The 63437-nt window shown below is 30.0% G+C and overlaps 1 protein-coding gene across 3 annotated transcripts; it reads left to right on the top strand.

Moving 5' to 3' along the window:
* The first annotated feature begins 10879 nt into the window (after positions 1 to 10879).
* On the top strand, positions 10880 to 60008 carry l(2)37Cb (DEAH-box helicase 16 lethal (2) 37Cb). Of its 3 annotated transcripts, none has more exons than XR_012755267.1 (17): positions 10880 to 11006; positions 14541 to 14662; positions 17254 to 17434; positions 19363 to 19489; positions 19924 to 20124; positions 22522 to 22641; positions 25714 to 25893; positions 30934 to 31049; positions 34217 to 34392; positions 36195 to 36481; positions 42931 to 43071; positions 45390 to 45608; positions 50334 to 50464; positions 50874 to 51092; positions 54642 to 54742; positions 57229 to 57405; positions 59762 to 59899. XR_012755267.1 is itself a non-coding variant. In XM_075357443.1 (17 exons), exons 2-17 carry the CDS (start codon positions 14542 to 14544, stop codon positions 59894 to 59896), a joined length of 2637 nt encoding a protein of 878 aa, XP_075213558.1. In that variant the 5' UTR covers positions 10880 to 11006; position 14541; the 3' UTR covers positions 59897 to 60008. The 3 variants fall into 3 exon arrangements, 2 of the variants coding, with proteins under 2 accessions (XP_075213558.1, XP_075213559.1); XM_075357443.1 differs by having other exon boundaries at positions 54642 to 54747; positions 59762 to 60008; XM_075357444.1 differs by lacking the exon at positions 10880 to 11006 and adding an exon at positions 11031 to 11170 and having other exon boundaries at positions 54642 to 54747; positions 59762 to 60008.
* Positions 60009 to 63437: the final 3429 nt, after the last annotated feature.

The following is a 63437-nucleotide window of genomic DNA, read 5'->3' as shown; positions in this document are numbered from 1 at the left end:
CTGTGTGAGCTGGGTTTGAACTGAATGAATCGAATCAATCGATTGAATATTATAAAAATAATATAACTACATTTACGTTAAATAAAATAATATTAAATAAATTAAAAAAATGTCTGTTTAACAATAATGGGCTTCCCGTGGGGACTGAGTGTGAGGCTAGATTGGTGAGATATGCGAGCACCTCATAGCAGGCTAGACCGATCATCACCATCACCTGGTAACAAACGGAGTGCCGCTGTTTTGTGAGGTGCTCTTACAATATCTCTCCAAACAATTGTCCGATTTTCAAAATACAAAAGGGATATTTGTTAGTAGGTTGAAGGTTAACTTTTGCATGTATCAGATACACTCTCTATCTAACAGATCACGGTTATTCGGAAATGTATATATATATATATATATATATATATATATATATATATATATATATAAAGTTTGTCTGTTTGTTAGTTTTCGCATCACGCGAGAACCGACCAACCGATTGCTTTCAAACTTTCAGGATATATTCGTGTTGTCCCAAGGAAGGTTTTAAGCCATCGACCCTAGCTCCCTTGAAGGTTAAGATATTAAAAATATTCATTATTTCTTTGCCTCCAAAGAGGATGAACTTGTGAATTAAAGACATTCGTTAAAAAAAAAAAAAAAAATAGATTAATCCTTTTACTTCATTATTATATGTTTGCCACCATGGCAAAGAAATAAGTTGTGAATTTTTCGTCGTCGAAGTTGTGTGTACTTTAGTTAGTTACCTAACTAACGTAATTATGTTTTGTAATTTAATTTTGTATCTTTTTCAGGTTCGTGTATAGCCTGAATGCCATAATTATTATTTATCAGTATTATTCTCACAATCATTAGGATAACGTATAGTGCGGGGGTCCAAGGGGTGGAGCCCTCTGGATACGGAAATGGGCTACCGAATCAAGCTTTGCAGGTAGCCAGGTCGCCGGTCCCCCTGGCAAATTGGAAATGGCAAACGAAGCGAGCTCTGCGGCCATTGTGCAGGCTCCTTGGACCCGGGAGGCCCCGAGGAGCCCCTGAGTTGGCTCCGACATTCGCCTGGCCTGAGTCCCTAGGGTCCAGGTTCTGGTTAGACAGAACGGCTAATCTAGGATAAAATTGTAAAGGAAGACAAGATCGGAATATTTAAAACACGTAAATAAAGATGCAGAGGTTGTAATTATTATACTGATGTTAAAAAGATTGTACAGCATATAAAGAGAATATCATCAAACCAGTTAAATGAATGAACACTTGAAAAAAAATAAATAATCTTAATTTTTACAAACAAAGCGATTTCCCTTTGGTTAGAAACATCATTTATTAATCATACGTTTAGCTAATGAAATATTTAAAACTTTTTATCGTTATTAATAAAAAAAAAAATACAAAAAAAAACCTAATTTAATTCGGTGGGTTTATAAACAAAAAAATAAGTTTTACTGCATTCAAGAACCTTAACAATGGCTTGTACGACCGTTAAAAGATTGAGGGCGTACATGGACGAGCTTAACAACATAAAATAAAGCGACCCTCGTCGTTTACCCTATTGTTGTAATGCAGTAAAGAGCTGGTTGGCCGACGTTAACGAGTGAAAACGGAAATCGGAAAACGCTTTGTTGAACATGCAATAATACCTGTTCTAGTATAACTTAATTATTTGTACAAGTAAAATGTGCACGTCGCAATTTTCTCCCCGGTTGGTTAAAAAAGAATTCGCTGCTCTTTCTTTCTTTTTCTATATTTCATTTACTCCTTCCATGCGACGAGACCGCCTACCTACTTTCTTGACCTGGGAAATCTTGTTTTTATTGAAATACAGTACTATTTAAAACTAGTTATTCGTACAATATTGCGCTAAAACGACCATCTGTGAGAACCTGTCATCTGGAGTCACTTTTTAAAGTTTATGTTAATTTTGGACATTTAACGACTTCTTTATTGATTTCCTGGTCGCTTACCAAATATATATATATATATATATATGTGAATGTGTGTGTGTGTGTGTGTGTGTGTGTGTGTGTGTGTGTGTGTGTTTATATCATTATTTTTCTAAAATTATTCATAGTATAAAAATTCATCATATGTTGACTGGTTAATTTTATGTATCATCTTTACTCCGAGAGTAGATGTCTATTTGGATATAAAAAATAAGATAAATTTTGTTCGATTCTTATTTAAGTATTTTATAAAAAAATTTTTTTTTTCCAAGGAAAAATCTTTTTCTCACGTACAAAGAAAGTAAAATTTACAAAATTAATAATAATCAATTTTTCCTATTCAATCTAACAAAAAGATTTTAAATGACATATTTTCATCTTTATAATTCACATAATGTTACAGAAACTTTTATAACTTACCCAAAAAATGTGAAATATCACTAACAAATAGATTAATTATGAGTTGTATATAACTTTTAAAAAATTAACAAATAAATAATTAAATTTATTTGTTACTACTCTCCCAACCTCTGTGATGGAGTACTAACATCTCAGCCTTTTATTCAGGAAAATCCCAAGTTCAAATCCTGGTCAGGAATGGCATTTTTCATACACTACAAAATGTCCATCCTACCAACATCCCCGTGCACAAACTTCAAGCTTATTTGTTAAATTAATCACTAACTAAATTTTTAAAAAAATCAATCATAATTTTTTCTTTATTTAATTTTCTTTAAGAATATTTATTGAGTGCAAAAATATTGGTGTTCTGTAATTTAGGAGGAAAGATTAGGAATCCTGTCTTAACTAGATAGCACTTCAGACATTAAAGTTATTATGCAACCACCATACAAGAATACACCATACATCAACAGACTTCCTCCACCAGATAACATCTAGGATTTTCTGGTTTTACAGGTCCTTGCATCCTCTGCGTGGACCTATGAGGGTCATGCTTATGCACAGTATCCATATTATTATGTAGTGTTCAACAGAGTAACAAGTCCTTTACTCCAATGTTCCTACCCTGTTGCCCATGCTTTGATCTTCTTATACCTTCCATCCTTAACTTTATCTATCAGCTCCAGATTCTTCCTTCCTTTCCTCTATTTCCTTTCAATTAATCCCTCAAAAACTGTTGTTTATAGTTAAATAAAGATTAAAAGTTAATTAAAAGATTAAAAAAAGAATTAGAAATTTTCTATCTTTGGAAGTAATATTGCTAAGCTCCTCCTCATGTCTCACTTAATCCATCCACTTCATTCTCTCTATATATTCCTACATATCTGTTTCTAAAATCAAACTCAAATATTTTCAAATGTGCTTCCTTTCCCATAAAATTTGTAACAGGGAAAAAGGGATCAGATGAGTAGAAAAGGGATCTCGGCCAGAAAGGATAACCTATTTTTTTAGGAACCACAAGAGACTAAGAACCTCACTTAAGTCAAGCTCTCCTCTACCAACTAGGCCAACCCAGGTCTAGTGGTGAACTCATCCCAAATCAGCTGATTTCAAATTTGAGAGTTCTAAGATACAAATCCTACTGAAGGCAGTTACATTTATACGGAATTGAATATCAGGATATTGGTATTCTTTGTTGGTAGGGTTTCAATTAACCACACATCTCAGGAATGGTCGACCTGAGACTGTACAAGACTACACTTCATTTACATTCATATATATCATCTTCTGAAGTAATACCTTACAGTGGTTCCTGAGGCTAAACAGAAAAAGAGAGAGAGAGAGAGAGAGGGGCTCTCCTCTAAACCACAGACATTTACCCTTCATTTATTAAGACCAATAAGTTTTCATTTTATTAACACAGTTTTATGCAGATGGATGCAGAAATTTGCTGATCAATAATTTTGTATTCACAAGCTTAAACATGTTATCCAAGATTCCTTTTTTTTATTCTATACAAAAAGTTCTTGTAGTTGTCCTGCTGTAAGTAATTTCCAGACAGCTTAAGTAAAAAAATAATTAAAAATTAAAAAAAGCTAATGGAGGGTATTTTTCAATTTTTTGTCATCATTTATTGTTTTAGTATAGAATTACTAAGACAAATTCAATTTAGGGTAAAATTATTCTTCATGGACTACGTTCCAGATAGCCTCAGCTCACATTCAGTAATAGTCTTTTTAAATTTTTTTTTTTTTGCATTAATTTTCTTATTTTCTACAAAGACAAAAAAAAATTTATTCCTGTATATCACAAAACTTTAGCTCACACTTTGAAGTGTACTTTTTTGTCATTTTTCTGCATTACTAATCTTATTTTTTATTAAAGCCAGGTTTTTCACTTCTGAATTTTTTGTGAACTAATTTTGTTCATATGAGCAGTATAATGAGTACTTCATTCACTCTAACAAAATCTAAATAAAAATAACATTAAAAAAATAAAATAGACTTTTTAAATAAAATAATACCAACTTCAGAAAACAAACCTAGACTAAAAATTAAAAACAAATAATCACTTTTAAATTTTTGTGTAAATTGTAATTTTCAGAAGTCATTGTAAAATGAAGGGAGTACTTAGTGGGTGGTAGTTGGGAGTTTTTAATTATGAATTAACTGCAAAATTTACATAAGAATTGAAATAGTACAATTTTCTATTTTTTATTTTTATTTTTAGAGTAAATTTAATTTTTTTTTTACTTGTAGAGGTAAAACTGTTCTGAGAAGAATTGCATTGATAGACATATGCTGTTTTTACAATATACAGAAACAATTAAGATGTCAAAAAAATTTTAATGGAAATGATGATTATATTGATTATTGAATGCTAGGTTATACAATTAAAAAAATGTGATTAGTAAATATCATTTCTGGTATTCTATTTATCACCCCAACACATAAAAAATAATGTACATAACATAAACCTGCGCTGTTTGTTAAGTAATGTGTGTTGTTTTCTTCCTAGTTGCTGATATGCAACTTAATGTTGCAAACCTTTCCCAACTTAGCAATTAAGAGGGTTGAGACAAAGCAATAATAGAATTGAAATTTACTTGAAATGAGATTTTGCATTAATGTTACTTGATCTGTTTTTTTAGCCTGTATTTCAGGTCTGTTATAGTCCATTTGTAGTGATTATTAGCAGTCTTTTTGCATGAAATTCAGGAAGATGTTAGAGAATTAGAAAGTTTGTTAAAAAACAGACCTGAAAGAAGGCCTGCAATGTGAAATAAAAAACACAATCAATCTACGGAACTGTAAAATAACACTCAACTTACAAACTCATGCATACAAAAATTTTAAACAAAAACCACAAATTAATTACAGCACTTTGTTCATATCAAATAAGATTAAAAACTATTGAGTTACTCTTGCCAGATATCATTAATACTGACTTGGTAAACATTTAAGTTTTATTGTTTAATTGTTTAAACAATAAAACTTTATTAAACAATAAAAGTTTTATTGTTTAATAAGGAAAGTCACAACAATTATCTTGACAAAAAAGCAACATTCAAGGAGTTACATAAATAACCAAATTTCAAGCTTCAATTAATGACATCATTAACAAACCCAGACACTGTTAATGAATATAAAAAGATTTTGTATTGAATATAAAAGAAACTTTGTATTGAATATAAAAAGAAATTTATTAAAACAGATCTCTCCGGAAACTCCCATCCTTCTGAAAAAAAAACACAAATATTTTTAAATGATCTACATATCTTATTGTAAATTACCAAAATACTCCTCTCCATAAACGTGCCCAATGTACCACAATATCATTGTGTAATAAATAAAAATAAATTCTGATATATACTCTTGTGATTAAAATTTTTGCATGTTGTTAATTCTCTTTCCTTGATTTGTTCTTTCTGCTCTTTTACATATTTAGTTATAGATTACATTTTTTGCTGGTACTTACTATCATAAAAAGCATAAGAGTAAGTTTCATAAACAAGAGTAAGTTTCAAAAATATACTGAAAACCAATAATGAGAGACACTCTCATACATAACGCCTCAAACTGTCCAACCTCTCATGAACACTTCTTTTAGAAATACAGTCTTTAGACTAGTCAATACACCCACATCACCTGAAGAACTCAATACTTAAAATACTGAGTTCATGCAAATGAATAAACAGCAGATTCATTAATCTGTCTTTTTACAGGGTAAATACAAGTAAAAGTAAAAACAAACATAACCTAAACAAAAATGATACAGATAACATCACAAACAAATACTCAAAGAAAGTAAATCACAAAATCAAAACAATCTGAATGCAGCTTAGCATTTAGATTAGAAATAAACAAACATTACATAATATAAAATACAGACGCTAAATCACCATGCCTCTGAAACTCAACAGCTTTAACTGCACATTCTATATTAGACAAATAGAACACAGATTCGAACAAAGATAGAATGAACACTTAAAAATCCTTTCATAGCAATCTACAATAAACATTTAGTGACCATCTCATAGATAGAAATTACAAATTCACCATTAATAAATAACCTTGATATTCTTCATATAAATAAAAGAGTATATGTGGAGAATACACTCTTTTACAAAAGAGTGAGTTAAGACCATATCTTAAATCACTCTAACATTGTGAAATAAACAGACACACCCAACACTATGCTAACTGAAACTGACAGAATTCTAATTCAATGCTCTTTTTGGCCACATTTTAAATAAAACTCTTCCTGGTAAAAAAAAAAACCACCAGCAGTCATGTTCAAATATCAGGCTGAGAACAGTGATCCACGGGTTGGTCTAGTGGTAAACGCGTCTTCCCAAATCAGCTGATTTGGAAGTCGAGAGTTCCAGCATTCAAGTCCTAGTAAAGGCAGTTTTATATGGATTTAAATACTAGATTGTGGATACTGGTGTTCTTTGATGGTTGGGTTTCATTTAATCACACATCTCAGGATTGGTCGAACTGAGACTGTACAAGACTACATTTCATTTACACTCATACATATCATCCTCATTCATTATCTGAAGTAATACCTGGATGGTAATTCCTGGAGGCTAAACAGAAAAAAGAAGAAGGCTGAGAACAGTAGCAGTACCAGCCACTGAGATGGTCTCAAAAGTGTCTGGGATAGTTATGGCAAGTTTTAAAACATTTGGCTTGGTTCATATTTATGCGTTCTATAGTTCTACAAAACTTATTTATTTTCTTTGCAATTAACTGTGAAGTTTTTAAGTTATGGATACTGCTAATGTATGTTAGGGATTGTTCATAATTGTTTTGTGTAGGTGTGGAGTATTGTGACCATGGCCCCAGTGTACATATCATAATATACGGGTTTTTTTTAAATATATTCTTTGTGAATATATATTTCTATTCTGCATTATTGAAAGATTTTTGCTAGGTTGCTGTAAATAGCAGATAGGAAACCAATCATGATATGCATAATACTTCTTTTGGAAAGTAAACCTATTTGTGATAATTTTTAATGCACTTTTTTTCAAATGTACTATGTTATGCTTGTACTGAGTTCTATAATGTCTAATGATGGTATATTGAATTACGAGGTTTTCCTGCAAGAATTTTTATTAATGTCTTTTCTAATAATCTTTCCATATAAAAATTTGTCAAAAAATTTACTACATTAACTTTTATAACAAAATTGTATATCTATGCATTTTAGGTAAAATTTCAGTGATGATATTGCCACAACTTGAGAACTAAGGTTAAGCACATTCATTTGACTTTTTCTAGTTACCATTTTATCCCTTGATATTGCAAACTATTTCAGTCAACACACAGTAAGTGATTGTCAGCTTAAAAAAAAGAAGATGATTTTGATCAGTTATCACTATGGGTTTCAAGGAGTCTTACATGCACTTATAACCAGAATCAGTTAAAATAAAAGAAAAATCACTTTTTTCTTCCACCCATTGTGGAGTAAAAATAAAAGGTAAATGTTAACAAATTTCTCATAGACTGTGATCCTATTCCAAGTAATTAACTTGATATTTTCATATAAGCGTTGAAAATTTCTGTGATTTGCTACACATTCTGAGCCCTGTTATAAGTTATTAAAATACAAATATTCAGTTATCAATAGAGATAACCCCAAAGACAGGTTCGCTGAAAATTTAACATAAATTCTATTAAATAATTTTAAATTAAAAACATTTTTATAAGATTATTGTGCCAAATTGTAATTCCAGTAATTTGTACATTTATTTTAGTTTTATCTGAATTATTTTGACCTTACATTGCTTAAATAATTTTTAATAATATTAAAAGCAACTACTTATTGACTATGTATTTCATTTTCAGTACTTATTGTAACATGCGAAGTAAATAAATCTGATAAAAAAAAAAATACTCTTGTGGAGAAAGACCCTGCCAAGTTTTTAATTCAAAAATGTTGCTGTAATTATGTGCTACAACCTTGCAAAAATTAAGGCAACGCTTTAAACAATTTTACTAATTAGTTTAACTTTATATTCTCATTTATTATTTTTGAAAAGTACAACAATTTACTGGTGTTTTAGAAAATTGTATAATTTCAATGTTTTCACTACAATTATTAATTTATTAAAACATTTTACTGTATTTCTTAATTAGAGTAAACTTTCATTTTTACTAAAAAAAAAAAAGTATGTATAAAAAACAAGTCTGCTGTAATGTGATATGCCTAACAAGACTGGTAGGTGAATAGTGAGAAAACACATTAGTGTCTTTTTTCATCAGTGCACAGATTCATAAAAATGTAAAATGCAGCAAAAGTTTTGTCATCTAAAAACTGGTGTGAAAAGTTACATTACAAGCTAAAGACTGTTACTTGACAATGGTGACTAAAGAGTCACATTACAAATTGTTTCTAATATGTGGTAAACCAAATTGAAAAACAAAAGTAGTTGAGGTTAGAACAAACTTTGTACTACAAAAAATTAACAGTATTGCAGCAAATGAATTAAGTAAAATTTCAGTTACTAATCAGCCACATTACTAATCTAATGCCAATCTCTGTTACTTTCTGCTATATGCTAATCTTTTTATGGCAATATAATTACTAATTCAATAACAATAATGTTACAAAGAATTTTTTTATTATGCATTTTATTTTTAATACCTAAATTCTTTTATGTAGTAATTCTTACAGACCTAGAAAAGGCATTCGATAATGTAGACTGGAGTAAAATGTTCAGCATTTTAACAAAATTAGGGTTCAAATTCAGAGATAGAAGAGCGATTGCTAACATTTACAGCAACCAAACAGCAACAGTAGCAATTGAAGAACATAAGAAAGAAGCCATAATAAGAAAGGGAGTCCGACAAGGATGTTCTCTATCTCCGTTACTTTTTAATTTTTACATAAAACTAGCAGTTAAAGATGTTAAAGAACAATTTAGATCTGGAGTAACAGTACAAGGTGAAAAGATAAAGATGATACGATTTGCTGATTATATAGTAATTCTAGCTGAGAGTAAAAAGGATTTAGAAGAAACATGAATAGCATGGATAAAGTCCTACGCAAGAACTACTGCATGAAAATAAACAGGAACAAAATGAAAGTAATGAAATGTAGTATAAATAACAAAGATGGACCACTGAATGTGAAAATAGGAGGAGAAAAGATTATGTAGGTAGAAGAATTTTGTTATTTGGTAAGTAGAATTATTAAAGATGGACAAAGCAGGAGCGATATAAAATGCTGAATAGAACAGGCAAAACGAGCCTTAAGTCAGAAATATAATTTGTTTACATCCAAAACTAATTTAAATGCTAGGAAAAGATATTTGAAAGTATATGTTTGGAGCATCGCTTTATATTTTTGTGAAACTTGGACAATTGAAGTACCTGAGAAGAAAATTAGAAGCTTTTGAAATGTGTTGCTATAGGAGAATGTTAAAAATCAGATGGGTGGATAAAGTGACAAATGAAGAGGTGTTGCGGAAAATAGATGTCAAAAGAAGCATTTGAAAAAATATAGTTAAAAGAAGAGACTGACTTAAAGGCCACATATTAAGGCATCCTAGAATAGTCGCTTTAATATTGGAGGGACAGGTAGAAGGAAAAAATTGTATAGGCAGGCAACGTTTGGAATATGTAAAACAAATTGTTAGGGATGTAGGATGTAGGGGGTATACCAAAATGAAATGACTATCACTAGAAAGGGAATCTTGGAGAGCTGCATCAAACCAGTCAAATGACTGAAGACAAAAAAAAATTCTTTTTACTTCCTTGTACAAATTAAAGGAAATATTGTGATCGTGAAAAATTTTGGTTTTCAGATTTCAACGAAAATATGCATTTTGACCATCCATGAATCCATTTTGACTAGTTTCAGTGTGATGTCTGTACATATATATATGTGTGTGTATGTATCTCTCATAAGTTAAAACAATGCATAACTCAAAAACAATTATCCATAGGATGTTGAAATTTTGGATTTTGGTTGTAACATCTAGTTGTGCACCTTTCTTTCTGATTGCAATTGACTGAACCAAAAGTGTCCAAAAAATCCCAAAATTGGATTTTGGACGTTTTCTTAACTGCATTGATAAGCCCTCAATGATAGAGCTTTTCAACTAAATACATAAGTAGTACTTATTTTCATTGGTTCCAGAGTTATAGCCAAATAAAATTTTAATTAATAAAATATTTGGAGCTTACAAGGGGAAGGCACATTGGTTCAAATCCGACTTCATCTCCTTTTTTTTAACTTTTTTTTAAATTTAAATATATTGATTTATTAATAATTATTGACCTCTGATTATAAAAAAATCTTTACAATAAATAATAATTCAATAATAACAATTAAAAAAATATCAGAAGTTATTAATGAAATAAAATTTTATTTACTTTCATTAAAAAAAAAATTGTATGTGTAATTTAATAGGCGTACAAGGAAGCCATGTAGTGTCTACATCAGATTTTCCTGATACAGATATTTAAACTACGCTGATATGGAATGTTAATCGATTATATTTTACAATAATCAACCTATCATATTTTACAATCGATAAATTTGAAACGAATTATCTTATGTAGTCGATATTAAAACTTCATATTTACCGTAGAATCGATTACCAAAGTTTAGGTGTTGCGGTCGCAAGTTACTGTTTACTTGCTGTTACAAGTAAGGTTATTTTAATTTTATGCTTATTGTTAGTTGTTATTTGTGAAAAGGAAGGCTTAAATGGAACAGATTAGATTTGTTACAACGAAGTAGTTTTGGAACCGTAATTTGCTGCTTTAGATTTTGTTGAAATTGAGAAAACTGTGTTTAAATCAAGGTTTTAGGTTATGTATTAATTTTAGCTGTGTTGAAGCTTCATTCTAATCTACAACCAAAGCCAATTATAAATCCATTTGTGTTAATTATTACGTTAATCCATTATATCGATTTTTGTCTTTATTTGCAGGTTTCATCCATAATAATGGAATAGTGTACCCAAATAGACTACTAACAATAATTTAGTTTTTAGGACTGTTATTAAGAAGAATTTTGTGTATGATAGCTTATTCATTTATTTACTGCTGAAAGTAAATAAATAAAGCCTAACAGTATATCCAGTATTAATGTCACCGATTGTTAAGATTATGTATAATTTTATACAGCAACGTTGTTGTACTATATTTCTGTTATGCTGTTAACTTTACTATAAAAATAAAAAACATAGATTTTCTCAATAAATGTTTTTCCTATTAATGTAGTAAATATATATATATATATAGCATACTTGCATCAGGAAGTTTCATCGTGGATGAAAAGTGGATATTTACTAAGAGTTGCATCCTAGATGCTTAAATTTTTCTTTTAATTTAACTAGTTCATTGTGATATTTAATTCCTTTCTATTGTAAATTATTCTTTAAACAAATATTCTTGTTGCATAGTTTTGCAACTTTAGTTAAATTTTTCTATACTGTAATTGTGTTCTTCTGAAGCTATTTTTTACTTATAAAAACAGAGCTAGCTGTTAAGTTGTAATGCACACATATCCATTTGTTATGTTTGCTGCTACCTTATACACAGGTTCGTTAGTTACTTAACCTTAACCAGGTAAGATCAGGGTTAACCCACCGGATTGGTCTAGTGGTTAACGCGTCTTCCCAAATCAGCTGATTTGGAAGTCGAGAGTTACAGCGTTCAAGTCCTAGTAAAGCCTGTTATTTTTACATGGATTTGAATACTAGATCGTGGATACCGGTGTTCTTTGGTGGTTGGGTTTCAATTAACCACACATCTCAGGAATGGTCGAACTGAGAATGTACAAGACTACACTTCATTTCCACTCATACATATCATCCTCATTCATCCTCTGAAGAATTATCTAAATGGTAGTTACCGGAGGCTAAACAGGAAAAAGAAAGGTAAGATCAGGGTTACAGCACAACTTTTTAATAACAAAAGTGATATTTATACTAAATACAATAATTAACGTAAAAAAAAAATGTAAAAATTGATTGCCCCCCCCCCCATTAACACAGAAGTACCAACATCTTTAATAATTATTTAAAAATATTATCTTTCCTTTCAGAAATTTAAAAATTGGATATTTAAAATGGGGTTTGTTCTAAACCCAGGCTTGCAATCTCTGTTTCTGCAGGATTTTATTGATTGCAAACATTATAAATTTACTGTTATTTATTATTTTTATTTATAATTGTAAACATTTTGTTGCTTTCATCTCTTTTGGTCAAAATAATTTCCGTGAACTTTAGTATACTTATAATGTAGGTCTTCCACTACTTCCAACTTATTTAGGAAGCTACTTAGAATTATGGATGTCTGATAAACAAGAATTTTCATGCTCTATTCTTGCAATCTCTGCATGTTAGATACAACGTAGGGACAAACATTTGCATGTTTGATATTGTAATCAGTACTTTTGGCGGTTCTTTCTGTCCTTTTTGTTAGTTGTAATCAAAATGTCTCAGTAGGAAGTACATAGTAGTGTTGCAAAGTGAGTTATAATTAAATGATTTTGCAAGTGATGGGCTCATTGAAACCAAGATTTGTTCCTGACTTAAAACCAGTTTGGCAATGTGTATATCTCAGTCCAGAATGCTGCAAATCATTCAAATAGGGGTGAAAGAAAATTGAGTATGAACCACTGCTCATCAGCCAAGAATCTAGTTAAGTTGCGATAAACAGATTGACTTTTAAGAACTTATTCAAGAGAATTGGTGAATTACTGTTCTGTAAAACTTGGATTAAGTGTTGTGAGTGTAGAATCAATAGTAAGAAGTCATCTCAAATTTATGTGTTAGATGGGTTCTCTGGCTTTTCTGACTTGAAAGAAGAAAACAGATTTCTTGCTGTCACACCAGCTGCTTCTGTTTTGAAAATGATAGTAGAACTTTCAGTTGTTTTTACTTATAGACTGTAAATAACTTGTAATGAAAGATGGGTGTATTATTACTCCGTAATGGTGAAATTTAAGTTATAATGCACGCGCGCGCATTTGAATGCACACACACTACAAAAAGTAAAAATAATATTTTCTTCAGGAAATAATAATTAAAACTTACTTTTAGGATTCACAGGAATACTCTTCCTTTATTTTTATTGCTAATGATAATTCTTGGAACACAGAACTAAAATTTTGTATCTATAGAATATCATCCAATTGGCTCACTTAAGAAATCTTTAGGAGAGAAGAAATTACAGTCAGATGAGAATGTTGTTGACAGTGTGAGTATGGGTCAATATGCTACCAAAAAAGACTTTTCTTGTAAGATAAAGGAATTTCCTGTACACTGAGATAAATATGATGAAGTGGCAGGACATTATAATGAGACATTTTAGTCACCCTTTTGTATTAAATAATAAAAAAAATTATAGCATTGAAATTATGTTTATGCTAGAATTTTTCTCATATTTTATGTACTATGATTTTGTGATTAAAGGGTGAGGAAAGGCTATATATTACATAAATTTGAGCTTTCAGATATTTCAAATTAAATTAATTTAAAATTGTTTTTGATTTTACATTTTTGAAGTGGATTAGCCAAAGCTATTTTTATATGTTTTCTTTTATTTGAGAATTTGAAATTTGTTAATTTTACAGTATAATATTTGTCTACTCATACTATTACCTCAGTGTTTACTGAATAAACCAGAATGTCTATAACATGTTAACATGTCTGGTATTTTAATCAGATTTTTGACTAGTTTGATGAGCCGAATAAGTTACAACTAAAAATATCTTACCTATATTTAAGAAAAACAAGCTCCTAATTCAAAGTAACCATGAAAATTGAAGTGAAATAGTCTCTTCTTAGCGTCTTCAGTTTTCTGAATATATTACAGCAAATCAGCATTCAAAGCTGTCTACTGATGTTCGTTGTAATGACATCTTCACTTGTCACTACAGGTATGATGCATAAGTACATATCGTTACTCTTAAGGAAAATTCTGACTGCTGGGCCTTTTATTCCTCACATACTTGGCAGTCATTGAGAAACTCTGACAAATAGTGTAAAGAAATGAGTACCCCTTTCTGCTGTAAGTCAGCAGAAAACAACATGTTATTTGGTAATACCTCTGTTCAGTAGGGTAAGACATTTTTTATAAATTACAAGTACATATGTATGTTATTTGGAAATAATCATATACAGTTTTTTAATTTTGTTTAATTTGAATGTTTTTTTATTTATTTTTGTAGAATGGGGAAGTCAAGTGATGATAGTACAGATAGTGAAGAGGACAGAAGAGAGCGTGATGAATTTGCTGAAAGGCTCAAGAAAAAAGATAAGGAAAAAGTGCGAAACATTAATTCACGTTCAGGTAATTTGTGTTAATGGTGTTAAAATTTATTTTATGATGTATGGTTTCGTAAAAGTTGTTATAATGGCGTTTACAGGAGGGAGGGAGTTACACGATTACTACTACTAGCCTATGTCACTTGATATGGATTAAGCTTTAAAACAGTGTAGGGATTGTTTGTATCATTTTAATTCTTGGAACAAGCAAACTGTCTTTACATTATACTTATGTTACTAACCATAATGTTTGGATAGAATTATGAATTAGTTGTCTTCAGCTGCTGGTATATATTACGTTTACCATTTTATTTGCTCTTATTAGTTGCACTCACTTCTGGCTGATGCCTATTTCTTAACAGGGAGCTGAAGTTAACAACCTTTTATAAACTCTACTATTCAGTTCCAATTTGTTTCATTAGTTGGTTTTATTGTGTTTTGTGTATGTATGATAATGTTTTTTCTACAAGCAGTATTAGATTGGTTTATTGTATTAAGTTCTTTTCAATGTTGCTGTTATATTTTTTCATTATTTGCCGAAGTTGTCTAATATTGTTTTTGTAATTATTATAAATGAAAAGATGAACAGATTTCATTTGCTTGACTTAAGGTATTTGCTTGAGTGCAATACTGTTAATCTGCAGAACAGATAGTTAGCAAACATTGCAAATGCTATAATAGATTTTAAGTATGTTTGAAAAATGAAAAGTACATGAATGTAGAAAATAATATAAATAAACAAGATTAATGGCTGTATTTCAAATTAATTACTTTAAAGTGAATTTAATTAGTTGATATCTTTATTTGATAATGAATTTAATTTATTCTTTTTAGTTAAAATAGTAGAAGAAATTGTTCAGCCGTTTAAAGATGTTATTATGCATTGGTTAATGATGTGGTAATTCCACAAATCCAATGTTTTAGGAAAAAGTATCTTTGAAGATTAAAGGGTGTAAGGAAGTAATTATAACATTATCTTTTAAAGTTAAATTTTATTTATTTATTTCCACAGATCATTTGGTCAAAATTGTTTGACAATACAATTTGAATTGTTTTGGCTGAATTACATAGTCTTTGAATGTATACAATAATTAAAATATTATATTAATTTAGGTTGTTAATTATTTTTGCCCCTTTAAAATTTTCAGGAATCACGATATTCAACATTTAACACATAAGTCTCTAGTCCACTAGCATACTTGCTAGTGGATTTATCTCTGAAAAAAAATAAAAGCATTTTCTGAAAACATTTGGATAAAGAAAAAATAACCAATAACAACAGCATTTGTGATCCCTTTAAAAATGAATTAACTACAAAATGCAGTATTAGATTTCAATTTGAACCTAAAGTGTTTTGGTTGGTTGATTTCAGGTATAAAGTATAGTTGATGCATAACAATACATTTTATTTCCATTTAAACCATTTTAATTGAACAACTTTGCAGGTAAATCAAGAAATTTATACAAATTACATAATTTTCTTGATTAATTCTGGAAATTGAGTATGATTATATATAAAGAAAATCTATACTATTATATAAAGAGGAAGAGTTTCCTCTTTACATAATTCAGGTTTCCATAGGTATAATTTCAGGTTGTATAGTTACAGGTTTCCTGTTTGTTTGGGATAAACAAAAAAACTAAATCAGTCACAACCAGATTTTTACCAATGTTTCTTGGTGTAACTGAGAAGGTTTTTAAATATATTTCATCTCGAAGAAACAACTGATTGATTGCTTTCAAATTTTCAGAATATATTCATGTTACACCACATAAGGTTTTAAGCCACAGACCGGGGCCCTAGCTCCCTTGAAGGTTAAAATATAAAAATATTCATCATTTCTTCATCATTTGAAGTTGTAAATTAAAGACATTCATTAAGGGAAAAAAGATTAATCCTTCTACTTCATTATTACATTTCTGCATCCATGGAAAAGAAATAGGTTATGAAATTTTTCATCAGAGGTGTGTACTTTAGTCACCACAGCTCCTATTATTCTGTCTTTTTTAAGTTCTGTCTTTTAAAAGATTCTATAAAGCCTGAATACTTTAATTGTTTTTTATCAATATTACTCTCAGCATCATGAGGATAACAAACATTGTGGGGGTCTAGGGGGTGGAAGTCTCTGGGTAGACGGGAGTGGCAAGCTCCGCGGTGTCCAAGGCATCCCCTTGCAACATGGGAATGGTAAGCGAAGCAAGGTTTACAGCCCTGGATAGGCCCCATGGTCCCAGGAGGCACTGAGTTGGTTCACCTGGGCCCTCAGGGCCCATGTGAACCCTGTTTTGGCTAGATGGGCCAGTTAATTGACTATAATAATGCTAATCTTTTTTCTCTTAATATACTTTTCTCTAATTAATACCATTGATTCCAGTTTGAGAAAAACCAAAAACATTTTATTTCATATAGGTATAACATTACATGTAAAAGTATTACAAGTTAAATGTTATATTATTATTTTGTGGTGCCATCTCTTCTTTTTTGGAGATGTCTCGTTTGAGTCTTGGCCAGGCATGGCATTTTTCACATAATATAAATAAATAATTATTTTCCAATTATTAAAATTTTTATCAATCATGTGTTCCTTTATTAATTGAATATTCTATTATGTATAGATAAGAAAGCTTATGAAGAAGCAGCAAAAAGATTGAAACTAGAAGTTGAAAGCAGAGAAAAGATAATTCCTCGTCTACGTGTAGAATCTCGTAGGAAATATCTTGAGAAAAGGAAGGAAGATAAAGTTGCTGAATTAGAGGCTGATATCATTGATGATGAATATTTGTTTAATGATCAAGAGTAAGTTGACCTGCAGAACTGCCAGTTACAGTTTGAAATTTATTAAATTAATCCAAAAAATTGTTAGATATAGCATTTAAAATTTTTTTTGTGTCTGTGCATGCACATGTGTGCTTGCTTATATTTGTATCAGTTGTAATAGATGCATTATTTAATTCTGTTGAATATACATTGGAATAACTTCCATTATTCCAATGGAAGTTTTTTATTAATATTCTTAACAATCTGGAAGTGAAAATTGAATAAAATACAAACTAAAATAAGTTAAAGTTTTTGGTCTTTTTTTATTTTCAGCGTGGTGTACACATACACACACACACACACACACACACACACACACACATACATATATACAAAAGCATTCTTTTGCTTTTAGTCTTTATATTTAAAGCTTTTCTTTCTTGTAATTCTGTCTATTACTTACAATGGATAGTGTGCTGCTATTCTAAATAATTTCACAACAAATGAGTCTTATTTTCTTTAAGGAGCATGAGCATCATGTTACCAAGCTAAAATTTGGATATTAAATTTTTTCCTGACTGGAAATTGGAGTGCACCTTGTGTTGTTATCATTTGTTAATTGGATTTTAATGTGCAATGATGAATTCAGTTCTCACAACAAACCAATATTCTTTTCAAATATTCATTTCTACCAGTCAAGTAACATTACTTTGAAGTTCGGTTACTTTATACCCCCCTCTTTAAGCTCTCTTGTAATCTATCTAGAACTACCTTTACAGTATATTAAATCTTTTTTAATGATCCATATTTGGAACTGTAGTTGCCAGTTTGTGTAAATCAGAAAAATGGCAAATGATAATGCATTGTTTCATAAAGCTGCTGCTAACATAATTTCCTTTGTTTATTTTAATAAAATTGAAGTCATGTATATTGTTAAATAATAGTCATATTTGATTGCAAACAAATCATAGGCTTATTTACTTATATAAGAGAACATATATATATATATATATATATATATATATATATATATATATATTGCATCCTTAATTAATTAATTTTAATAATAATTCTTCAGTTATTTTGTTTGTAAAATTTCTCTGACATTTTTAAAGACTTTTCTAAACATTTAATGAAAGCAATAAATTTTAAACTATTAATAAAAGCAATAAATTAAATAAACTTCATTTATACGTCACTATTAATCATTGATAGATCATGTTCTTCTCCAGACAGTGGGACCATTCTGCCAGCATTCCCTCTGAAGATGAGGGAAATTATAATCAAATAGGAGTAGTATGTTGTTTATTATTTTGTGTGACCAGATTAATTATACCCTGTAAGAAAAATTACCTTTCTTTCAGAAACTTAACAACTGCTGAGAACAAGTTCGCAAGATTCCTGAAGAAACAATCTTGTTTAGAATTGTCTGTTATGTAATCTTATCCAGTTGAACTAGTTACCATTCAGCCAAACCAGAAGTTAGTGATTAACAAAATAAAAATAAAATTACCTCCCTGTTGATAATTTTTGTAAAGAAATCTAATGTAATTTATAATTTAAAATAACATGGTTTTACCATTAGATTATTAGGGTGTAATTTCAAATGTATTTTAATATATTCACTTATTTTCAGTTTTTTCTATTTATTATTAGTGATTTACTTGTAATAATAAAAACGTGTCATGAATAAAATACGTAGTTGTTAAACAAACTGTGTATAATGATTTACTACGACTCAACCGGATATCCCATATTTACTTATCAGTAGCCCTTTTTTATCCTATTTTATACTGTTTACCAACTTTTAAAAATGAATTATATAGCTGATCATCTAGGATTAAATTTCTTCTTCGATGTAACAGAAATTTATCTCTCTAAAACTAATAATGCTTAAATTTCTAATAAAAATCATAAGATCTTAGTAAAAGTACTTTATTTATCTTGTTATTAAAAATTTGTTTCAGATTAACTGAACGAGAAAAGCGTGATAGAGAACACAAAAAGAAATTGTTAGTACTTGCTAAAGAACATGAAAAGGCTCGTGAACTTGAAAGGGTGCAGAGATATCATATGCCTCAGGATTCTAAAGAAGTATGATATTGATATAGTTGCAGTCAATATTCAAAATAAGTTTTTATTCAGTCCTAAAAATTTACATTTGTAGTACGTGCTTAAATTTTAAGTTTTAAAAATGTGAAGTATATATTTCTAACTTAGATAAAGTTGAAAGTATACATCAATTAAACATTTTTTTAAATCATAATATTCCATTTTTAATGATTTCTGTTCAGTTAACAAATTCTCTTTCTCATGAAAGTTGATTTAGTTGTTACATTGCAATATTAAGATATTAGATTTTTTGTAAAAAAAAAAAAAATGTTTTTTGTATTACAAAAAATAAAAGAATCTATTTCACACTAGAGAAGAGTAACACAGAAAATGAAAAGTGCCATGCTAAAAAAGTAATATCTATTATGATATTAGATAATAATAATAATACTAATAAAACAGGTTTTTTTTTGTAGGCAAAAGATCAATATGAGGAAATTGATGAAAGAGAAAAAGTTCCGTACTATGAGCAGCGAAAATGGGAAGAGGAACAAATGTCTTCAGCTGTATTTCATTTTGGAGCAAAACATAGAGATGCTCAAGAAGAGTATGATCTTGTGTTGGATAATCAGATAGAATTTATTCAAGCTCTTAGCCTTCCTGGTAATAAAGAAAAAGTAAGTTCTTTGTTTTATCTGTAATTCTGTTAAAAAAGAATCATTTACGTAATATCTCTCTTATAAGTGTTGTATTTTTATTTCTAATTAATATAGTTTAGTTATTCATTTATTTTGTTTATAATTTTTTACTCTGTAAGTAAAAAAAGCTGGTGTCATTACAAGTTTTCCTGGTGCTCTCCATTATTTTCCACAAAATTTATTATTTGGCTTTTTACAAATGCAAAAATCAAACAGTATTATTGCCATAGAGTTAATAAGGTAATTAAATCAAATTTGTGAATGTTATTAATGATTAATATTATTAAAAATTGTGAAAATAGTATTTCTATTTTTTATTGATTTGACTGATTGGTACAGGAAGCAGATTTGACTCAAAAATATCAAACTTTTCAGTAAAAAATTTAGGCTTGGTTTGATTTTGACATTTTTACCTTAAAAATTCGGAAATATTAAAAGTATAATTGAGAAAAAGAATAATTTTATGCTCCATTGTCTATTGGGGCTGAAAATTAATCCAAAACCTATATGTATATATATAGAACGGTAAATATATATATATATAGCACCAACCTTTTAACTTCTTCAGTCAGTGGCTTTTTGAGATATGAAACAAATATTGTTTACAAAATAATGTTAAATACCTTCCATCCCTAAATCTGATTGATAAAACATTTGGAACTTTAAATAGCTTAATGAATATTTTCATTGAACTACAGCTCAAATTTCTATTACTGTTATAAAAAAAAATCAAAAGTTCACCATGGGGAAAACAACCTCTCCTGATATTTTTAATTTGTCCAAAATCTAATGATATCAGTATCCTATATATAGAAATTTTTGGGTCATTTTTAAAGAATTTATATTGAGCCAGTCTGAAGATATAGTGTGGCACAAGAAAACTGGAAATTTTGAAGTAACTCTCACAAAAGTAAAAAAAATGAATTTACAAGTTTTATTGTTGAAAACAGAAAGTAAATTTCATGCCATTAAGTTACCCAACAAAAAAAAATTTAATTTATAAAAACAATGTCTATAAGATGATGACCATTCAAATGTATGCATTCCTGGAAGCGAATGCTGAGATTTTGCACGGCACACTTTGAAACATTTCCATATGAGTTCATGGGACCATGTATTCTGATAGTTTCAGTTCCTGTACGACTTGAAATCTCTGCGGAGTATTTGGCGGATGGCTGTTCGATTTAGATTCAATGTTGCTGTGTATTTCCTGTTGATCATCATGGGCTCCTTCCAATTGAGGCCTGAACTGCTTCAATGTTTTCTGAGGTTCTTTGAGTTTGTTGACCTGGTGGTTTCTTTTTTAGAGCTGTACCCATCTCCTTGAAATTTTCAGCCCATGTCTTGATGGTGAGCAAGATGGAAGGCGACCTTGATGTCCTAAATCGTAATGATGTCGGAATTTCCATTGAGCAGCAGTCGCACACACCATTCTTATAAAATGACTTCATGGCAAATGCACATTGTATAATACATATTTGTATAAGTGCACATTGTGTAATTTAATAATCATGGACCAGTAGTGGGTCCATGATTACTAAATGGCAGTTGGTTCTGCACAGAAGTATACCCCTCCCATCTTTCTACCAGCCCCTCAGGGCTGCCACTACTACTTTTAAAATTTACCGTTTCCCTGTTCCAATTGTATTAATCCAAATATAGGCCAACACCATGTATGCACGTATGTACATACTTCTTCTGGAAATTACTGTAACTTATTTTATGTTTTTTTTAACTAAGGGGGTCTTGAAAATTGCAAAAATTGTAATTTACCCAATATTACAGTTGATACCCAAAATTTTGGTTGATTGCCGTCGCTTTCCTTAATAGCTATGCTGTTATAGCAGTAATTTTGTTGAAGGAGATTAAAAAGATGCCTTATTTTGAATATAAATTATATAACATTCTTTTAATGTGTCAAAAAGCTTGTCTTCAAAGAATTATACTATATTAATGAACCACTTGTCAAATAAAATTGAATGTTAATTAGAGAACATTGAGCAACATTAACTGAATTATTAATTAAAAATTTGTTTATTTTTTTTTTAAGTGATAAAATAAAAATATTGGTCTAATAAATGAAAACATCTCAGAAAATGAAATATCAGACCAAAATGTTTATAAAGAGAAAATTGAATCGATACAGAGTTTTCAAGAAAAGGAAAGGAAAACGATAACAGTGCTCAAGAGTGATCAAAAGAAAGAAGGCTCAAAAAATGAGGGAATATTGGGCAAAGAAGGTGAAGAGTGGAACGTGATTCCAATCAAAAAATGTTGGCCTCTTTTTTATGAGAGATTTTAAAATAAATAAATATTATTTTTATAAATTTCTAGTAGATATGATATTTGCTTGATAATGCTGTTATCTATTTTTAGAGTAAGGAACCAGAAATTACTGAAGCTCAGAAAAAGAAAATGAACATAGAGGAAACACAGAAGAGTCTTCCTATTTATCCATTTAGAGATGATTTAATTGAAGCGATTGAAAATCACCAGGTAATTCTATTTTAAAATAAACTTTTGCCTAATTTACTATATAAATTTTTCTTCTAGTTGTAAGTTTTTGACGAGATTTAATATTAATTTAGTTGTTAAATTTTATTAATCTATTAATGTCTAGCAATTATTGTATAATATATATATATATATGTTTGCAGTTAACTGCTGATATGAATCTCACCATTTCTCTATTGTAAGCGCTTACAGAAGTTTCCATTTGCTCCTCTTTTTCCTTAGAATTATGAAATAAACTAATTTCTAAATTATTGAAGTTAAACAACATTACAGTGTGGCAAATGAAAGAATGCAATTTAACTTACAAAACGGCAACATTTTCTCAATAAACCATAAAAATACAACATACACCAAACCAAAGCTTTCTACAGTAATTTATAAAAAACTTATTCAAACAATAAACTCAACATTTACATCTCAAGGAAAATGTGAAAAATATGATTTTTGCATCCTTTTTACATATGTTATTTCTGTCCCCTAGAACAGTGTGTTTTAACCTGTGAGGTACATTCCCCTAGGGGGGCATGGCAACATTAATTAGGGGGGGCACGAGCATATCGAACAGAAAATATTATTAAAAAAATTTATTAATTTACTGAAAAGAAAGCAAAATAAAATACATTCTGACATAATAAATAATAAAATACATATTTATACTGATATAATACACTTATAAATAGAATTTTATTAGTACTGCACAATGTATTTAATAATTAACTTATCAATACCAAATTAAAAACAAGTTTAATAATTATTAGTGACTCTCTTGAGCCTGTCTTGCAGAGGAAATTATTTCAAAGGAAGGTTTAATATTAGAAATAGACACTCTGAGTTCTTTTTCTGTACTTAACTGAGATCTATATTTTGTCTTTAAAGCAACCACTGCAGAAAATTCATTTTCTCAAAGGTAGAATGTTGAAAATTGTAATAGTATACGAAATGCTCTTGTTTTTGGTGCAGAAACTCATAATCCACCCCTGCCCAAAATTCAAAGAGTGATTTATTATTAATTGTCTTTTGATTTCAGCATTTGATGACATTGAATGAGCACCACTGGTGCATATTCCAATGCAAATTTTCCACTCTACGTTTGCCTCGTTTATAAAATCATTTAAGATAGCAAATAATGTGAGTGCTATTGCTTTGAGTTCTATTGGTTTGCAGAAAAGTAGTTTTACTGCAAATATATCATAACAAAATCAAACATAAGCATGCAAATGAAATGAGCATCTTTATTGCTGCTATCTGTTGCCTCATAAAACTGAATTGAAAACAATTTGTCACGCAACTTTCTGAAAAGCTGATGCTGTACATCTTCAGCTATATCACTGATTTGATGGGCAACAGTATCATTTGATAGAGGTATAGACATCAACTGTTTGGCAAAATTATCTCCAAACTTAGTTTCTCAATCTCAGTTGCAGCTGGCAAAATAAGCTCTTCACCAATGGTGTGAGGCTTTTTACATGTGGCTATTTTACATGAAACTTTGCAAGAGGCAAATAGAACTTTTTCATTCACAGACAAAGTTTTTTTTTTTTAAAATGGTGTTTGCTTTTCATAAGATTTTAATTTTAATTGGAAGAATTCTTGGGGTAAGTTAATGTACTCATTATGAAGCGTTTCCAGATATCATTGTAAGTTTATTAGATTTCATGCTGTCTGCTGTTAAAATTTTTAAGCAAATGACATGCTGGGACCTTCTTCATTTATTTCCGTACTGGTAAACCCAAAATTTAAGTATTCTTGAGAATATTTTCTTGATTTTATTTTCAGAACCATGCTCATTTGTGCACTTGATGCTTCACTATCATCTAATGCTTACTTACGCCCACTTCAGTTCAATAAATTTATCCATGATTATCTGTAAATCTGCTGCCGTGAATATTTAATACGATGAATTGCAATTAACATGCAAATTACAACGTACACATTCACAATAGATTCGATAATTATAGAAGGATCGACTCGACTGAGACTAGCTGGAATTGAACGAGGTGAAGCATTTATACATGTTTGCACAAGTGGTTGCACAAACATTCCAAAATGTTAGAAAAAAATTGGAATTTCTCATTGTGAGAATGTCTGATATGGTGGACTTAAGACAGAAAACAATAGAGAGGCATTTTTTTTAGTTTTGTCAATGCAGCGGATCGGTATTGCCAAATATCAATAAATTTATTTGTTCTTGGTAATTTGTAAGATTTATAATTAAGGTTGTAGTGTAGCTTTAGTTTCAAAATACATTATTATTGTCTAACAATAACAAGGGGGAAGAAGGGTGCAACGAAAATTATGATTGAAAATTGGGTCGCAAGTACTAAAAGGTTGAGAAACACTGCTCTAGAAGATTGAAAAAACTTTTTATAGTATGTATGGTTAACATATGTTAAAATATGGATCCCTACCTTTAACCTCATTGAGTTTCAGGTCATTTTTGCAATGGCAGTTCTTGAAAAAAATTTGCCGTCTCCATATCCTGTAGCATTATTGAAATGATTTTTTCAGTTTTTAATAACAGTTTTAAATTAATTTCTGTCTTACAACAGAAATTGTGTAATAAAATTTGTTCTTAAAGTAAGATTCATATGTATGTAGAAAATGGAGAAGATAAAATCTTAAAACAGAATTTTATACATTTTTTGGCAATTTAATGAAGTTATTGTTGGTCAAAACAAAAAGTTCTCTTTTGCAGCACCAAGTTTTGGTGTTTTACAATAATTTTCCCAAAAATAACTAGAGATATTGTAATATGGGAGGTGTATTATTGTTAAATTTTTCAGGTCATATGAAACCATCAAATTTAACACCTTAATTTAAGTTCCAAAATTTTCAATGTGGCTTCATTTTACCCTTTGAGAAGAAATCAGAGCAAAATTTCTTTGCAAGCTATAATTTGAAAATAAAAAGCATTTTCATACCTGTGTTTATATGAACTTTTCTCTTTATTTTCATTTGTAAGAATTATCCTGAATTCTTCTGTTTCTTCATGAGACATTGTTTATATTATAATAGTTCCAAAATGTATTACTTACATTTCTCTTTGTTTTTTAGATTTTAATTATAGAAGGAGAAACTGGTTCTGGAAAAACGACACAAATACCTCAATATCTACATCAGGCTGGTTATACTCAAGATAAAAAAAAAATTGGTTGCACACAACCACGTAGAGTTGCAGCAATGTCAGTAGCAGCTCGAGTTGCTGAAGAAATGTCAGTCAAGTTAGGAAACGAGGTATTGTTTAAGTTTTATTATTCCTAGATTCCTCGGCTACACTTTTGTTATATATATATATATATACATAAAATATAAACCACCAAAACACAGTAATTAGATAAGTTAAATTTATCATATTAATTTCCAATAACCAGTTTTCATGGTATACACCACATCTTCATATACATATTTGTAAATATATATATATAAAAATGAATGTTTATAAATATGTAAATTGTAATACTTTTAAGTAAATTATTTGTTGGTCCACATTTTACCAAACTAATTGGGAATTTTTTGTTTTCTTGACTCTACTACTATTATTTTTTTTACAGAAAGATAATTTAAATCCTGTTTACATTAGTAAAGAGGTTTGTGTTTTTCCTTATTACTGCAGATTATGTTCATTGTATCATCACTGTACAGTAATGATGTGCTTTCATAAAATAAAATCACTTTTCACAAGTTCTGATGGTGAAATCGGTTCAAATTATGTTCTGTGAAGTAAAGAACTTGGTGCTTGAATAGAATTTGGAAAAAATTTGATGAGATATGCTTATTAACAAAATATCTTTTGTATGAAAATGTAAAATTTTTATACAATAAATTCAATTTTGCAAGAATAGTGATTGTTTACTCAGATTTAGAATTCCTTTCTGCTATAGATCCCTCCAAAATTACACATATCAACTCCAGTGGATAGGAGTGAGCAAAATTCTTTGATCTTTCCCTGTGTTGTATTTATTACAAGTAGAATTATATTTTTATGAATTATATTTTATAAAATTGTGTTCAGACTCATTACATGTTATTAAAAGCATATATAAGAAGGACTTTAAAATTTAAAGGTCTTTCTATCAGTTCACACTTGGCTGCACTCAGCTCCATACAGTTCACACAGCTCCTTTCGAATGCACTTGCCTCCTGACAATTCAGCGGCTCCATACACACTATATAAGCCAGCTCTGCACTACATTCCGGCAGTCTTCTTCCAGCCTTCTTTGAGTTTTCATGGACTCAGCATACAAACTTACAAATTATAATATATCAATAAATTAACAATATATCATTTATGGAATCGTTAAAATAATTTACATACACTTATACATAATATTGTACTATTCATTCAAATATTAAAGGATCACATCTAATTATGAAGTGATAAATGTCAAAATATGACAAAATATCCTCACATGTAAATACACTTGAAGCACTGCAACTTCCTAATAATACATATGAATTTATTGTAGTCCAATTTCTAACATCTAAATTGGATTATAACACTTAAGATTATAGAATGAGAAATTGTCAAATCAAAGGTTTCCCAACTTTAAAGACTTTATAGAATTTCTCAACACAAGAAGACAACTTCTAGAAAACATTAACCTAGTCACTTCAAATATGCAAGTGAGTACGGGAAACAATGTCAAAGTAAATCTCTACAAGTCAACTAAAACTTTTACCAAATGCTTTACTTTAAATCATAACAAACAATATAAAAGAAAAAAATGTCAGTTTTTATTCAAAATTTAACTTTAACAGTTCTTTCTGTAATTCAAATCATTACTTATATCAATGTAAACTTTTAAACTTGTTTATTGTTGATGATCGTAAACTCTTTTTGGAAAATAATAATTGTAGTTCTAATTGTCTGCATAAAGGCCATTCCACTAATCATATTATTCAAAAACTCGACGTAAGATTTGTGCTAAGAAACGCAACACACTCATCCATATAGACAAATTTAATGATTCTTAAATAGAAAGTAATAACTCTGAAATTAATACTTATTTTTTATCTAAGAGTTGGTCACAGAGAAAAATTGGTAGAGTTCAATTATACATATCATGTGTTGGCAATATAATGAAGAAAAAATAATCGAAGGAAAGTTAAAAGAGCATGGTTCATGCTATTGTGGGCATCAAAAAATCCAGATGAGATAACAGGGGTTGAACATTGAAAGACATTTTATTACTGAGAAACCACAACCTAAGGTATTGATCAAACAATTTTACAGTAATAATAAACTATATTCTAAGAATAAACTAGAAAACTAGATCATTCAAATATTGATGATAATCATAACTATCTGTCCCATTGAGATGACAGTAGTTATCAAATAGATCGCATAAGTTATCTTAAGAGAATATTCCTCAATTGAAGCATAAATATGTATGGTATCTGAAAGGTGAATGCTCCTTTATAACCCCTAAAAAATAAATAATTACATTTAATTTAATTTTACAAAATGAAGATCTAAAAATCTGATACACCACCTTGTATGCCTATTACGTTTTTTGCTGCACTTCATTTAAACTTATTTCATTTGAAAGTAAGATATGATCCTCCAGATATTTAATAAAGTGGACAGTTACACAGTTGCTGAAATATTAGTTTTTATTAACATCAAATATTTATACAGTTATTAAGTCAACAATCTTATATGAAATATTAGAAGAGTAAAAGTCACTTTATTACCTGTAGACTAGATCAGTTTTATTCATATCTTTGTGAGTTGCTGATTAACAAAAGTTAATTTAGGGGAGTATTGAATTAAAAGATAAGAATTTTTTCAATTTATTAAAGATCAGGCATGTATGCCTCAGTGTATATGTTGTTCTTATGAGGGTCTATTTTTTAGTCATTCTTTAGTTAACTTTAATGTAGATAAAATTAAATAGAAATTCTAGAATAATTAAATAAAATTAAACTAGAAAATCCAAAAATAATACGATTCTAAATTATAATTTTCAATTAATATTAAATATTCAGATGTTACACCAAATCTATTATATATACATGTATGTAATGCTTATTAAATTACATATACACATTTTTAAAAGTATATAAAATTTTATTTCACTAATAGCTTCTGATTTTTTTCATATATTTTTTTTTATTGTTATTATTGAATTATTTATTATAATTTTTTATAATCGGAGGTTAATAATTATTAATAAATCAATATATTAAATTTAAAAAAAAAACAAAGTTGAAAAAAAAGATATATGTATATGAAGTCAGATTCGAACTGATATGCCTTTCTCTTCTAAGATCAAATATTTCATTAATTAAAATTTTATTTGGCTATAACTCTGGAACGAATGAAAATGAGTACCACTTATGATATATGTTGTTGAAAAGCTCTTAATGAGGGATTGTTACTGCAGTTAAGAAAAAGTCCAAAATCCAAATTTTTGGGATTTTGGGCTTTTTTGGACACTTTTGGTCCAGTTGATTGCAATCAAAAGAGGAGGTGACAACTAGATGTTACAACAGTCCTAAATCAAAGATTTCAACATCCTACAGCTAATTGTTTTTGTGTTATGCGAGATATGTAAATACATACATTCGTACATACAGATGTCTCGCCAAAACTAGTCAAAATGGATTCAGGGATGGTCAAAGTAGATACTTCCATTGAAATCTGAAAACCAAAATTTTTCACGATCACAATACTTCCTTTACTTCATACAAGGAAGTAAAAATGAATACAAGATTTTTAAAAGGTAGTATTATAGGAACATGTTGAAAACTGGATTGATCAAAAACATTTAAAATGAAGAGGTCTTATAACAAACAGAAGACAAAACATAAGATTCTGCCAATGTTTTGTCTTCTTTACAAAAGAACATCTGTGTTGGTAGTCAGGTGTTAAGACATCCAGGCTTAGTTAATTTTATAATAGGTAGTATAGAGCAGAAAGGAGTAGAGGATAGCATAAAAAAAATCTGTCAGCTGACAAGAGAGTACAAAAAGCAAAAAGCTTTTGTGGCTGTCTTACATTGTTCCAGCAAATAAACTCAAAAACTAATATCAATTTTAAAAGAATAAAAATCCAAGCTCTATATTTATCAATTGTTCATTAATTTAAAGTTCAAACTTTTGAAATGACTCTCTTGTACAATGATTAATATCAATTTTCCTTATTTTGCAAATATTGTAATTAATTAAAATTTGAAAAATATGCACTCATAAATTTTGTATTAAAATAAAATCAAGTATGAATATTCAAAAAATATGCATATGTGCAATACAATTGTACATAACTCTTGCAGACAACTGGTAAATTGTAGATTTTCAGGCTATTGTAAATTTTTGTCGTAGATTCTCTTCTGCAATTCATCTATGATATGATGGAAAAATTGGCAGAAAAAATTTGGGAGCAAGGTGGCTAGAGAATATTCCCAAACCAGGGAGTTAAAATGGTTGGCAAGGATGTTTCATGAGTGTAGCGATGTGACTTATATCCATCTTGTTGGAACTTAAGCTGTTCAAAGTTCATTTTTTCAAAATAAGGTTATGAAATCTTTAGTATATTACTGTAATAATTGGCTATATATGTTACTGGTTGTTCATAGTTTTCAAAGAGGAAGAACAGGCCTATGATTTAGAATGCTGAGATCATGTATCATATTTTGGGTGAATGAAATGATCATTGATAGGTTTCCATGGGTTTTTACACCCCACTATTGATAATTTTGTATGTTTACATCCCCATTAAAATAAAATGGACCTTATAATTCAAAATAAATGTTGAAGATATCAGGATTCATTTCTTTAAACTCAAAAAAAAACTTCCAAAAAATCTAGATTGTTATTCTTAGCTACCTATCAAATGTGTACTTCACCAATCCATCTCACTGCCTGATGAATTTGAGTAGAAATAATTCCCACATATGGGCTTTTCTTTCAAGCACTTTGTTAGTTAGTTCTACCAATTTTATTAAAGTTATACCAGAAACAAGTGTCAGCACTAATAAACTTTACTGACATATTTTCAAATTTTTTAAATCTCTTTAAAAAAATTAAGTTTAGATTAACTTGAAGTTATTTTTAAAGTAATATTAACTTATTTAAATTAAAGTAACGTATCACTATGACTTTTTTTCATATTGTAAGTTGTAACATTTTTTATTATGCCTCTAATGGACACCAGTTGTATTTTTATTACTGAATCTACGAAGTGTAAAACTGATGCGGAAACAATTGGTGAGGTTTTATTGTTGTATTTGTTTGAATATATTAGTATAGATGTTTATATGAATTTGTTTTTAGGTTGGTTATACAATAAGATTTGAAGACTGCACTTCAGAAAGAACTATTATAAAATATATGACAGATGGTACATTGCACAGAGAATTTCTTTCTGAACCTGATTTGCAATCATATAGGTAAGTTAATGTGGTTAGGTTTTTTATCACTTATTTTCACATATATTTCTTAATTATATAATTCTCATAGTTTTGGAGCACTTAATAGTCCATACAGGCACAAATGCTTATATACATACATCAAAGATAAATTTGATTATTTAAGAAGAGAAGTTAATCCAAGTTCAACAGATTCTTTATAAATTATTAACCATTAAAGAGATAACCAAAGTGATATTCAGAAAGTTAAGTCATCAGCATAAGTAGTGAGAAAATACTAATAACACTGTTCAACATGATTTTTGTCCAATAGGACAAAAAACCTAGTACCAATATGTATATGTAATGCAGTTTTTTTATCATGTTTTCAAATATGTATTCAGAATTTCTCCATCACCCACAGTTTTTTTATTATTTTAACCTTTTTAAATATTTTAAAACGTCTTTTCGTCCATTTGTCCATTGTCAAGTAAAAGCTCCTAGAGCATTGTAAATATAATGGAATCAAATGAGCTAACTGAAAGGTTAGTGTTGTGTTAGCATTGTTACTGTTGTGCAGGTTCAGACAAGTGTAGACATGTACAAACATGATCTAGTGTAGCACATATTCATCAGAATGATGTCAGTTGTGAGACAGTTGAGAATCAGTGAACAGGTCATTGTGAGTGCTTTGTGTCTGAATTATTGTGTATTACGTATTTACAACTTTATTTCTTTTAATTAGTCGTTAGTTACAAAATGCCTCATTTGTTTAAATCATCCTAACAATTTTTGTTATATATGTGGTGAAGTGACACTCAAGTCCCAAAGGTGAAACCTTACTCCATTAGTAAAAAAGTGTTATGAATTTTATTTTGGGTGTAAAGTTGGGGACCAAACAAGGACCTGGGCCCCACATATTTGTTGTTTATCATGTTCTTGTCTTCTCACTGCTTGGAAAAATGGCACATGCCACATGCCATTTGTTATCTCTATGATTTGGAGGTAAGAGATCACTCTTACGTTATTTCTGCTTAACAAACATTAGAGGGATTACGTCAAAATCAAAACATTCAGTGGTGTACCCTAACTTGCAATCTGCAATGAGATCAGTTCCACACTGTAAAAAATTGCCCATACAAAAACCTCCAGAACATGTGACGTTAGATGAAGAGAGCTCAGAGTCTAATGGAAGTAAGGAAGCAAAAGAAACAGATTCTAGTGATACAGCTTTTGAACAAAGCAGTTCAACTGAGCCTCATTTACGGACTCAAGAAAATCTTAATAATGTCATATGAGATTTAAAGTTATCCAAAAAACAGTTTGAAATTCTTGCTTCCCGGTTAAAAGGATGGAATCTTCTTCAAAAGAATACAAAGATATGTACTTGTCATAATCATCATTCTGAATTTAATTATCATTCTGAATTATTTTTCAATTGCTTAATGTTTTGTAATGACAGTTATTCTCTTATGGAGACACTTTGTAATAAAGATAACCCAACAGAATGGCGCTGTTCATTGAATACTCAAAAGTTAGTTTAAAAGCTGTACTTCTGCATAATGACAATAAATTCCCATTAGTACCTGTGGCTCACTCTGCTAGTATGAAAGAAACATATGGAAACTTTAAATTTATATTGGAAAAGCTTCAGTATGCAATATATGAATGAAATATTTGTGGTGATTTGAAAGTAATTGCATTTATTCTTGGTCTGCAGCTTGGTTACACAAAGTACTGTGTTTCTTTTTTGTGTGAATAGTAGGGACAGAATAAACCATTTCATTAGAAAAGAATGGCTGGCCTAAACGCGAATCAGTCATTCCTGAACAGAAAAATGTGAAACATGACCCATTGTGTAATCCTAAAACCATGTATGTACGTCCGTTACATATCAAACTAGGATTAATAAAGAATTTTGTCAAGGCCATGGACAATACTCCTGGTGTCATGTACTTAAAATAGAAGTTTCCTAGAATTAGTGATCCGAAAATTAAAGAAGGAATATTTGTGGGTCCACAAATATGATCACTAATGCACGATAAAAAGAAAACTATTGAGAAACTATTGAATCTACTGGAGAAAGCAACTTGGCAACATTCAAAAATGTTACTTAGAGTTTTTTGGGAAATCGAAAGATGAAAAATTACAGTGATATTGTCAACGATCTTATAACATCTTATAAAAATTTGGGTTGTAATATCCTTAAAAGTACACTTCCTGCACTTACACTACACTTCTTCTCGGAAAATGTTGGTGCAGTGAGTGATGAGCACAGGGAGCACTTTCATCAGGAGATTTCAGCTGTGGAAAAGAGGTATCAAGGTAAATGGAATCCTAATATGCTGGCCGATTATTGTTGGACCATCAAGAGGGATGCTCCACAGGTGAAATATAGCAAAAAATCATAAATTCTTACTTTATTGGTGAGTCAAATGTTTGCATACTGTGTGCAGAAAAGTAGATTGAAGAAATATAGTAAGTATTAAAATGTTTGAAATTATAAATGCCTGTCTCTTGGAAACCTGGAGTGATGGGGAAAACTGATATATTTGAATTCAGGAGAAAAATACTATCAGAATCACATATTTTTCTTCCTGAGACAAAAAAAAAATTTTTTTTGTTTCCCAGTGTAATTATTAGTTAATAGCTAATTGGTAGCAAAAAGAAAAGTAAACATTTCTTAAGAGCTATCACGGTTGTATATAGAAATTTTCAGTTTAAATTTAATTTAAAATTTAAATTTAAATTTAATTTAAAATTTAAATTATATTAAATTTTTTGTACTTAGACGATATGAAAAATATATTTTTATATTTTAGTAAATTTTTTATAACTGCATGCATGTGTATGCATACATGAATTTTCAGCACGCGCATGTGTGTTTATGTAAAACATTTTTTGAATTCAGTTAATATGTATTTAATTAATATGTTTATGGGTAGGACATATACTACAGCATAATAGTTTGTTTCACACCAATAGAGGGCACAATTGAAGGAAACAATGCAAGAGGCAGACCAAGACTGTAGAGTATATTGAACAAACCGTACAGGATGTTGTGTATAAAGTCTCTTTGTTAAGGAAACAAGAAGATTAGCACAAGATGGAACTGCCTGGAGGAGGAAGACTGCTGCAACCCAATCCTAGAATTGATTACAAGAAGATGTTTAATTATTTGTGATAAGAATTTTATTTTTTACTTTCAGTGTTATGATAATTGATGAAGCACACGAAAGGACATTACACACGGATATTCTCTTTGGTCTTGTTAAAGATATTGCTAGGTTTAGACCTGATTTAAAGTTACTTATTTCCAGTGCTACTCTTGATGCTCAGAAATTCTCTACTTTCTTTGATGATGCACCAATTTTTAGGATACCTGGTAAAGTATCATACATATTTCTTATTATTTATTATTATTTGGTAAAGTTGTAAATATTTCTTTTTGTAGATTAACCTTTTTATTGATCATATTTTATTATTTAGTATTTTTCTTATTACTTTGTTATGGGAGCTAAATTATTATTTGCACTCTTATTAATGATAGAAAGCCAATCTTATTAACGATATAAAAAAAAAAAGGTCAATGATTGTTTAAGTGCAGTTCCTTCAGTTTCTTTTTAATGATCAATTCACCACATAAGCTCAAAATTATGTGTGGACATATGGAATGGAAAATTTGTAGCATATGAAAAATGGCATATCTGACTGGGATTTGAACCGAGGTCCTTCTGGATGAAAGGCTGAGATGCTATCACTCCTTCATGGAAGTTGGTGAGTTTCTATTTTAATTGTCTAATTCAGTGCAAACACATACTTTGTAACCTTTATATGTATGAGATTGTGGAGCACTATTAGTAACCTGCTGAGACTTCATTGTTTATTACAAAAGTTCCTTGATAACTGTCCCTGGATACCACTCTGTTGAACAAGAGATGTGTTTGCCTATGGGCTCCAAATCTGAAAAAAATCTATAGTTGTAATATGTTCATTTTGCGGTACCAATTAAACAACGAAAAAAATCATTTTACCTTTTTTTAAAAATTAAAATAGTTTCAGATTAAGATATATGGCAATTTTAACGTTGCAATTATGGAAATATCTGGTTAGCCATCAGCTGTTGTGCTATAACAACCACTGCTTCAAAATTCATTTACACATGTTTTTTTTCTACTGTAAGCATATTTGTTAATACTATTTTTATACAATTTTATTGAGATTTTTAAGTAATTAAATTAACATTATTGAGTTTTTTTAAATATTTAATATTTGCTCTTTTGAGCAGTGTTTGTGGTGTGCCAATCTAATCACATGTTTTGTAGTAAAATGTTATTATTATTTTGTAATAATTTATAGAGATTAATTTTAATTGAAGTATAAAATAATACTAATTCTGATTTTCTGATCTTTCTTATGTGAATAATTTTTCTTAAAAATAAACACTTGAAAAATTCTTTTATAAGCAAAGTTACCTAATTTTTTTTAGAAGACCAAAAACAGCAATTTTAATGGTAATTCATAATACTGTCATACAAAATATGGCACGATTATTTTTTTTCATTCGTTATTTTCTGTTCAAAAGTTTTACAAAGTTGACATCACATATGTCAATCGTTTTACATTTTTTGACTAACAGAAATCTCATTAATGAGTATACTTTGTATGTACATTTTAAATGGTTATTATCAAAATGAGATAAATCTTTCTCTACAATTGCAGGATGCATACAGAGTGATGCTAAAATGGCACTGTTACTCTTAGTCTTTCAGTCATTGCACTAAAATGGAAGTTACCCCTTTATGGACCCCATCATACTCTGGGGTACAATTAATTCAAAACTTGAGAATTCAGTAAAATTTGTAATAAGAAAGTCATTAAAGAAATTTTTAATTTCTAATCCACTGCATTTTATTGATGAATTCCTTTACTTATAAATTTATGTTGGCTGCTGTTATTTTGTATTATTAATATTTCAAAACAATTTTTTATATTGCCCTTAAAATATTATTTTTTTATTTTAATTGGTGGTAGTATGTGCAGAAGTTGGAAGTTGAGAGTTCCAGCATTCAAGTCCTAGTATGAGCAGAAACTCATATAATAGTATAGCAGTCAATTTTTATGCTTGTTTGATTTTTAAGAAAATTTCTCTTTAAATTTTAAAATAATTTTTCTTTCAATTTTAAGGACGGAGATTTCCAGTTGATATTTATTATACTAAAGCTCCTGAAGCGGATTATGTTGATGCATGTGTGGTTTCTATTTTACAAATTCATGCCACACAACTGCTCGGAGATATTCTTGTTTTTTTGACTGGACAGGAAGAAATAGAGACTTGTCAAGAACTATTACAAGATAGAGTAAGAAGATTAGGATCACGAATTAGAGAACTTGTTATTTTACCGGTGTATTCAAATCTGCCTAGTGATATGCAAGCCAAGATATTTCAGCCTACTCCTCCTAATGCTCGAAAAGTGAAGTATTTAATGTCTACTATTTATTTTTAATTAATAACATTCTTCATACTTTAAATATACTATATATTGATTTAAGTTATTGATCATTATGTAAATTTATCATAATTTTAATTTAATATTATAATTCTGTTGTAAATTATAATAAAAATTATGAGTGTGTGGTTAATTGCAGTCTAAAAAATATAAAAAATAATATTCCAATAATAAACAACTGATAAGTTTGAAATTATTTATTTTTGAATATGCAGTAACCCATGATAATTTATGTGATTATTATTTCATTTATGGACACTTCTTTAGAATTTTGTTCGATTGTGGTGATTATTCTCTGTATATTTTTCTTCTTCATTTAGTTGCCCCCTTTAAAACTTTTTCTGGTCTGTTGCTGAATTCAATGAGCCTCCAATTCTGTCTTGTGCTAGTATTGTTTTGACTAGCATTACTAGCTCATCTCCTCTTTTGATTAGAAATTTTCAATTTTCCAGAATAACATCTTTTAACACTGAGTTAAACATGTAGGAAAAATATTTAGAAATTTAATAAAATATTAATATGAAGTTTTCTGAATTTTAATTGTTTTTTGATGATAATCTAGCTAGCAGTCTCAATGTTTTTCAGATTTTTAGGTTTTGTTATATCTAATTCCTGAACTATTTTCTCTTCCCATTTTTTTATTCCCTGTTTTTTTTTTTTAAATTTGTTTTATTTAAAATTATCTTGATAAAAATTCATATTTTTGGGTAGCCTATAAATTACAAGCTTTAGTGGTTCAACTTTGTGTTGAAATTCATATCTTTTGTCGATGGGTACAAGAAAATTGTAATATTACTCATTACATTTTATTCACCGATGAATCTATTTTTACAAGAAATAGAATACAAAATTTGAAGATTAGTTACAGTTGGTAAATGATAATCTGAATGCAATTAGAGTCAAATTTTCAAACCCAAATTTCGATAAATGTATGGTGTGGTATAATTGGGGATCAGTTAATTGGACTATTTATTTTTCAAAATCACCTTTCTGATATTGGTAAAAAAGGTTTTCTACAAAATCAAGTGCCAGTTCTTCTAGAAGATGTACCTGTTGAAAAAAGGTAGCAAATGTTATTCCAACATGACGATGTACCACCTCATTATTCACAAGACATTACACAACATTTAAACTTAAGTTTTTTGAACAGATGGATCAGTTGAGATGGGCCAATTAATTTACCTCCTAGGTCCCCCCCACAATTTAAATCCCTTGGACTATTACCTGTCAGGGTCATTCAAAGGAACTTGTTAATGCATAAAAGCCATTAAATTTTAGTGTTGCAATTACAACTCTTTAATAATTTATTTAATTAAAAATTGTTAGGAAAAGGCCAAATTCACCAAGTTAAATAGAAAATTGTTATTGATTTTGTTGTAGACTTTTATTTTTTTTACACAGAAAAAACTTATTTATTATAATTGTTTATTATATATTATTTATTATTATTATTAACTTATATTGTTTATGTTTTTGAATATATTCCATGGTGTTAAGTTATCATCACATTAATGCATCAGATGTTTTATAAATGATGATCTATATAATTTTTAAATTCAAAAAATTTATGAAAACCCACTACTTACAAGTTGATAGACCATCTTTGACTTGTAAATCACAAATTGTTTACTTAAGCTTTATTCTATAAATGAGTGTACAGTATATGGAATTACTAATTTTGTTAGAATACAACAAAAATGATAATTTTTTAAATTGCAGTCTGTCATACTTCTTTTAATGTAAACTTTTAGTTTTTTCTTGACCTGAATATCACATTATAAAGAGAGAAAATTACTGTATATATTTATATATATTTATTTATTTATTTATATTACCATTACTATATATATATATATATATATATATATATATATTAATGTAATATTTGCACTAAAAAATTTTACAGTTCATAATTTACAAGTAGAGCTGGTGACAATGAGTTTAAATTTGGTTAACAGAGCTACTGATTAGCCAAATAGGGATAAGTCCCAAAGATAACAGAATAAAATCATTAAGTTTTTATATACAAATTGAAGCTGACTCGTCATTAGTATATTTCTGCTGTACCCTAAAAATTATGATAAATGTTTGTTACAACTATTGTTTATTTACTAAATTTGTGTTTATTTGTTACAATACAAGTACGAATTCGATTACAGTTATTGATGGTAATTGTTTGAGATGAAAATTCCAGTGATATATTTATAATTGTATATACATGAAATTGTTTAGCGACCAGGAGTTGAACCCAAAACCTTCCATATGAAGACCATAGATACTCTAAGCTTATGTGTATGATGGTGACCTTTTCCACTCCATTTACATTACATTTAAGTAAGAAAATTTATATTATGTACAATTATAAGACCTAACAGGATTTTTTTCTCAAACCTTAAAAAAGTTATTTTACTCAAGAGATTTGTTTCCCTTTTACTAGTTCATTTTATTTATTAAGGATAAAATAACAGTATCATCATCATGTGGTGTTCTGCCTATTGGAGGTTCCTTATGCCTCTGCTGTCTTTATCCAATTCTGGGCCAAGACTTCTCCTTCATCCCCCTTGTTGTTTTCAAACTTCACCTCATCTATTAATTTTATTCTTCTTCACCAGTTCATTTCTCCTTCTACTGACCCTTCCAATGCAACTATCAAGATTACAGTTCCTCTAAATAAATAAATTCTAACCAGTTTCCTTTTCTTTGTATACATCTAACATAAGTGATCTTTCTTCTTTAATCCTGTTCATCAGTTCCTCATTCCTGACTTATTCATCAGTTTTACTTTCTCCCTTCTTCTCCATACATACATCTCAAAAGTACATCCTAATCTACCCTTACTCATCTTCCCTGCTTCACTTTCATAGAATCACTCCATACATAACATTTGGCTAATCTTTTCCTTAACTCTCCAGACTTTTACTACATATTGATCTCTTTTTGAAGATTTTCTCTGAAATCACTATCTTTCCTTTTATTTCAATTGTGCTATTCCAATCCTCTTTATCACCATAGTACCCAAATATCTGTAATTTTTGACTTTATCTATTCTTTCTTCACTTGTTTGTCCTTATCACTAAATCCTTGTACTTGTTTACTTTCATTACTTTAGTTTTTCGTATATTTATTCTCATTGTGTACTCTTTCATTCCTTCCTTCAGGGCTGTTAACAATCTCTGAAGTGCATGTGTATATGTGCCATCAACTAAAATTATTGTATCATCGGCAAACCGTATGCAACTTATTTTTTTCTCTCCTATATTTATTATTCTTCTCTTTTTACTAATATATTCCTTAAAATATATTCAATGTATATGTTGAACAGTGTCAGTGAATGGAAGTAAGAATATAACTCACCTCAGTCAGTTATATTCTTACTTCCTTTCGTTGTTTACCTCATGTATAATTCTTAATATTTTATATTAAGAATGTTGCTCTTTATCTTATTATAATTCTTTAATTAACCTTGTGTCTTTATATGTACTTCTTTCTCCTTAAGAATCTCCAATTTTTTTTCTCATTTGATTTTATCAAATGCCTTCTCTAAATCTATGAAGGAGATTCATTTCTCTTCCTCTCTCTAAATATCTTCCTCCAACCATCTTTAGTAGCCCAATGGCATTTCTGGTTTCTTTTTTCCTGAAGCCAAACAGTTCCTCTTCTGCATTATTCTTACCAACCTCCTTTTAAGGACTCTTTAACCATATTTTAGTAGTATTGGCTATTAAACTTATTCTGTGTTCTGTACATTTTCTAGTACCAGTTTTCTGGTACTAGAATTGTTATTATTACTGTTTTCACAAAGTTTTCAGGTCATTCTCTCACACTGTAAATAATAATATTAACTATTACAGTTCAACTATTTCTTCCATTTCATCCTCCTTTAAAATTTATAAAATTTTATGAGAGGTTCATATATTCCAGTCGATTTTTTTATCTTCATTTATTTAATGGCTTTGTGCACTTTAATATTAGTAGTTGTATTAAAGTCGACTTTTATATTTGGCAGTCCAAATTTAATATTGGTAGTGTTTTATCCTCTTTAGCTATCTTCCATTCCTTTTCTATGATTAATTACTCACGTTTGTTTCTTATCATATACAAGTTCTTCACGTATTCCTTCAGTTATTCTCATTCTTCTTTCTCATGTAGCATTTACCATCCTTAACCTTAATTTCACCCATTTTGCCATACCCTTTCCTTTATTCCATGTAATGCTCTTCAGCTTCCTATACATCATGTCATACTCCCCTTTCTTTGCTAAAGCCTCAATATCATTGCAATCTTCCATCAACCACCTTTTCATAGTTTTTTGTGTTTTCCTGCTTTACTCATTGTTAATTTACGATAGAATGCTCTTTCTTATTCGCCTGACTTAAATCTTATACTGCCTTCTTTTTTTAGCATTTCTGTTGGTATCCATGGATTTTTGGATCTATTTCTCTCATAAGAGCTACTTTTTTCTCTGCTGTTGTTACTGTGGCATTTTTTTTTCTTATCCAGGCCTCCTCACTGTTGTCATTCTCTGTTTTGCTTTCTTTAATTGCCATTGTTTTTCTGTCATTGTTTCCTCATCCAATATCTTCAACTCCTCTAATTTCCATTTTTTAACAACCTTTGCTTTCTCTACCTTTTTTAAAGCTATTCTCATTTCCATCGTAAATAGCACACGATCACTATTGATTCTTTACAGCATTTCTGTACCTTTCATCTACTAAGCCATGATTTATCTGACATCAAACTTTGGCCCCAGAGGATACCCAAGTATATTTATGATTTTTGAACCAAGTGTTGGTTATAGATAATTTTTTCTCTTTGCAAAATTCTACTAATCTGTTCCCCCTTTTATTCCTTATCCCTAAGCCAAATTTTCCACCATACCCCTTCTTCATCTTCTCTGATCACTGCATTCCAGTCTCCCATCAGTAACTTACAACAGTCTTTTCCAATTTGATTATGTCTTCAATACTCTCTTACATCTTTAAATAACTTTTTCTTTATAATTTTATGTTGGCATATATATTTGCATTATAACTAATTTCTTTGTAACATCCCAATCTTTGACACTATTTATCTACCATTTATATAATGTACTTTTTGCATCCATCTTACTATTTTATTTTTCATAATTTTTAACACTTTGTTTTTTCCTCTTTCTTTTTAACAGAATAGAACATTGTAAGTTCTCCACTTTTTTCTTCACTTCCTACCTCACTTCACTTAGTCCTAATATACCCATTTTATTTGTTTTCATTTCATTCTTGAGATTCGTAACTTTCTGCTCTTTAATAAAGTCCTGTCATGCCAATTTCCTATTTACAATTAGTCCTTTAACTTCTTTTGTTGCTTCTCCTTTCCCGAATGAAAATCTCTTTTAACTCTAGAAAATTTAGTAAAAGAAGTCAGCATCATAGTGAAATAAAAAGAATTAACACTGATTAACAGTGATTTTTTGTTGCCTTTTTTATTCTATCATTCTCTTTCTGAAAAAGTTTCTCCACATTTGGGGAGAAGTTCCTCACCCACAGGGCATTCTTTTGCCCTGTATCCACCACTGCTCATCTACTCTCTGAGTATGAGTAGGCCATAGGCATTAATAATGGGGGAGTTACCTGTACTGCAAATAACTCTTTTCCTTCAATCATTAGCTGCTTTTATATACAACTAATTGTATATAAACTATACATTGTGTATTTATCAATTCTGTTATATACAATTAATTATTAATATATACAATTGTTGCCCTCTCTCTACCACGTGGAAGTGAATAAGAGGATTTTCCCTTCACTGAATCTCTGAAATTAAAGGCATTTTTTATATTCTCTAGTATTTTAAGAGAGGATAGTACATCTACTGAATTTTAAACTTTTTTTATTTTACGAGTGAAAACAAATTTTGATAATAATTTGTGAATTTTATACTTGAATTATCAGTTATCAACTACTTTATTATTATTATTCTTTTAATATTTTTACTGGCTTATCACACAGAATTTATCAATTAAATGGTGCCTTAGGTAGGTGTAAAAGCAAAAAAATTGTTGTTTACTGTTAGCCATGGAGACATTTTGTCTTGGTGCACCAATCGGTGTGGAGAACTGTTGTTAAATCTACAGTTTCTTTTTTACATATCCAATATTTGATGTATGCAGATATAACATCTAACCAAATCTTTCATTTCACAGTTATGAAATTGTTCCTGATTTTTTATTGGTGTGTATTTTTTATTTATAACCATTATTGGACATAATCTTGAATTTTATGTTACTTTTTCCATATAATACATGAGTGCTATATTTTATTTATCATTAAAAAGAATTCTAAAAATTTTATATTAAGAAAAAAAATATTAGTGGAAAATAGGCTAGTGAGTGACTCGGTAGATTTTTTTAATTTTAATTCATATATTGCTTACAGGTTGTATTGGCAACAAACATAGCTGAAACATCATTAACCATAGACAACATCATATATGTTATTGATCCTGGCTTTTGTAAACAGAATAATTTTAATTCCAGAACTGGAATGGAATCGCTTGTTGTTGTTCCGATTTCTAAGGTAATTTTATATTAATGGATGGTTTTATATTTAAAGAAGAAATATGTTGAAATATTTTACTTAATATTGTTTAATATAGATTTGGAGAAAAATAAAAAGTTAGCTGACAAAAAATATCAATAAAAAGATGTATTTACTTGAAAAAAAGTGTAAATTAATTTTATTAATTCATTGAAAAAAAATTGTTTAATATATTATAAATAGCAAATAATAATAAGTTAGAAATCATTTTAAAAAATTCTAAAGAAAGGTATTAAAAAGATGAATAAAAACATTAAATTAGAAGTTTTGGGTAGTATTTTTTATGATTTTTTAAAAATAAATTATAGAAAAATAGGGTTTATGTTAAGACATAACTTGGTTTCTGCCCATTTATTCTTACATTTTTCAGTGTAAATAGAAAAAACATCTTAGAGTTAGAGTAAAACTGAATTATTCTTCAAAATTTTATGGAGTTCTAAAACCTATTTATACCCATGATGAAGTGAGAGGCGGTATATGCATTTGGGGTAAGAGGTTTTGTGTGTTACCATTTTTAATTTTTTCCTCAAAAATTACTGGATCGATTTCAATGTGGTTTTTTGCATTACATAGGTATCACTTCAGATCAGGTTCTTAGACATGTTTTATAGTTATAAGACACCAATGGGTGCTGAATGGAGATAGATATGCATTTGGGTAAGAGGATGGGTGTGTTATTATTGTTGGTAATTGTTACCACTGTTAACATTTTCCTCAAAAACTACTGGACTGATTTCAGTGTGGTGTTTTACATTACATCGGTATCTCTTCAGAGAAGGTTCTTAGATGTGTTTTACAATTTTAGGCCGCTAGGGGGTGCTGCAGTAGATGTGGTTATCTAAAACAGCTGGGCGCATTTTGATGCAGTTTTTCACATTACCTAATATAGGTGTCATTTCAGAGCAGGTTCTTAGACATGTTTTATGGTTATAGGCAACTAGGAGGCACTGCAGTAGATGTGTTTCTTTAAGATGGTTGGGCCGATTTTGATGCAGTTTTTTGCATTACCTAACATAGGTGTCATTTCAGAGCAGGTTCTTAGACATGTTTTATGGTTATAGGCAACTAGGAGGCGCTGCAGTAGATATGTTTCTTTAAAACAGCCTGTAAATGTTTTGAGTCTAATTAATATTTAATTATCCAATTTAATTTTATTTACTTGTTATCTTAATAAAATAAAGAGTTATGCTGAGTAGTTAATAAAATCAATTACACTTAAAAAAACTGTGTACAAAAATTTCTTATTGTAAAATTTTAATATGAAATAGGCAATTTCAATTTTAAAACAGTCATTATCTGTAGATAATGGGGAAAGTATAAAGAAAAGATTAATTTAATAATAATAATAATAAATTAACAGAACAAAAATAAGAAATAATGATAAAAAAATTAATTAACAAACATTATTAATAAAACAGTTGTAAAGCAACTGTCACTTTAGACAGTTGCAATAAAAAGTGTAAATTTAGCTTAAAAATATCTAAACCTTCATTTCAGATTGCCCTATGCTTTTTTATTCCATTTGCTTGAAGCAACAACAGTTGTTTGTATTTGTTATAATAATTGTTTTATAAACACTTATTTTCAATTAATATTTCTTTTATTATTATTTCTTCTTTTCTCACCTATTCATTTTGCTTATTTATTATTATTGTTTTTTATTTACATTTTTTCACTGTCTACTTAATTACTGTTTAACAATCGAAATGGCCATCTAAATTTAGATTTTAATTAACAAAAAAATTTGTAATCATTTTTTTGAGCTTAATCTTGTCTTCAAATTCAAAAGTATATCATATAAAAATTATGAAAATTTTCTGAAATGTTTATTTAATAAGGTTCATTATTCATTTAACAAGGAAGATGTTTTCTCTTGCTTTGATCTTCACATAATTGAACTAATATTTAAAATAAATTCAGCTGTCAGTTTTTAGGCACCTCTTTTTATCCTGATAGCTTCATAACCAGGAACATGTCACGGGCAGCAGCTTGAAGAATAATGATGGGTAGTTTGAATAAAATGTCAGTTGCACCATGTTTAAGGTACTTCGATTAATTCCTTTTTTAAATCGCAAATTTAATAATAATATTTCATCAAATATTAACATTTTATATGTTTACTAGGATCTTTTTTTATCTGCCCTTTATATTCATTAATTATACATTGGAAGTGTACGATTCTTGGAGAAAGTTAACTGGTCAATCTTTTTTTTATCAAATTACTGTAACATAAGAATTTCATAACTATCTTTTACTTTTGAAGATATTGACGTATCTCTATTTTATTTGATTTTCAGGCATCTGCAAATCAGCGAGCAGGTCGAGCTGGTCGTGTTGCTGCAGGGAAGTGTTTCCGTTTGTACACTGCTTGGGCATATAAAAATGAGTTAGAAGACAATACTGTACCTGAAATCCAAAGAATCAATTTGGGAAATGCTGTTCTTATGCTTAAAGCCCTTGGCATCAATGATTTAATCCATTTTGATTTCCTGGATCCACCACCTCACGAGACTCTAGTGAGTAATAAGGATGGTAGTTCTTCAAATTTAAGATGCCATAGAATTTAAGATGCATCCTAAATTTAGCAGATAATTTCTGAAAAAAATTAAAATATCCAATAGAAATATTAAAATACTGTATAATATTTTATTATAAATTATGGTGTCATATAAGTATTTTGTATATATCAGTATTTTTCATTAAGTTCATCATATTTTGAAAATGAATACAAAATGTTAAATAGTAACTACTTACAACAATTTATTGAATAATCCAAGTATGCAGTAAAACACCTAAATCAAAAGCACTTAACACTAACTATGTTTTGTATTATAGTACCTCAAATGTAATGTAGTTAGATACATATGTAATTTAGCTTTATAAGTACAGTATTTACCACTAGTCACAATAATTTTTCATGACTAAACAGTATGTCTTGTTAGCTTTCTATGTTGTTGCCAAGTCGTCGTCATCATCAGTTTCATCTGAGTCAGGTTGATTTGCATCTCTGTGGTTTCAAAGTGCATCATCTTCAGAACTGTCCTATGCATTTGACAAGCAGCACTTCAAGAATGACTGTTTAACTATTTCTGTTGGCAAATCATTCCAAACTTTTGAAATCCATTCTACAATCGTAGCTACTGATGCTCATTTAATTTTGCCGCTTGGTGAAAGGGGATGATCTTTTTCAGTCAAACCACTGATTGTATTGTGCACAAATACGATCTTTAAAAGATTTATTAACCCCGACATTCATTGGTTGTAATTGACTTGTCATACCTCCAGGAATTATAATTAGATCTCATTTTCGATTTGTCAGTTTTGTTTTAATGTTGTCAGAAAAATGACCCTGAAAATCACCCAACACTAACATACTGTTTGTTTCAGAAGTCCACCCGGTCTACATTCCCATACACATTCTAACTAATGTCATCCGGACATTCTGTTGAGCTCGAACAATTACACCACCACAGAACCTTTCTTTTGGCACAGTCTTCCTGTTCAGAATTAAATACGGCGATAATTTATTTCCATCGACTGTAGCACTCTATGTAACAGTTACTCTTACTTTCTCATATCCAGTTGTTTTTACCGTTGCTTGATATTATCCGTTCTCAATTGCGGTGTAATTTGGTGGCATATCAAAGAACAGAGCAACTTCATCAGCATTGCCAATTTGACTGAGACAGTATTGCTTCTTTAATCATAGATCAATTACATATTGTTGATATTGCACTAATTTATGCTCGCAATCTGATGGTAAATTATGGCAAACGGAGGTTCTGCGACACAATAACAGACATTGCCTTTTCATGAATTTCTCACACCATCCATGACTAGTTGTAAAGTGAAGACCATTATTCCTGCCAATTTCCCTGGCCTTTAACATCTTTTGTGCAGAGTAAATAGGCCAAAACAGCAGCATCGATTTTCAGATATTTTCCGTGTTTTGGTCCTGAAAAAGATTTCCTTGTTCGTTTTCATGCAAATAATTTCCATTTCATACTGTGCCACTTATGCACATTCGCTTCGTTTACCAAGAACTGTTTACTGGCAACATGATTTCCAATCTGTTCAGCGGGTAAAATTACCTTGCATTTAAAGTCTGCGTCATATGAGAAATGCTTTTCCATGACAGTATAATGATTAGAAAAACACAACAGATAGGTAGAATAGATTGGTTATGAAAAAACAGATTGATTTACAACTGCAGTAGTATACCATATGCCTGTTCAACATCGAATGGGGATAAGACATGAAACGTGAAAGAACGTTTGTCATCATGGAAAGAGCACATGCAGAAATTCCAGAACAATGACTCATCGCTAAATTATTATGTCAACAGTTGAGATGTAAAGCTGTTTGAGATGAGTCATCTTCCTAGAAATCTGTGTACATTCTATACACGATGACAAATGTTCTTTCATGTTTCCAGATGGAAGCCATAAAGATGGGATGAAGACCAGACTGGTCTCCACATTCCATTGATCAGCATTCCAAGAGGTATGGATTATTCTCATGAGCACTCTTACATCTTACTGAAATTTACTATCAGTTAACAATTACCTTTGCATAGGCATTGTAGACTCATCCAGCAAACCATAAAAATGAGACCAGTATTCTCAGTACTCCTGGAGAATAAAGATGACAAAAGGAGTATGTTTTTTATATTAGAGGTTATGTGATCTGAAATTGGTGTTTCAGAAAATTGCTTTTATTTTTTTTTGTTACTTTCATTGAAGGGAAACAATAAATGTAATGTACTTTCCTTAGAATGATGTTGATAAATTTATTGTGTTAATCCTCAAGTTCCAGCCATTTGTACAACTTGATGCAATAAATTAAATTGAGGTTCAAGTGACATTAGTCAGATTTACTTTTTTCTGAGAAAAATTGTGTTCACATAAATCATTCATAAAACAGAGTTGCTTGTGTTTAATACATCTGTGTTTCACAGAGCTTGGAGTGCTATAAACCACAGTAAATTTGACTTTACACTTCCAAAAGTAACATAGCTGAATTTAAAAATTCTTAAATCCAGGCAGGCATTCTTAATCAGTGGTAAAATTATTGAACTTAATTTAATAATGTCAGAAAATCTCATAAATTCTGATATTCTCATTATAATAAACGCTAATGTCCTGAAGACTTATATACAGAATTAGTGTCGTCTCTTTTTTTTCAATGAAATAAGATAGAGTTAAGAACTGAAATTTTATACATAACACCTATTATAATTTTATCAAATATATTTTTATTTTTTAATTTAATAATCAGAGTTATCGTACTGCAAATATATGTTATCTCAAATAAGTAACCTACACTTCACTCCTCACTTTTCTTATCAAGCCTGTCACAGGCTGTTTGTTATTCTCATGAATATTAATACCATTGACATAAGATTTGTTTTGTATCAAGTCACTTGCAGCTATTATGGGAATCAGCATACAAAGTTATCTTTACTATATTAATAACACATAAATTATAATTAAAAAAAAAAAAACGAAGAAGAAAAACAATGAAAGAAATTTGTCAACTTATAAGTTTTGTTTTAGACAATTCATTTATAATTATCAATATAGACAGTTAGTAAAATGTAGTAAATACTATGTTAAAATTATTTCACCAGTTGTATACCTATGTATATAGACTGATGTGAATATTTTGCTGTACATAATGCAAAATACTTTGTGTTTTTCATACAAACCAGAATATTCTGTAATGATACGAGGGTTATTTTTTTCTCAAGGTTCGATCGGTCGCAAAATAAAAACCCACGCAAAAATCGGATGAACCTTTGCGCATATGTGTTGTGCAGTGTCTCTAGTATGGCCTTCAATCATGCCGCCTCACTTCGTTTAGTTCTGAATACACAGCTAGCACGTAAACATGTCTACAACAATAGCATCTCCCGCCAAGTGTGAAGTGCGTGCGGTAATTCGATTTTTTCAGGCTGAGGGGTGTAATGCAGCTGAAATTCATCAACAAATAAGTAATGTGTACGGTGAAACTTCAATGAGTGACAGCAAAGTGCGACAATGGTGCAGGAACTTTAAAGCAGGGGGTACAGAAATTCATGATGCAGGCGGTCAGGGAAGGAAGCGAGTGTCAACCGATAATCTCGTTGAGTGAGTGGATGAGGCAATTCGAGAAAATCGTCGGTTCACAATTTCTGTATTGAATGATTCATTTTCTGAAATTTCAAGGTCAGCTCTCTACACTATTGTGAGTGAGAGACCTCAGTACCACAAACTGTGTGCGAGATGGGTTCCCCAGATGCTGTCCCACCATCACAAAACAATGAGAATGGATGCCTCCCTAACGTTTCTCCAGCGCTACCACAATGAAGGAGAAGATTTTTTGAACAAAATTCTCACAGGGGACGAGACATGGGTCCATTTCGAAACTGAAGAAACAAAAACACAATCCAAACAGTGGATGCAGCCTCATACTGCGTGACTCTTCAATGTCAACGAAGGGCAATTCAGAATAAGTGGAGAGGAATGTTGTCATAAGGCATTGTCTTTCTCAATGACAATGCTCTGCCGCACACTGAAGCTGTAACAAAGAAGCTCCTGCAGCATTTTTGTTGGGAAGTGTTTGATCACCCACCATACAGCCCGGACTTGGCTCCATCCGATTTTCACCTCTGCTCACATGAATCGCTGGCTAGGAGGACAACATTTTGGCACAGACATCGAGCTGCAGACCAGCGTAGAAACATGACTGAAAACACAGGCGGCTCCGTTCTATGACGAGGGTATTGGAAAGTTGGTACCATGCTACGACAAATATCTAAATCGGAGTGGCGACTATGTAGAGAAATAGAGTAACTATGTATGTACTTGTTACAAAAATTTTTTTTTATTTTCACTGTGGTTTTAATTTCCTGACCAATCAGACCTTGAAAAAAAAATAACCCTCGTACAAACTTACTAACTTCTACAGGTAAGTTGATCATATTAATAGAAACACAGAATTGCTGTATGTGTATTTTGTGTATATATTGTGGATAGCTCATATACACACTATCTGGTAACACATAGTCACATAGTCATTGTGACATAGTCATGTGATAGTGTATAAATCAAATTGTCACAATATTTTTGTGATAATGAAAAAACACAATATTTTGGGTTTTTCAAATTTCTTTAAAATTTAACATACAGTCTTTTTTCTTGTTCATTAATTTCTCGTCAAGTTTTTTTTTACTTAATTAAAATTTTTTTCTGTTTATACAGGTTTTAGCTTTGGAACAGTTATATGCTCTTGGTGCATTAAACCATCATGGGGAACTAACAAAATTAGGACGACGTATGGCAGAATTTCCATTAAATCCTATGATGGGAAAAATGATTCTTGCATCTGAAAAGTAATTATATTTTTTCAAAGTTATATTAGTGTATTTTTTAACTTTTATGCGTGTTTGGACTTCATATATATATATATGAGAACGATCGATCAAGGCTTTTGTTCCCATGAATTCCATAACCAGGTGCGGTAGCTTTTCTCATGGTACAAACACGTGTTTATTGTGTGTCAGAAGCAGTACTACAAAAGATGTTGTTAAGTGGACCTGTTACCTTTACTCCCTTTTGTCCCTTTCTGGATTCTCAATAATTATATTATACACACACACACACACATATATATATATATGTCAACATAAATGAATTTAAATATAATAATATTCTTATTGTTGTTTTCAATTTAAGTAGCCAAAAATTAAAAAAAATAAATTTTGTTTTAAATGGTCTATTAATTTTATTATTGTATTTTAGGTACAAGTGCAGTGAAGAGATTGTTACAATTGCTGCAATGCTTTCTGTCAATAGCGCAATCTTTTATAGGCCAAAGGATAAAATAATCCATGCAGATACTGCCAGAAAGAACTTTTTTGTACCAGGTGGTGATCACCTGACATTACTTAATATATATAGGCAGTGGGCAGATACTGATTTCAGCACTCAGTGGTGTTATGAAAATTATATACAGTACAGGTAACTAAATTTATTCTTATTCCAGCTTGATCAATATATTTCTCTGCCAAATCTACATACAGCTTGTGCATCAAGGGAGGAGGAAATGTATGTTGTTGTTTTGAAATGAGTAATGAAGTATTGCAGATAAATATTGCAGTTTATTTTATTATAAAAATCTCAATTTGAATGATCTTATTTTGTTTTCAATAAATAGTGCTTCATACATGAAAATGTTTTCTGGTAATGTCCACCCCCTATCTTGTAGTGTAACCGTTGCAAAAATTAAGTAAAAAGAAATAACAATATAAACTGCTGAAAGATTAATTCATTAAAAAAAAAACTTTTATTTTTCAACCATTCCTCAGATATTGCTGAAAATATTTATAATTAATTATTTATTCATGAAATAATTATTAATGGCTTTTTTTATAAAAATTCAGTTTTTCTGAAAAGTACACCCTTTTTACATTTATAAAATTTTGAAATTTATTTCAGAAGACGTTCTTCAGAATTAATCAACGAACATTCTGGTTTATTTAATAACTTTTAATGCGTTTGTTAATTATTGATAAAAGAATAACTAATTGTGCATTCGTTAACGTGCAATCTTCTATATATATATATATATATAAATGAATGTTTGTTTGTTTCTTTCTTTGTCCTGTACGCATTCCTATACCATTCTTCTGATTGCAATGAAACTTTGGTGAGTTGTACGTATGCTTGTGAAGGTTTCTGAATTAGTTTGGACCCACTAGGTGAGGCTGGGGTTGAGATATTTAAAAAAAATGTATTTATGGTCTGATTTGGCTCATATTTAGAATAAATATTAGTTACATGAAAATAAATATTTTTGCAAAAAATGGATCCTCTAGGTGGCGCTAGTGTCAAGATATTTATAAAACAAACAAATATACAAACAGATTTTCTTTTTCTATGTATATGGATAAAAGGCAATGTTCATATATGTGTCTGCTATAGATTAAAAAAACTGCTGAACTGATTTACACGCAGGTTTTTGCAAAATAGCCCGCATTGTCCAGAGAAGATTTAAACTTATTGAAATCCTCAATCAGACCAATAGAAAGAAAGTTAGGGGTATATTTTGATGACTGCTGGGTTTACAAAGTATTTTGAATTAGATCTGATAGGTAGTACTGTTTTGACAAATTGATTTATTTACATTCTTACTTTTATAAAGTGAAAGGTTAAATTTTGTGAAGTTCCATAATGTTTTGTAAGTTTCTTAATGTTCAGTATGTGTTTCAAAAAGGATGCAGCCCTAAGATTAAGAAGGTAAATTTTATTTCTCCCTACATGTCAGTTGATGACACAGTATTCAAGGTTAGCAACTTGTAACAGTTGAAATGTCCTTCTTATGCACTAGTGCTATACCAGTATAAATTCATCTCTATTGTGTTAAGTATGTCGTTTTCCAAGGACAAATGTGTGTTTATTATTGAAACAAATTGTGCATATAAATCTTACAAACAAGTGAAAGATGAGTTTTGAGTAAAATTTCCCATTTTCTTCAGTTCCTAATTAAGTCAACAATATCGTGCTTGACTAATAAATTTTGTGAGACTGGGAGTGTACATGATCAGAAATGCACAGGTCGACCATCACTGTTAACAGTTGAAGTTCTAGAGAACTTCTACTGAAAATTCCTCATAAAGTTAACCTTTACAGGCTAGCCTTTCACTATCTACAGCTTTTAGGGCTATTAAAAAATTATAAATGCATACTTATCGCATCAGTGTTGTTTAAGAACTGAAAAAGAAGTAGACCATGAAAAATGTTTACAGTATTGTCGTTGGTTTCATTCTCTTGTTGATGACAATGGTATTGAAATTTTGGATTGTATTTATTTCAGTAATGAGGAATGGTGTTTAAAAAGTGTAGTTTTTAAAAACAATGCTCATACACTTGACGAATTGAAGGCTAACATTGAAAGTGAGATTTCAAACATTACAAAAAGGGGTTGCGAATGTTATGTAACATGTACAAACCTGCATTGGGATCACTGGAAATCATTTTGAACATCTGTTGTAAAATTAATACATTGAATATTATTTTATAAGTATTTTATTAACATAAATATTTTTGTAATAAATTAACATCGTCAAACAAAGGAGATGCAGTCTTTTTTGAAATGCCCATTAGATTTCTTATAAATGCATCAAGTGTTTGGTTATGTACATTTTTCATCATTATATAGAGACAGAAAAGAATCAATTGAACATGAGTCTATTGTAGCAAATTGGATGGTAATGATATTACATAATGAAATGTGTTTTTATATATTTATTTTTGAAAATTTTCTCTGTATTGAATTTAAACCATAGAACTTATAAAAACCAAATTTGTAAGAATTCAATTAGGTGTTTCTTTTTCTTACTTACTTTAAATTCTGTTGTACCAAAGTATAATGATAAAATGTATTGAAAAATATTCCTCTTTTTCAGAATCTATCACCACTACTACTTATTAAAATAGTAATTTTATAACATATTTAGGTTATAAGGATAATAAAAAAAGTGATTAAAAAGAAAATAAATGCTGTATTTATTAAAAAATAAAAATATAATTAAAAAAATAAAATAAAATATGCCTGGAGGCATCACCCACAGTTATAAAGTAAAGCAATGGAACAACAGATTTTTTATTTCCCGCATTTAATTGTATATAATTTGGAATAAGATGTATTTTCAGAATTATCATCACATCTTTTTTCTACAAATAGTTCAGTCTTCAACGACATTCACACCAAAATAACTTGCACACTAAAATTAACTACTTCCTTTATTTAAGATGTTACAGACATGAAATGAGAATATAATTAGCCCATATAATACATGGTGCAATAATTTAAAATGTAATACAATCTCACAACAATCATAAAATGTGAAACACTTGTAGCGTTTTTGAATAATCATATGGCACTGCTGTCTGTGCAGGTTACTTTGAATTATAGTTTGTTTTAATTTATATGATTCATAAAATGAAAATTAGATTTTTCTCTTCTGTGAGCATATTTTCATAAGGGTAAAATTATCTTTGAATTCTTAGTTAGTAATATCAGAACACATGTATATCCTATATGTATGCACTTTATAAATACTGCCGGAGACCAGCGGAGTGACAGTTTTTTCAAGTTCAAGTTCAGAACAGTGTGTCCAAATAAAATAATAAAAAATTAAAAAAACATATGTTAGTAAAAGTTTTTTCTTTTACATCATTCAGTCTTTCAGTGGCCATCCATACACACAAATATAAATGTATTTGTCCATTTATAAATAACAATAAGTATTGGAAAAAAACCTTTTTTTTCTTTTAGTATTAAAATTTTTTTTTTTGTTTTTACATATATAATTTATAACTTTTTAGTTTTGAACTGCTATTTTACTCAGCAGAATGTCAGTATTAGTAAAGATAGATAAATATTATACAAGTAATCAGTCAATCAGTTTGTAGTGGAACATAGTTTTCATGTTGTGGGTTTCTTTTTAATTAGTTTCATTATTTGTAGAGCAGTTAATGATGAACTATTTTTTTATTACGTTTTAGGTCTATGAAAAGAGCAAGAGATGTTCGAGAGCAATTAATTGGTTTAATGCAAAGGGTTGAAATAGATTTGGTATCAAACCCTTTGGAAACTATTAATATCAGTAAGGTGAATCATTTTCTATTAAAATATTTTATATTTTTTAAATCACTAGAATTTTTTCTCCCAGAAAGTCCTTAGCAACACTAAGTGGAGCAGACCAATCATGTATATTATGTTTTTATTATTCTTTAGTTTGGTCCTATTTGGATTATGGTATCACCTACTCTTCAGCGTGTCATACCGTGCTTAAGGTGCTGGATGCTATACACCTTTTCTTCGTCTTGCCACAGGTGCGTTTAGATCAAGCCCTGTCACAACCATACTTATTGACTGCAGTGAGACATCAGTTTGGGATAGATGGGACCAGCTGCTAGCATCTTACTCTGCCCATCTTAAAGGACAACCAGTTCACCTGGTTCTTAAAGCAGTCCTCACAAACCCTCATTTAAATCAACATGAAAACCATTCTCGTAATACAGCACCAATGAGTGTTCATAATCGGCGTTTAATGTACATGTTAAATTTTGACACCTTTATTTTCCCTACCTATCTCTTTTCATATCCTCTGTGGAGACTCGACGCCATAAATTTTACTTATGATCTCACCATATATAAAAAATTAACAACTCCTATCATTTTTCAGTAAATATTTTACCATTTTCTATCCAAGACAAATCCTAATGTAGTATATACAGATGGGTCGAAGCAGAATGATATCGTTGGTTGCGGTTTTGTTGTAAATGACAGAACGTATAAGATCGGTCTGCCTAGTATTACAAGTCTCTACAATTCTGAACTGTACACCATCAGTATGGCTTTGAATATCAAATCAATCCTTATTTATAGTGATTTGTGTAGTGCTCTCTAAGCTTTAGAAAATTTGACATCCTATCGTCACCGAAATTCATAATACAATCACTGAGTTGAATAATCACAATACACATGTGAGTTTCTGCTGGATCCCTAGCAATGGAAATCCTGGGTAATGAACAGTGGATTCTGCTGCTAAAGATGCATGTAGCCAACTGTCTTTCTCCACGTGTTACTACTACTGATTTTATTAATTCTATTAAACATACTCCTCAAAGAAAGTGACAATAGACTGGACTGCTACAGTGTATAATAAACTCCAACACATCAAAAATACAGTATTGCCTAGGACTCTTTATGCAGAAAAATTTGCCGAGAGGAAGTGGTCATCTGCCAATTGCAATTAGGACATACCAGAGCTACTCACAGGTACCTATTGTCAGCAGAAAACATACCACTATGCGTAAAATGTGACTGCCGCTTGACTGTGCTTCATATCCATGTGAATATGATATATCGTGGCCTTATGTCGTAAATCTAAATTACTGAGGTATATTCACTGTACCCTAGACAATGATAAGAATGTACTAGATCAGGTATTGTTACTTCTAATTAGTATCAATATACTGCATAAAATTTAATATTAAGCAACCATCAATTTTTATTTTATTTTGTTTTTCATGTTATATGTTTTATCCTAGTGGTAACATTTCTTTTATTATTTTAGTTGTAATCTTAGTTTTAATCTTATTTTATAAATATTTTTTATATCCAAAAGGGGCTTTTTTATTATAGTTTTGCCCCAGGTAATGATAACAGGAAAGCATTTTTCACCCAAAAAAAAACATTTTCTTCCAGAAAACCTGATTCATTGCTATTGCAATACTAAAAATAAGTGAAGATATTTTGTATGTTAATGGAGTTTGTGTATCCTCTTACAGATCTTATTTTTTCCATATACAAGTAGTGACAATTTAATTTGTGGAATGGTTGCATAATGTCATCCATGTAGTGATTTCATTGAAATCATGAGAGTAATCATGTTTGTAGATATTTAACTAATGCTTGTGTAAACTTGGAATTGATAGAGCTATTTATGTTAGCTGGCTGGCATGAAAAAAAAATTGAACAAAGATTTTTATGTACATTTTGGCAAAAATATGGGTGATTAAAATTTAGAGCTGCATGTTAACATCAGATATCATGTAAAAATTAGTTAAACTGCCACTGAAATCTTGGAAAAATGGAAGTGGCATATAATATGGATCCTTTGTAAAAGTAAAGTGTACCCGATTGTCAAAAAAGATTCAAAAAGATCTGAACACTGATCACAGAAGTGGGGTAGATGGATGCAGTTGTAAATAGAATGCAATTTTTGGTTTGGTTTAATATATGGTTAAATGTAATTAATTATTGATAAGATTAATAAACCTGAAGATAATTACAGAATTTGATTTGGAGGAAAAGAGCTTCAGTGTGGTTGACAGTTAGTAAACCAATCCTGATAATGCACCAAGCTGTGTTGCGTTCATTATTATAGTTTCTGGCCTAAAGGTTGATTACCACAATAGGTTATTTTGCATTCTTCACCTTAGCTCCTGAGATTTCTGCTTATTACCAAAAGTAAAAAATAATATTGCTAAAATTAAAAAATATTTCATATTGTTCATTTTAAATCACTGTTTTAAATTAATTTAATTTTCAGTGTGTGATTGTATTGTACTTATTTCTTTTCAGGCTATTACTGCTGGGTACTTTTACCATATAGCAAGATTGTCCAAAGGAGGCCATTATAAGACTGTTAAACATAGTCAAACCGTAATGATACATCCCAATAGCAGTCTTTTTGAAGAATTACCACGATGGGTCCTGTACCATGAATTGGTATTTACTACCAAAGAATTCATGAGACAGGTAAAATTTATTGCTATCTTAGCTATATAGACGAGCTGTATTTTATAACTAAATTTTCTTGTGTATTTTTGCCTTTTAAAGCCTAAAAATATTATTTGTTAAAAGCCTCATATTAAGTATCTTTTCATGAAATTTTTAAGTCAGAGAAGTAACCAGAGACTAGTTAAACTTTGCACTATTATTTCTGAATGCTAAAGTATGTGCATGGTTCTAACTAAACTTTTATCAGAAATAATTAGATTTAAGTAGTAAAATTCAGAATTATATTAAATGCATCTTCAGCATTTTGGTATCCTCATAAAGTGAGTCAATCATTTCCAGACAGCCAATGTGTGAGTTTTTGTGACATGTATTCACCACAATTTTACTTTATGTGTAATGATAGCATATATCAATCAAATTAAAGAACAATATAACCAGTTTAAAAATTGTCAAACTTCAGTTGACAGTGTCCAGCGTACAGATAGACCATCAATCAGCCAAAATCCAGATGTCATTAAAAAAATATGTAGTTTTATCATGGAAACCTAACAGCATTATCAGAAGGTTTATCATCTTAATCCAATTAAGCGCAAGAGACTGGACATTAGGGTCTTATACAATTGATAGAGTTGCATCATGACAATATTCCTACCCATTCTTAGTGTGTAAAATACAACTCTGCACACATGGCTCCTTGTAATCTCTGTTATTTCCTAAACTGGGGATGCTATTGAAAGAATCCTGATTTGAAAGCTGAGAGACATAAAAATGAGCGCTGCAGAACAGCCGGTAGCTATAAAAAAGAGGCTTTCCAAATATGGAAGAATTTATGAATTAAGTGTATGATCGTTAGCAGACTACTTCAAAGGTTAGAAATGTAATTCAGCAGGTAAGCTAAATTATTTTCCCTCAGGGGTGCACTGGTGATGGAGCACCATTCCAGTACTGGTTTTTTAGGAGACATAAAAAATTGTCCATTTGCATAAAATTTGTTTTAACTTAAGTCTGGCTTGTGTTATATTTTATGTTAAATATTCATTGTAATAAAAGGTAATGTTACTTCCTAAATTGTGTGTGAAAAATCCATGTAATAAATGAATGTTCATGTGGATATTCAATTTTTTTGGTTTAATTCCTAACACTCTAAGAACCGGTAAAAAATGTAACTTAAATTAGAAAAATCAGACTGCACAAAAACAGTTAAACTATTGATGTGTAATAGGCAAGTTTTGCTTCTTATCATAATTAATAAATTTAAATATCAATGAAATGTAAAATATCAATAAATGTAAACATCAAAATGAATGTGCATTTTCCATAACATTGTCCATGCAGCCAACTCCCTGTGGTTGTGGACCATATTTTGATGTCTACTGTAATACAAAATCAAATGTTTCAGTACTGCAAAATTTATAAGTGCACCCCTGTTTTCCCTGATCTATGGTAGGATATTTTTTGAGCAGATTTCATGTATGTACGAAAATAAATTTGATTTTTTTTTATGTTAGAAAAGTAACATTTATACTAATTGGTTTCTTTTTTTTTTATGAAGTAAAGTGTAGTATTGCCTAACTATTTTCTTAAAGAAAGACTATTCTCAGATGTTTATTTATAATTATAAGTTTATAATAATAAATTAGTGCAGTATTACTGTAATTTCTTAAAATCTCAGCTATATTTCACATTTATTTTGACGAGGAGATATTTTTAAATGATATGTGAAAAAATGAGACTTTCCAAAAATTAAACCTTTAGAACAGCTGGTATAGGCCAGCTTGCTAACCACTACATCTGGCCAGCCATTAGTAAAGATTAGTGGTTTTAATGAGAATAGGCCATCAGTAAAGTGTTCAGATTATGAATAATGATGTATTATGCAATGGTAATTTTGTCTGTATTAGAAGGTCATTGCCATTAAACACAATGATGTTGAATTTATATTACATATAATAAGTTTAATATTTTGGAATCTTACTGTATTTCATCAAAAAGTAATGTAATAAGTATTTAATTTACAATATTTTCTTTAATAATGTTTTCTTTATTCACATAGTGTTATTTTTTAAATGTCTTTGGTAATGTGGTCTTTATGATCCAAAATCTTGTATTGAAATACAACTTAAGAGTTAAAAATATATGACTTATGGATAATTTCTCAGTTCACCTATATGTAATGGATAATTGTGATTATCTGTTTCTACATAGTATTTGTTTTGAAATAAGATAGTTTTACTTTTATCTGGTTCAGTTGTATATCCTTTGTGTGTAAGATTCAGGCTGTATTATCTTTTTTAAGTTAAACATTTAAATATAACTTAAAAATAATATTTTTGTGGATATTGACTGTATTAATGTTGTTATTCTTTTCAATTAGGTAACAGAAATTGAAAGCAAATGGTTACTTGAAGTTGCACCGCACTATTATAAACAAAGAGAATTAGATGATTCAACCAATAAGAAAATGCCTAAAATGATGGGAAAATCAAGAGCAGAACTTGGAGAGCATTAATAATTTGAAATTACTATATATAAATATAACTTTATAAATACAATCTTGTTTTATAAGATATGATTTGTTTACTATTATGTTTCTATAATTATAAATAAAATATGCGTACATATATTTTATTATTAATTGAACTTGCTCATACACAGACAAGTTTTGTTCCCTCCTCTATGAATCATGAGACCTTGCCGTTGGTGAGGGGGCTTGAGTGCTCAGGGATACAGAGTAGCTGGACCGAAGGTGCAACCATATCGGAGAGGTATCTGTTGAGAGCCAGACTAAGGAATGATTCCTGAAAGAGGGCAGCAGCTCTTTCAGTAGTTGTTACGGGCGTGAGTCAGGACGACTTAAACGGCCGTATCAACATCACTCAGTCCTCTGAGTACTGCGCAGCTGAAAGCAATGGAAAACTACAGCTGCTTTTTTTCCAAGAAAATGTGGCTCTCTGCATTTTCACATAGCAATAATGGAGGCGCCTTCCTTGGTAAAATATTCCGGAGGTAAAATAGTCCCCCGTTCGGATCTCCGGGTGGGGACTACTAAGGAAGGGGTCACCAGAAAATTAAAAAATAACATTCTACGAGTCGGAGCGTGGAATGTTAGAAGCTTGAAAAAGGTTGGTAGGCTAGAAAATTTAAAAAGGGAAATGGGTAGGACAAATGTGGATATAGTAGGAATTAGTGAGGTTCGGTGGGAAGAAGAAGGCGACTTTTGGTCAGGTGATTTTAGAGTAATTAACTCAGCGTCAAATAATGGGCAGGCAGGAGTAGGTTTCGTGATGAACAAGAAGATAGGGAGGAGAGTGGAGTATTTCAAAACGCATAGCGATAGAATCATTGTAATAAGGATAAAATCAAAACCTAAACCGACAACGATTGTTAACGTCTATATGCCTACAAGCACCCATGATGATGATGAGGTAGAGTGTGTACGAAGAGATTGATGAAGCAATTAAACACGTAAAAGGAGATGAAAATTTAATAATAGTTGGAGATTGGAATGCAAGCATTGGAAAAGGCAAGGAAGGAAATATAGTGGGTGAATACGGGCTGGGCAAAAGGAATGAAAGAGGGGACCGACTTATAGAATTTTGCACGAAGTATAATTTAGTAATTGCCAACACCCAATTTAAAAATCATAATAGAAGAATATACACTTGGAAAAAGCCAGGCGATACTGGAAGGTATCAGATAGATTATATCATGGTTAAGCAAAGATTTAGAAATCAACTCGTTGACTGCAAAACTTACCCTGGAGCAGACATTGATAGCGACCATAATTTGGTGATAATGAAATGTAGATTGGGGTTTAAAAACCTGAAGAAAAGGTGTCAGATGAATCGGTGGAATTTAGAGAAGCTTGAGGAAGAGGAGGTAAAGAAGATTTTTGAGGAGGACATCGCAAGAGGTCTGAGTAAAAAAGATAAGGTAGAAAATGTAGAAGAACAATGGGAAAATGTTAAAAAGGAAATTCTTAAATCAGCAGAAGCAAACTTAGGCGGAATAAAGAGAACCGGTAGAAAACCTTGGGTTTCAGACGATATATTGCAGCTGATGGATGAACGTAGAAAATATAAGAATGCTAGTGATGAAGAAAGTAAAAGGAACTATCGGAAATTAAGAAATGCTATAAACAGGAAGTGCAAACTGGTGAAAGAAAGAGTGGATTAAAGAAAAGTGTTCAGAAGTGGAAAGAGAAATGAACATTGGTAAAATAGACGGAGCATACAGGAAAGTTAAGGAAAATTTTGGGGTACATAAATTAAAATCTAATAATGTGTTAAACAAAGATGGTACACCAATATATAATACGAAAGGTAAAGTCGATAGATGGGTGGAATATATTGAAGAGTTATATGGAGGAAATGAATTAGAAAATGGTGTTATAGAGGAAGAAGAGGAAGTTGAAGAGGATGAAATGGGAGAAGCAATACTGAGATCTGAATTTAAGAGAGCATTAAAAGATTTAAATGGCAGAAAGGCTCCTGGAATAGACGGAATACCTGTAGAATTACTGCGCAGTGCAGGTGAGGAAGCGATTGATAGATTATACAAACTGGTGTATAATATTTATGAAAATGGGGAATTTCCATCAGACTTCAAAAAAAGTGTTATAGTTATGATACCAAAGAAAGCAGGGGCAGATAAATGTGAAGAATACAGAACAATTAGTTTAATTAGTCATGCATCAAAAATCTTAACTAGAATTTTATACAGAGGAATTGAGAGGAGAGTGGAAGAAGTGTTAGGAGAAGACCAATTTGGTTTCAGGAAAAGTATAGGGACAAGGGAAGCAATTTTAGGCCTCAGATTAATAGTAGAAGGAAGATTAAAGAAAAACAAACCAACATACTTGGCGTTTATAGACCTAGAAAAGGCTTTTGATAACGTAGACTGGAATAAAATGTTCAGTATTTTAAAAAAATTAGGGTTCAAATACAGAGATAGAAGAACAATTGCTAACATGTACAGGAACCAAACAGCAACAATAACAATTGAAGAACATAAGAAAGAAGCCCTAATAAGAAAGGGAGTCCGACAAGGATGTTCCCTATCTCCGTTACTTTTTAATCTTTACATGGAACTAGCAGTTAATGATGTTAAAGAACAATTTAGATTCGGAGTAACAGTACAAGGTGAAAAGATAAAGATGCTACGATTTGCTGATGATATAGTAATTCTAGCCGAGAGTAAAAAGGATTTAGAAGAAACAATGAACGGCATAGATGAAGTCCTACGCAAGAACTATCGCGTGAAAATAAACAAGAACAAAACAAAAGTAATGAAATGTAGTAGAAATAACAAAGATGGACCGCTGAATGTGAAAATAGGAGGAGAAAAGATTATGGAGGTAGAAGAATTTTGTTATTTGGGAAGTAAAATTACAAAAATGGACGAAGCAGGAGCGATATAAAATGCCGAATAGCACAAGCTAAACGAGCCTTCAGTAAGAAATATAATTTGTTTACATCAAAAATTAATTTAAATGTCAGGAAAAGATTTTTGAAAGTGTATGTTTGGAGTGTCGCTTTATATGGAAGTGAAACTTGGACGATCGGAGTATCTGAGAAGAAAAGATTAGAAGCTTTTGAAATGTGGTGCTATAGGAGAATGTTAAAAATCAGATGGGTGGATAAAGTGACAAATGAAGAGGTATTGCGGCAAATAGATGAAGAAAGAAGCATTTGGAAAAATATAGTTAAAAGAAGAGACAGACTTATAGGCCACATACTAAGGCATCCTGGAATAGTCACTTTAATATTGGAAGGACAGGTAGAAGGAAAAAATTGTGTAGGCAGGCCACATTTGGAGTATGTAAAACAAATTGTTGGGGATGTAGGATGTAGAGGGTATACTGAAATGAAACGACTAGCACTAGATAGGGAATCTTGGAGAGCTGCATCAAACCAGTCAAATGACTGAAGACAAAAAAAAAAAAAAAATACACAGACAAGTTTTGTTCCCACACAAAAGATTTTTTACTTTTAACATACTCTTGATGTATCATTCAGATCTGTATGATAAATTACTTTAGCAATTCTCAT

This window comes from Lycorma delicatula, chromosome 2 (assembly GCF_047948215.1).
Source record: "Lycorma delicatula isolate Av1 chromosome 2, ASM4794821v1, whole genome shotgun sequence".
NCBI classification, from domain to species: Eukaryota; Metazoa; Arthropoda; class Insecta; order Hemiptera; family Fulgoridae; genus Lycorma; species Lycorma delicatula.
The sequence above is the reverse complement of the archived record's forward strand: the minus strand, read 5'-3'. Positions and strand labels throughout refer to the sequence as shown.